Source organism: Notechis scutatus, chromosome 4, assembly GCF_049901735.1.
Source record: "Notechis scutatus isolate UNSWTSFEM ecotype Mainland chromosome 4, rNotScu1.2, whole genome shotgun sequence".
Lineage (NCBI taxonomy): Eukaryota > Metazoa > Chordata > Lepidosauria > Squamata > Elapidae > Notechis > Notechis scutatus.
The window spans coordinates 98,797,504-98,869,592 of record NC_142012.1 but is presented as its reverse complement, the minus strand read 5'-3'; the positions used below and the strand labels follow the sequence as shown (position 1 = coordinate 98,869,592).

The 72,089-nt window shown below is 37.4% G+C and overlaps 1 protein-coding gene across 5 annotated transcripts; it reads right to left on the bottom strand.

Moving 5' to 3' along the window:
- Positions 1 to 18,125: 18,125 nt before the first annotated feature.
- On the bottom strand, positions 18,126 to 53,197 carry TNKS2 (tankyrase 2). 5 transcript variants are annotated; one of them, XM_087964185.1, is made up of 28 exons: positions 52,743 to 53,195; positions 50,852 to 51,076; positions 49,037 to 49,132; positions 47,108 to 47,144; positions 45,507 to 45,582; positions 44,900 to 44,929; positions 43,826 to 43,920; positions 42,144 to 42,210; positions 40,226 to 40,412; positions 39,927 to 40,048; positions 38,418 to 38,509; positions 37,521 to 37,599; positions 36,804 to 36,975; positions 36,263 to 36,342; positions 34,600 to 34,745; positions 33,696 to 33,861; positions 33,260 to 33,479; positions 32,572 to 32,681; positions 29,331 to 29,519; positions 27,817 to 28,066; positions 27,046 to 27,128; positions 25,968 to 26,088; positions 25,709 to 25,806; positions 24,141 to 24,215; positions 23,052 to 23,157; positions 21,780 to 21,966; positions 20,778 to 20,934; positions 18,126 to 19,874 (listed from the first exon to the last, which is right to left on the bottom strand). In XM_087964185.1, exons 1-28 carry the CDS (start codon positions 52,999 to 53,001, stop codon positions 19,812 to 19,814), a joined length of 3,588 nt encoding a protein of 1,195 aa, XP_087820311.1. In that variant the 5' UTR covers positions 53,002 to 53,195; the 3' UTR covers positions 18,126 to 19,811. The 5 variants fall into 5 exon arrangements, with proteins under 5 accessions (XP_087820311.1, XP_087820312.1, XP_026526558.2 ...); XM_087964186.1 differs by having other exon boundaries at positions 36,263 to 36,339; XM_026670773.2 differs by lacking the exon at positions 44,900 to 44,929 and having other exon boundaries at positions 52,743 to 53,197.
- Between the last annotated feature and the right edge of the window lie 18,892 nt (positions 53,198 to 72,089).

The following is a 72,089-nucleotide window of genomic DNA, read 5'->3' as shown; positions in this document are numbered from 1 at the left end:
AAGTAAAGGACTGCTGGAAGCTGTTGCTAGGTTACCCAGACCTCCACATGAATAGAGAAGGAGCTTTGGAAAGCACTGTTTGATGGTTGCAAGCTCCAGAGATAGTCGGTCACATGACCCAGTTTAGACAGCAACCTTTGACCCCTTGGCTCTTTTGTTCTGGTGTACAAGGAACTCAATGGAAGTGATTGGTCCAGGCGCCACACTAGGTTCTTAGAGCTCAAAATTGGATAAATCGAAAAAGGGGCTACAGGACAGCTAGTTTGGAAATTGAGAGAGCCATTGCTTCTTCTAAATGAAAGGCATTCAGCAAGCAGAAACTATTTCCTTGGTCTAAAGCCATGGAATTCTTTTTAAGGTTGTGAGAACTTTTTACATTTCTTCTTGGTCTTCTTTTGAGGAAGGTTTTTTTTTAAAAAATTCCTGGATCCCAAGTGGTATTTTATCTTCTCATTTTCCTGTCTGCTTCCCCTTTTCATTGGTTGTTGGGCTTATAGTTTGCTTTTCCTTCAAACACACGTAATGGCGTGGGAAGCTCCCACTCCTAGAAGAATGAAATATTTTTAGGAATATGAAAATGGCAGAATATTTTCCCCAAAGGGAGAAATGGAGAAACATGTTCTTTAGAGGCAGAAAGGAGCCCCACTTTTTCTTAATAGCCCACAGCAGATGTTAGCACTTAAGAGATAAAGAGCATATTAAAAGAAACCAACTGTCTAGATGGCTCTATTCATAAGCAAAACAAATACTGCAGGCAGAAATCCATTCAAAACAGGATATTTTGAAACTGCTTCTGAAACTGAAGGAATGCTGGCAGTTGAAATCCACAAGTCTTAAAGTTGCAAGATTTGGGGACCCCTGAATTAAGGTTTGTTAAGGGTTAAAGTACTGTGAGAAATTAAGATTGTGAACACTTTTGACACTGCCTTACTCAGAAGAGTTCAACACTAGAAGTATAGGGTACATTATGATTAGCTACTATTAAGTGTAGCCATCATCATACATTTTTGTCTTTATTTATGGTGAAAACATTTGCAGGTGAGACCATATGTGGCTGTCCTCCCTTTCTAGATGTTTGATTATGTAAGTCAAATCTTGCTGAAAAAATGTCAGTGTGTATCTACAAAACTAGGAATAACTCCTTAGCCTTTTTTATTTTTAAATCTTCAGTTCTACCTGCAGAAATATGCTTGCCCTTGCTAGATGTTTTTAAAAAGCAACAACCTAAAACAAACAACACAGCTGCTCACTTCCTCCACAAATGTAGCAATGGCAATATGAAATTATGTGTTATATCCAAACGTTTTGATTTCTTTGTAAACACAATCATTACTGTAGTCATGTTAATTGCTCTGGGACCAGAGAATATAAATGAACGATTTGTAGGCCATGCGTGGTTCTCTCTGAAACCACCTTTTGTGCAATCAATTCTTCTGGACTTGTAGAATTCAGAGCTGCAGAAGTCAATGGCAAAATGGCAAAGACTAAGCAACACAATTTCCCAGCAATTTCTGGCAAGATTTGGATAAAGTGTGATAGGCTTTTGTGTAGGGCTAGTAGTCCTGAAGCTTTACTGCTACTAGCACCACATAATATTTGCCACAAAAGTTGCCACTACTTGTTTATTGGTGATCATCATTCCGCAGCAACCCCTAACTATGGAAAAGGATGGAAAGAAAGTTTGTTTGTTTTAATCCACATTTGCTTTAAAACAATTGGTTGGAAAATACAACTGCAATATGAATGCTTTGGAATGGAAGGATCTCTCATTTAGATGCTACTTGTATAGATACAGGGTGTGGGAAGCCCCCCCCCCCCGAAGAATGAAATATTTTTAGGAATATTAAAAAGGCAGAATATTATCTTTCCCCAAAGGGAGAAATGGAAAACATTTTTTAGAGGCAGAAAGCAGTCCCCACTTTTTCTTAATAGCTCACAGTGGATGTCAGCACTTAAGAGATAAAAAGCTTATTGAAAGAAACCAACTATCTAAATTAGGGGTTGCCAACCTTTTGGACCTCAGGGACCACCAAACTCATAATTTTAGATTCCAGGGACCACTAACCAGTTCTGTGGGCATGGCCTAATTTGTGGGTGTGGCTTGGTGGTCATGTGACTGGTTAGGCTGGCTTGTATGTAAATATTGTAAATATTTATATAAATATTGATTTTTTTTAATAAAAAAGAGCAACTTTTACCGAAAATCAGACAAAGCAGGAAGGCAGATTGAGTTGCTCAGAATCACAGATGTATTCAGATATCTATCTATCTACCATCGGCTAGCTCAGTCTGTCACATAAAATTTGCTTGCCATGAGTCTGCACTGAACAATAGAACCTTCAGTTCTAAAGGAAGTTTGGCTGTACTTAAAAGCAGAGCCGAAGATCTAAAGACTAGCTAGAAGCAAGAATCATCCAGTGACCATTTCCTGCTTCCTAGGTCTAACTAAATCTCTAGCCATGATGGTCGAACAATGAAAAAAGTTAGCACCTTAAAGCCAAACCACCCACAATTAAGCAAATTAGCAGGCAAGTTTGCTGGGTAAGGAGTGAGTGGGCGGGAAGGGTTCCCGTGGGCCATGTGGGCGGCGCAGCCTTGTTTTTGTGCAGCCTGGATTAATTGCTTTGGGGGTTGCTCTGGGGGTAAGATTTCTCTGCGACCCACCAAAATTTTCTCACAGCCCACCAGTGGGCTGTGGCCCACGAGTTGGCAACCGTCAATCTAGATGGCACAGGATTCCAGCAATCACTCTAATTAAATCATGATTCTTGAGCCAAACTTCAAAAAACTTCAAAGGATTCATTAGAGATGACATACTGGCACTGCCCTGTATGAAGCCAACTCTGGCATGCGTAATTTACAGTCACCTGTGATCCTCTTTCCTCCTTCTATCCTGGGTATCTCATAAACCAGATTCTCCAATTGAGCATGTTCACGAGCTGGGTGTCATCATTCACGTTAAATATATCAGTGGGCAAAAGCTCTGGTATTTTGTTTACAATCTTATAAAGGTAAGAGTTGGAATGTACTTTCACTTTCAAACTGCTGCACTACTTTTCCAGATTTCCTTCCTCCCCCCCCCCTTTTTTATGGCAACTACTAAAACAGGCATAGGAATGTTTTATGAGTTGACACACTATTCATAAGCAAAGCAAATACTGCAGGCAGAAATCCATTCAAGACAGGATATTTTGAAACTGCTTGCAGCAAAGTTTGACAGCTAACAAAAGCAAATAGGATTAGAAGCAGCTTCTCATCCAAGATCCAACACAGGACGAAAGCCATTAGCCACAATAGGAATTGCCCAACATCCTTTCAGACCCCTTCGTTGCACCCCCAGAGGAGTAAACCTGGAAGCTCAGATAAACAATATGTGAGAGGTTGACCTGATTAGCTCAAACAAGCACCTAAGATTTGCATTTCCTCTTTTGTCTATAGAGCCAGCTATGATCCCTACATAACCCCTACATGACCCCCATAGGAATCTGACAAGAGCCAATATAATATCAAAGGCCATGTTCCGGCACAGGAACAGGAAGGTCAAATACAAAGCCCAGAGAAGGTATAATAAAAACCCACACACTCTCAACTCCACTTTGTCAGCTACCCAGAATCACATGTGGTTCTGCTTCATCATTAAACCATCTTTCCAGTCAGCCTCCATGTTTCCAGTGTCCTTCTCCCAGCTTGGAACTGAACCAGATGGATATTTCTTCCAACAAGGGTAAGCACAATGCACCATTCACAGTCATCTAATTGTGGCCTTATCTGGGGAAAGAAGACCTGGCTACATGGCCATTCTTCGTGGTAGTCCAGAAAAGAAACCAAGACCATGAATATTAATACTGTAACTTTATTGTACAATTATAGTAGCAGAATCTTACCAGTCTCTCCTCTCTCTACCTTTACTCTCCAGAGAATCAAGGAGGGTCAATTCTAAGATGGCTTCTCCACTCCCATTTCTCTTTGGGCTCAATTCATTTATCAGACTGTTGTCTAGGCTGCAGTTCATTCGTCTTCTAAGGTTATTCTCCTTACTCATTACAGTATAGCAACTTCTGCCTTCCCCCGACTACTACAATGAGCTTTACATGGGGCTGCCTTTAAAGACTACTTGAAGATTGCAATTAGTCCAGAATATATTTTGTGTTTCCTGGTATTTGTACCTGGAAGTACGTAGCAACGATTTTTCTAGTTCTGTGCTGGTTGCCAATTTCAGAGTACAATCTAGGGCAGTAGTATTGACTTGTAAAATCCTTTAAATGCTTCACAAATAGAAACTGCCAAGATTGTCTGCTTTAGTATCAGTATCCTGACTGAGATCAGACTAGTCACCTTGTTCGTTTTCCTGAAATTAAAAAAAAAAACTGAATAGCTTTGGAGGGCCTTTCCTTGAGTTTATACTGGATGCCATTTTATTTTCCATTTCTTGTATTATACTTGGTTTCTTGTCAATTTTTGTATTCTATGGGGAACTGATGTGGCTATTGTGATCACTGTTAAGATTGATTTGATTAGTTTTTAGCCTCAATGTGGATGTTTTAACTTTAATTTCTCTCACCTGGAAGCCACCAAGCGTTATCTAGGTGGAGTAAAAGCACAATAAATCAATAAAAAGGAAATGGATGTGTAAGCAATAATGCAGTTAATAAAGATAGTAAAACAAAAACTGCAGTTCAGTTCTGTATTTAAGCATGTTTTTACTGGCATTTGCTATCTGTAAGCACATAAATGTTGAATTATTTATCAATTGTTCCTTAACATTTGATAAAAGAACACTCTTCGTGCTCAACAATGTTTTGAGGGAAGCTGTTGTAAAAAGTGCACCTATTCCTTCTCTCTGATTTTTGTCACTTTACCTATTCTCCATTCAATTTCACAATTCAATCCAGAGGTGGTACTCAGTCAGTTCTGACAGTGGAAATTTTGAGCAATTCAGAGAACCTTCCCTGCCACGTCCACCAAGCCACACCACACCCACCAAGCCACACCATGCCCAATCAAGCCCACAGAACCGGTGGTAAAAAAAATGGAATACCACTGATTTAATCTCAAGAAAAGCCAGTAGAGTCAGTTTCATTACAGGCAGTCCTCGACTTACGACCAAGATTGAGCCTGAATTTATGTTGCTAAGTGAAACATTTGTTAAGTGAGTTTTGTCCCATTTTGTGACCTTTCTTGCCGCCGTTGTTAAGTGAATCATTCCAGTTGTGAAGTTAGCAACACAATTGTTAGGTGAATCTGGCTTCCCCATTGACTTTGCTTGTCAGAAGATCACAAAAGATCACATCATTCTGGGATACTGCAACCATCATAAATATGAACCAATTACCAAGCATGCAAATTTTTATCACATGACCACGGGGATGCTGCAACGGTTGTAGGTGTGAAAACGGTCATAAGTCACTTTTTTCAGTGCCATTGTAACTTTGAATGGTCACTAAATAAAACTGTTGTAAATCAAGGACTACCTTTACTCCATCATCTGAAGGGGAACCTGATGACTTCAACTCCTGCCCTCATCAACCCCGGGACAGACTACTGCATTGTGTTCTACATGGGGCTACGTTTGAAGACTATTTGGAAACTGCACCTGGAGTTAATGAATTAATCCTTCTGTGTCAGTCATGAAAATTTGAGTTTGAAACTCCTGGTTCCAGTGAATTTTATTTTGGATCAGAATGTAGCAGGATGCAGCTCAATCAATTTGATTCAAATTTGATTCTGCCTTTGTCCAGATTTGATTGAACTGGTCAGATAACGGATAATTAGAACTGCAGGAAAAAAACAATTGCTACCAATCTGCCTTCCATTTGAGGACCTGTATACTGCACGAGTCAAAAAGGGAGGCTGTGAAAATATCTACAGACCCCTCACATCCTGGATATAAATTGTTTCAACTCCTACCCTCCAAACAACATTACAGAGCATTGCACACCAGAACAACTAGACACTAAAGACAGTTGTTTCCCTCATGCCATCACTCTCTGCTAAACAACTAATTCCCACAACACTGTCAAACTATTTACTAAGACTACATTACTATCCTTCTTCTCATTTTTCCTATTAACTATTTCCTTTTCTACTTATGCCTATAACTTTGTTGCTTGTATCTTACGATTTATATTGTTTTATTCCTAGTATGATTTTGATTGCTTATTTAGTATCCTATGACTATCACTAAGTGTTGTATCTTATGAAGCTGAATGTTGCATAAATGTGGATGAACATTAAATATATTACATCTGGGCCAAAGCAAAATTCAATTGTTCTAAAAGTTTCTCCAGGCAAGAATAGAATAGAATAGAATAGAATAGAATAGAATAGAATAGAATAGAATAGAATAGAATAGAATTCTTTATTGGCCAAGTGTGATTGGACACACAAGGAATTTGTCTTGGGTGCATAAGCTCGGAATTTGATTCAAAGGAATTTCTCATAGAATTCTGCTCTGGGACCACTTTCCACAAAACATTGAACGGGGTAATGATGAAAGTGGGAGGAATGAAATAAACAGACATTTCTTTTAACAAGGGTTTCCAACATTCTCTTCTGCATAAACCATGTTACTTTATTTATGACATTTTCTCAGGGGTTTAGAGTTTAAGCACCCTCAGAAATACCGAAAGAAGAATGTTGGAAATGCTGCAGATTCAGGCTAACGTTCTTGTTCCCATAAATGTTTCATTATGAAAAGGAGGAAAAAAAAAAAGAATCTTTACAGTGAGATCTCGTATAAAATATTAAAGGGCTTTGAAACTAATCTGGCATTTTAGAACTGGGCTGTTCCTTGTCTGCCTTACGTGCTTTCCTCGGGAAAAATGCGGAGCTGTACAATTGTTCAGGGCCAAATTTTCTTTTTCGAGCTCTCAAGTTTTCAAAAGGCTAATTAATTGTGTGTGTACCTTTGGTGAGGGGGAAGACAAGAAAGGACAGGCTGGGGCCATCTTTAACTCAGCCCTCTTTCGCCTTGAATGGAAGAAGTGGTGTGATGTCTCTGTGGGGTGATTTTACTCATGGACAACTGGCCATGAGAAAAAAACACCCTCCCCTCTGGGACACATCCGGCCTTTCTTGTAAGTCACATTGCATTCCACTGGAATCATACACACAGTTTTTAGTGTGATGAGGCCATGAGAATTTCCAGGGCTGGTGGGGGAGAACACAATGCTACGTCAACAATGAAAGCTACACCATATATCAAAATGGATGCTTTTCTTGTCAGTGCCCTGTTCAGGGACATTTTTATTGTATATTCATTCCTTTGGTTCCTAGCGTCAGTTGGAAAGTTAACACACTTCTATAAGTGGTGACTGAGTCAGCAAAGGAAGGAAGGAAGGAATCAGCAAGGAATCAGCAAACGGGACAAAAGAACTGGATGATTCGAATCTAGCGTCAAATACAATATACATAATATGATTGCTGACAACAGCTCCAGAACAGGTGATCCTCGACTTACGACCACAATTGAGCCCAAAGTCTCAGTTGCTAAGTGAAACATTAAGTGAATTTTGCCCCATTTTATGGCATTTCTTGCCACAGTTGTTAAGTGAATATAACATGGTTGTTAAGTGAATCTGGCTTCCCCACTGACTTTGTTTATCAGAAGGTTGCAAAGGGTGATTTACATGACCCCACGACACTGCACCCGTCATAAATATGAGTCAGTTGCCAAGTGTCTGAATTTTGATCAGGTGACCATTGGGATGCAGCAATGGTTGTAAGTGTAAAAATGGTCATAAGTCATTCTTTTCAGTGACATTGTAACCTGGAACAGTCACTAAATGAATTGATGTAAGTCAAAGATTATCTGTACAGAATTGCCTCACTCACATGGGCATCCTTATTGATTTCTAATGAAATTAATATAGTGTACAAACAGTGCATACCAACATGATACAATGGCTTTAGAAATCTTATTCTGCCACTGCTAAAAATGAAAATATTATATATTTGGTAATGCTGCTCCCAAATCACTCAGTGGGAGGACCATATATGGATTTTAATTTGGGCTTCCTGAATCCTAAATCAATGCCTAACCACTATATCACACTTCTTTCCATAGGCATAGAAGCTCCTTAAATGTTCATATAACAGAGCCTGATTTGAGTATAAAACTATTCCAGAAGGAATAGTTTATAAACTAACTGTTGCAGTGTTAAGATGCAAACTTGAAAATGTAAGCTTAGAAATCACAATTTTGCCATGTTTCATGATGTCATACAGGGGTGAAATTCAGGGGTGAAATCCACTCTGTGGGCGTGGCTTGGTGGGTGTGGCAGGGGAAGGATACTGTAAAATCTCCAGTCAGAGGTGGGATTTGCCGGTTCTTCGAATTATTCAAAATTTACGCGACTGGTTCTCCAGAACTGGTCAGAACCTGCTGAATACCCACCTCTGGTCCCTACAGGTGGTGCGAGGTGGTTGAATTTCACCCCTGATGTCATATAGCTTTAAGGTAACGTGCCCCAAAAGTCTTGCACATTTTCCGAGATCCAGCAAAGTGATTTCAATATATGAATCAGGAGCTCACGTTTCTGATTTTGTCTGCCAATCCTGGTAGATGGTCTTTTTAGCTGCATATGGTATCTTTTGAAGAGCTAGGGGCTTCGTTGCTGCTTCTCTATGGAAATACATTCATGTGAAAGCAAAGGTAAGCACATATGTATGAATGCACACACATATGCAGAGGCATATCTTTGCTCTCTGAATAAAATCTTATGACCACCACGGATGGGAATCTAAAACCGCTTCTGCCCCAGCCCCAGCAATTTTAATCCAAGCTGAAAATATTGGGACAAGAACTTACTATTATCAGCTCCTTCCCCAGACTTCTGCTGTTTTGATGCAAAAATTGTTGGTGCAAAAAATTGTTGAAGGAGCCCACCTATTATTCATAAAATGATATTGTCCCATTAAAAAAGGCCCCCCGCTGGGCAATGTACAGAGGCCATCCCCAAATATGGAATTGGTACTGCCATTGGAAAAAAGAAAAACATTGGAAAGGATCAAATTTTCCATCTCTCCTTCCATCCCACCCTTATGCAGAAAAGAAACTTGCATTTTGATTTCACATCACACCTTTTAAAATAATATTGACTGAATATAACTTGATCATAACTTTAAAATAACATTGGCTGGAGATAAGCTGCATCTAAAGAGGGCCAGTAAATGAGAATGGGAAATTGAAAAACATCTTGTTGGCTGCAAAGTTTAATTTAGATTGGCAGTGTGATCCAAGACGTCACCCAGAGCTGAGCTCAGTTTGAGAGATTATTTCTTTCTTGACCAAATGTCCAAGAATGCTATTGAACTGTTTTCCCCCCAAGATTTTATGAGAATTTTGTGTTCCTGTGATAGTATGGGGGAGGGAGAAGGAGGAGCAGGAGGAGAAGGAGGAAAGGGGTGCTGTCACAACTGGCCTTCAGTGAGGCACGATTTTTAAAAAGAAAAAAAAAAGGGAATGGTGAATATAGTTGCTATTGACATGCTGCTGATAGGAAAGAGATAACAAAAAGGCCCCACGTGGGACTATTGCTACATGTTTGTAGATGTCAAGGATTTCGAAGTGAGCCATTATCTCAGTTCAGGGCCAAACTATTTAAAAATTATGGACATGTTTCTGCTGTCAGAGCAAAGGCCTTTCAGATGCCTGTGATGGAGGGTTAACAGCTCTTTAAAATTCCTCTCTGAATATTCTTGGGCATGGCTTTACAATTCCTCTTTTCTTTTAATAGTAACCGCAAGCAGATTTGGTAGGGGTGTGGAGGGAGGAGTGTGTGTGTGTGTGTGTGTGTGTGTGTGGTCTCCATTATCTCAATGCAGGTTGCCCTTTCTTTGGGTCTGAGACCACATAGTGGGAGCGTTCTACCTCCCCCTTGGGCTCTTTTCTTTGGCAGCCACGAACAACCTATTGAAGACAAGTCATGATGTCATGCCACCCAGAGAGAGACCAATAAGGACCTGGCTCTGGAACGAACGCACAACCCGTGATGTATACACTTCAGCAGGCCCCCAGGAATATTTAAATCTGCTACTTAAGATTCTTCCTGGGGAAAGGAATGTCTCTGGGGGAAAAAAACGCAGTTGCATTCCCTTTTGCAACGTGGTGGCTTCTGCTTATCAAAGAGGTATCAGATCTGCTTGGCTAGGAAAACCTGAAGGGAGATTTTACCAAATTTTAAATGCCTTTATCTCCTACTGCTAAGCTACAAGCATTAAAAGTTATGAGAACAACCTCTGAACCTTCCACTGCTGGATTAGATTATAAACCCTACCACTCACATCAATCCTGTAAATTTGGGAAGACTAGAAAGGAAGACTTAAGGTTAAAGGATTACATTCATTTATTAAATTTATATGCCGTCCATCTTTCTATCCTTTATTGGCCAGTCTTCTGAATTACTTGTTTGGAAAACCAAAGAGTTGATTTTGGTTTCATTCTAAATTTAAGTAAAGTTTCTTAGTAAATTCTTCTACTAAGTAGCATATCCTGAACACGTCAGGCTAATGACTGGCTTTTTTGGTTCTGCCAGGTTGCATCTCCATGTTTGATTTCCATCTGAAACTGAATTTCCACCCACTGGTGTGCGCACCAGTGTGATTTGGTATGTGAAACAGAGGTAATCCCTAAACCTGGTGAGTCTTGCTTATCTTTCCTACCACTTTCCTTTGATCTTTTTTCTTCTCCATCTCTGCTCTGTGTGGAAGACATTGGTGAAAGCTGAAGCCATTGACAATCTTGGCTAAAATTCCCAGCAGAACAAGAGGTCTAAATTCGGGAAGACTGCATTAGTGTTGGGCACTCTTGTTCAAGCACCCAATTTCTGAAGAATGGCTTCCTTCAAAGTAATGGTAATCATGTTGCTTAATAAGAGGAAGAACTTCCAAGATATTTCTTATTTTACGGCTGGCAATACCACTGTTGTTTCTTAATTGAGAGACACAAGAGATGAGGAGTGATACAATTATGCCACCTGAGGATGTAAAGCTTGAATTTTCAGCCCTCCCGTTTACATTTCTTCTGGTGTGTTTTTTTAAATTAAAGGGAAAACTACACTGCTGTGACTTGAAGGCGTTTCTGAATTTTGGAAGAACTGTTTTGGGGGGATTTTAAGGTTTGCAAAGGACTGGATAGGCATGTGGATTGCTAATTATTGTCTACAGAACTGGTTCAAGTGACTGGCTCAAGTGACTGTTAATTAATCTTTTGCAATCATGATATTCATAGCTGCTAATGTGAAAACTACAATTGTACAGTAATGATTGGATTTGGTGATATGTACAGTAGAACCTCTGGTCACAAATGCTTCTGACCATGACCAAATCGTGTTCTGACCCAAAAATTCACAATTTTTTTGAATCTGGTCAGGAACACATACTCAGGTGGTGATCAAACACGGCCGTGGCTGATTTCCCCTTCCGCGCCCTTTTTGGGGGGTAAGCGCATGCTCAGTCTCGCTTCCAGTCACGATCAAATCGGGTTGCGACCGAAGTTATGGAACGAATTACAGTCGTGACCAGAGGTTCTACTGTATCTATGCCTTGATTCTATCTTGTGTTAACTATACATTCTGAATGGGATTACAATTGAAAAATGTCTGGGTGCTTCATTTAATGGAAGGAACAGCTACTTGGGCTGCTACAGGGAATTCTGAGAGTTAAATTCTGAGAGTTAAACAGATATTAAAATTACCAAGATTGAGAAACACTGGGCTACTAACTGGTGTATATTGCTGGGAATCACATGATGATACTTGTTAATAGACCTGCATCAGTTGCCAATTGTTTTCAGAGCAAAAGATAAAGTCCTGCGCTAAATCCTTGTCCTTTTATCATTGTAAGCAAACCAGTCAGAGAGGGAGATGGGTGGCCATATAGATTTTCTTAAATAAATAAAATGGCCAAGAGAAAGACCACCTATACTGCTATCAAGATGTTAGTATCTGCAGGCGATGGCCCCTTTTTAGAGTCAATCATTGCACATATAGGCAACAAGCTATAGGTTGCATTTCTTCAGAAATTTCACCTGACCTCGATTCTCTTCTTTTAAAGGAGTAGCCAAGGCATAGCTCTGTCTTCTTGTCTTTTGTGTTTAGTAATTTTAATATTGGTTTATAACTTGGGTATTATTTTTTCTTTTGATTGTTGCAAGCCACCTTGAATGTTTGACTGGATAGGAAAGCAGAATATATAAATGTCATAATTTTGCAACCATAATCAGTCAGATTGTCATCCACCTAGTGTAACTGTATAAAGTTATCACTAGGTTGTTAATATGAAATGTGGCTTTGGAAGTAGATTACTTCTGTAACTATGTATACTTTTCATTTGGTGTACATTTAATTCAAAACATCAGACCACTGGCCTCAAATGCCTTCTGGCTGGACTCATAAAACGGCTCCCTATTTATTTACTACCTTGGTAGACAACAAAAGGCTGTTAAGAGAAATCAATGGGAGCGGGTGAATGGGGTGGCCAGGGAATGAGGGTGGGAAACGAATTAAAATGAATTAAGGAAACAATACTAATGTGGTAAGCCAAGGCTATATGCAAATAATTGCCTGCCCTAAAAAGTCTAATCCTATCAAGAATGGCCAGGATGTTAATTGGCCCATCTTTCAAAAAACCCCAAGCCAAACTGCCAAATTCCAGCAACTTCAGCAGAACCGCCTGGGTCACGCCTGAGTAAAGACTCATAAAGAACTGGAAAGTAACTTCTCACATTCAGCATCAATAGAACAACAAAACTGTGGGAAACGTGAATGCCTAATTGTCAGAACTGGTGGTCTCTCTTAGGCTAGTTTTGATCCTCTGAGCTATGGGTTTCTCATTTAATTCTGCCATAAAAGCGGTTAGTCTGGTCAACTGTGAAGCCTATGTAAGTTTACTACGGCTATTGGGTTCACACATACATGACTACTTGTGAGTATGGATGGTTTTTGAAAATCTCATGGATCCAATTCTTTTGCTTTGATTCAAACAACAAGCAGGCACTGCATGCTGTTTTCAAACTAAAGAGGTTTTTAAGTATAATATCCCTGGGATATTTTCTGGGATAAAAGGAATCTACTTCATGTATATTTTTGTTATATAGCCAGTTTACAAGAAGTAGCTGCTGTATTAACTGGAAGGAAAAGTTGCACATCCAAATCAATGTCAAAGTATTTTTATCAAGCAAATGTCCAGTGAGTAATGCATATTTAGTTATTTCATCGGATTTGTATTCCACCTTTCAAAAACTCAAGATTATATACATAGCACTCTATTCCATTTGAAACTCACGGCAGCTTTATATATGACATAAGAAGTTGAAAGAATGGCGGATTTGCATTTGGTTTTCCCAATATCTTAGTTCTCTACATTAGAGTGGTGTGGTGGCCTAGAGGTGAAGTTGCTTGCCTCCCACTTGGAAGGTTGAGAGTTCAATCCTAGGCAGTGCAGGGAGAAAGTTATCTGCTGCGAACTGCACTTAGGCGCCAGGAAGGGCATCTGGCTAGTAAACGCTCACCTCCATTCAGTCCCCCCAACTCTACCCTGATACAAAGGATTACAGGGTCGTTTAAAAAACCACCCTTTCTTACATTTAATTGGTGTGTGTTTGTGAATGAAATTATAGAGTTCAGTGCCCAGGCTTAATGATTTCTCCCCTTTCATTGATATCACTCTGCTTGCTTTGGATTTTACTTTTCCAATATTTTTTGTATATTTAGTGAGAGGTCCGAAGGGGAGCAGTAACATGATCTAGCAGTGTCCCTTTTCTTCTGCAATGATCTGTTTCAAGGTATAATTATTTTTTTATTTTATTTTATTTTTATAATTATTTTTTTTTTTTTTTTTTTTTTTTTTTTTTTTTTTTATTTATAATTTTGCCAAATTTTGTGGGGAAAAATACTTTGGTCAACATGAAGCCAAGATGAGCGCACAAATGGCAGAAGCTGGCGCGTGGCGGCCCGCCGGGCCGCGCCCACCCCCGCCCCCCCGGCAACAGACAGGAGGGAAATAAGGTGTTTACTCTCACTCTATACTATGCTTCTCAAGCCTTCATAAGTTCTGTCGGGTACCCGGCAATAGGCCATATTGGGACCAACTAAGTTACAAGCAAACAATGAATGATTCTTTATTGTGAAAGTTTGAAGTCCAGCTCTTAACGTGAAGCTGTTTTCCATTCTTTTGACCAAATGTGGAGGTTTTTTGATACATGAGAAAAAGAACCGAGTAGAAACAATTGTTTATTAATAAAACTAGACTTTGGAAGCTTGCAATCTATGGTGACCTTGAGTTGGCTTAATCAAAGTATACTTCAATAGGGATCTGAAACATTAGTGAAAGAGAGTGAATTGCCACAAATATTATCATACACAGCTTGCTTAGTAACATAAGGAAAAATCTTAAATATAAACATGTGGCCAATTTAATCTGGTTTTACGTTATTTCAAAGTAAGATAGTCACCATTCTCCACACATTAAGGGTCACACGATTAACATCAAAACATGTATTAAACATTGCCTTCTATTTTTTTAAAACTGCTATTAGAAGTTGCAATCCGTACTTGAACAAGGCGAGTGGGAAGGAAATGCTAAAGCTGAAGGAAAATGCTACAGTCTGAGAGTAGCCAACATTTGTTAGAAATGGCCATCTCTACTAGGACAATTTAATATTTATTTTTTTAATAAATGGCTTCATGTATTCAGTAAATGCTGACATGACCAAGGGCAGTCTTTGCATGAGAAGATCTGTTCTGCTCTATGAACAGGATCCCTGCAAATGAATCCTGGGTCATGGAATAGGACAAGAAAGCATATTCATGTGGAAGATTCATGCTAGTTAGAATATGGAATGGGAATCTAACATGGCACACATCTCTCTTCCCCATAGCATTTCTAAAAGGGTCTATGTAACAATTCCCAAAGCTGACTTTGTACATTCTGTGGAACACTTTTGAGAACAGATTTTATCATGCATGCACTCTGTTTAATGTTTTTGTCCATAATTCATCACTATCCCTTTGCAAGCTTACCATACTTCCTAATATTTCATCTCAATTGTCACTTCCCAGTAACAAAACAAACCATGCCATTAAGTAGAATATTTTTTTTTTAAAAAAAAAATGCATTTAACCATTTTCCTTACCAAGTGACTTTTTAAAAAAATTATTTGGTACATACACAAAAACTTTGCAAAATCCCATATATTTTCCTTTGAAGGAAAGTTTCCACCATAATTTGATCTCTATGTTTTTTCACTGAAACATGGAATACTTTCCTTGTAGATTTTAGCAACTGCTAAAATTTTAGCAACTGCTGATCAAGTTTAAAAATGCTTTTCACTGGCATCAGGAATAAAAAGGTGTAACATGAATTTTCACATCTAATACTTTAGCCTTGTTTGATATACTGTAAGCCTTCAAAGAATAAAGCAAATACGAGGTGTTTTTTTCTCCAGCTTTTCCTGCAGAAAAATCCTAAAACAATATTTATTTCATTTCTCAGACAAGGTTAGTTTGAAAAAACAAATCAGAAAAACAGCACATAATACAATGACAAACCAGTTTGTAGCTTATCACTAAAAATCTCAAATCTGTTTTGTGATTTCCACTTTTTCAAAATGAAGGTTATTTAACTTGAGAAATTCATTTGCAAGAATATAGCATATTAGGAACAACCAACCTATACAACTAATGACTTTGGCATTTGGTGCCCCCTGGTGCAGATGAGGTGCTACATTACTTTGTACCAAGTTATTTTTTTCCAAATTGCTTTATTATTACAGCTTTTAGTACACAAAACCATTTTCTCATGAAGTATAATTCTCCAAAATCATAATTATTTTATTGCTTTTAATGTTAGCTAGTTGTTCAAGCCACATTTTAAATATTTGCCAACAAAAAGCTTTGATATAACATCCATCATTTTAGGCATCAAATATAGTCTCAAACACACCTTAACTAGGTACATTTTAAACAGCATTAGAAAGCAGACCAGGGCCATCAAGTAAAATGGAAACATGCATATAATTATAAAATGCAATCATTCCATTCCAAGTAAACTAAAACCTAATGTTTTCTTGGGAATTTTCAACATCTGTTCAGTATCCAAGATGAAGATATGAAAAAAAATAAAAGATTCCTGTACCAACTCATGTAGATTTCTTTGAAATTTTGTCTACAGTGACCCCTCTTTGAAAAACTGACTGTTCAGAAACAAAAAACAAAACTTTCTTTGCTCCCACCAATGATTCCTTCTGTGATGTTGGCTTCACAATTTTAAAGTATCAGGCATTGCGTGAAGTCTTCATTTGAGGCTATTTCATTTTGAAATGAAATCATGGCAAGGTTTCCTTTGTGGTCCCACTAATGATAAAGTTAATTCAACTATATGTGCAGTATGATCAGATGCCATGCATTAATGAAATCAAGAATCTTGAACTTTAATCTATGCACTCATTCTGAGAAAATGCTAGGGTGCCAAAGACAGGAAAAACTAAAGTTCACATGGACCATGTTAAAAGGTTTAAGAGCTAGTGCTTTACTCATACAGCTGTGCAAGAAAATGCTTTAAATACAAATTTTACAAGTATTCAGTTATGCACTTGAACACTGAAAACCAACCTCCTACCAATTCCATTATCAATCAAGATACAGCATATCATTAAGAACTTTTAAAAGCTGCAAACTTCTTCCAATACATCACTTCTAAGTTTAAACAAGAGGATGTTGAAGAATACTTCAAAATTGTTCTGAAATACATCCCACTCACCACCACAAAGCAATGTTTCTCTTAGAACAGAACTTTTCCCCCCAAAATGTTTGAAAGTGGACTAGAGTCTGATAGTGGGAATATTAGAAACCTGCAAATCCAGGGACGAGAATCTTCCTTTGCTCGCTGATTCCACAAAAACTGTGACAGAAGCATCTAATCCTTTTTCCTTGCAGCATTCACCAGGGAGGGACAAGGAGTGCTGCAGAATTTCATCGTGAATGGCAGGACAGATCCTTACAAGAGCTTGAGTATTGAGAGGAATGTGGTATAGAGTAACTGTCAAATTTTGCTGGCTGAGATAATCTCCCACTAATCTTTTTCTTTTCTTCCCTGTCAAGCTATTTTACCTTACCTCATTTCTATCCTAAACATATAGCTGTACAAGTGATTTGAGGTTTATGGGCAACTTATTTTAATCTTTAGATATTAACTGAACTATAGTAGTTGTTATGTATATGTAAATAACGTAGTTGGGTTGGCAATGTATAAACTACAAATATATATGTTTATAGCTTTAAGGAAAAATACTGTAATGTATTATGCTGTGTTCTGGTTGGTTAATTATGCTACAAGTTGCCATAAGAGGGAGCTATAGATCATGGTTTAATTCTCTTTCTCTTTTTCACTGATGATCTCTATTGATACTTACTATGGACTGATACTGACTAACCCTGTTTATTTTAATATTCTGTTGATATCGAAGGTTATCTGTTGTATTATGGTTTGATATGTGTCTGCTGTATAAGACATGAAACCAGTAAGAAGACTATAACTGGATATTTTTGGACTGTTAAAAACGTGTATGACATGGACTGTTTATTGGACTGTTGCTATATCTTCAGGTAAACATTAATACAACTTGTTCAACTCTGTGTGGCTGTATATTTATTCATAACTGTTCTCATAAACCATTTTCCGTGTGCATATCCTTTTTATACAAGGGTTACTCTGCACATATCCTAACAGTAATAACTGGATACTTTCCCCCCTGCTCGTTTTAGAACATGGTCTCTGTGGATTTAAAATAAAACAAAGACTTTATCCTAAAACTCCAAGCCACCTTGACATTTGCATTGTTCTGATACATAGATCAATACTACTTAAAACTTACAATATATAAATACTCTGAAATATGCCAGAATACAGAAGAAAAATATTATGAAGACATGAGAAAGAGTATATTATGTGCTGCATGAGAGAAATAGATATTGGAATTGAAACTCTCCCAAAATCAGGGTGATTTTAGACATACAGCCAGTCAAAAACATCCATATCACAGGAAACAAATATAATAACTGCATTTAAATAATACCTCAGTTGTACTAATTTTAATAACTTGCAATCATAATACACACTACCAAAAAGCTTGTGAATGAAGTTTATTTGGGTTGAATGGTGAAGAATGCAATACAATACAGGTAAGACACTTTCAAGATGAATAAACCTCTAATTGCACAGGAGGCTTGAACCTCAACACAATCAAAATCATGATACAATCTGCCTTCTGAAAAATTGTTTTGCCATGCAAAATTAAAAACATTTTAACCAATCCTATGGTACCATTTAAAATGCTACCATTACCACAATAATTTACATCACATTAAATAATCATTCACAAAGAATGAAATATTTTCAATAATGAAAAAGGGTTTTTAATGCTTAAATCATAGTTAGCATAGTTTGCATGAATACTTGTTCAGGTATTTGGCTAAACTAGTGAATAGAAAACATGCAGTGCAAAGACCTCTTTTATTTAACTGAACTGTCCTTTATCCAGCAGTGACCATCATGAAGTAATGTTTACTATATTTTTCACACGATTTTATAAACCATCCATGCACTGACTTCACGTGCACAGCAATTATTTAAGACTCAAATCTAAGATACCATATGAACCAGACAATTTAAGCACTCTTGGCAATTTTTTTTAAAAAACCGTAATGTAATAATGATCTATAATTAAAAGTACATCATAGGACATTGTCTTAAAGGTTGAAAAACTGCAATTAATTGCTCATTTAAAATTGGATCAATGGAAAAAAATTGGAATTATATATACATATATATTACAGGCGAACCTGTAAGACGAAAAATACCTTGATTGAACTAAAGGAATAAGGAAACTACATTTTAGAAGAGGGTGTGTGGAAAAGTTTTCGGTGTTTTGAAAGGCATGGGTACCCCTTTTCCACCTTTGTCCCACATGCAAAAGATTCATTTTGATTTTATAGTGCCATTACATCTAAACAGAAATCAGGAACATATGCTTGTTCATTCTTAAATACCCTGTTTTAATGTTAATCAAAAGTTTTTCTACATTAGACAAATCATTAGCTAACTTATCCCTGTCCAAAAGATATCTTAAGTAATGATCAATGTGATGAGCAAGTGGAATGTTTACTAAATTCCTCAGGAATATGCACAATTTAGGAACAATCTACTGGAATACATTTTCCTCCATTAAACTCAACTAACTGAAGAAAAGCCAAATGAATGCTGCTGCTTAATTTGCAAGACTCAAAGGTGGTCTTTTCACAGTTGTTTGTGATGAAATGCAGATGGGGATGTGAAGTTTATATGTTTTCCATGTACTACAGTTTTGAAACACTTATTTTACAAATACAATGCAAATAAATATCAGGCTAGTAGAAAATATCTTATTTACAGTTTTACAAATGCAATCGTTCTCTGTGTAAATGTAGTGTTTTAAAGAACACAGTTTTAATAAAATGAGTTCCTGTATAGCAACAATTTGTTAGATTGCACTGAAATGGCAAATAGAAAACAAAGTTCAAGTTAATATCTGTTTTATAATTTAGTACAGACAAACTAGCATCACCTGGAATGAGATCTGTTAAAGTGCTGAAAAAGTTTCTGAATTTTTAGAAAACGTACTTTACAGTTATTAAAGCTTCATCTGTCAAAAATGTTAGATTTTATTCACATTTTCTACCACCAAGATGGGGAAGAGGGGAAGGAAGGATATATACGTGTATATATTAGCAATTAAGATTACTGCTAAATTTGACCTTTGTAAAATAGCTGGAGTTTCAAGCTTCTGTGGCAATTTCAGGCTTTACAATCTGGTAGGTAATCAAATATTCTGGATAGGCCTGAAAGATAAAAATGGGATTATCATTTCCTCACATTTTAAAAATGTAGTTACAGATGGTGGCAAAAACTATTTATAGCAAGTAAAAATTGTGTACACACACACACACACACACACACACACACACACACAGGCTGCCAAGAAAGGGAGCTGCCCATGGTCAAAATGACTACCATCAGGAATATCTACAAATAATTAAAGTATTTCCCCAATTTTTTTCCAATGCCCGCTGTTTATTGTATTTATTACAAAGATTTCTATGCTATTTTCTATACCAGGGGTGTCAAACGGCATCATCACATGACGTATCGTGTCTTTTTTCCCTTTCGCAAAACCAGGTGTGGGCGTGGCCAGTGCGTGATGCATCCAGCCCGCGAGTTTGACAGCCCTGTTCTTTGCTATAGCAAGATTTCTATACTCTAGGTAGGGTCTCAGTAGTTTATAAGAAAAGGCAATGCATTAAAACCCCAACTTATCTTTTATGGTAACATTTATAAATGAACTACTGGCCATAATTTTTATTTTCTAAAAACACCCGTGGGACCCAGAGAAATTCTAAAAATATCTGTACTTTGTTTTATAACATGTACACACTCCCGTTTCATTTTTTAAAAGGCATGTTAACTGCTAACAGACAAAATCCTGGACACCCCAAAAAAATATGCTATACTTTTTTTTTGCTGAACTAAGCAAAATAAAAGAGTTATGAATAGATTTTCATACATTTAAGGAAAACGTGCTTATTAGATATGTGAAATTTGTTGACTCATTAATACAACATCCAGGATCCAGACTAAAGACATTTGACATTTGTTTCAAAGGGAGGCTGCTTCATAATATTCTGTTTCCATGTCATGAATATTTTACATTCTAATATTTACAAAATAAACCATAAATACACTACCTGTTCTCCTCTGTAGATGACATATTCTGCTAAAGCTAGCCCATTCACGCTAGGTCGTCCAGTAACTGAATGGTGTCCTGGTGGAGAATGAGCCATTTTCATGGCACTAAACTGTAGGAATGATTTGCCCAAAGTTACTCGGCAAAAAAGCAACTGCCTATATTAAATAAGAGAAGCATTTCATTAGTAAATGTGTAAAAAACAAATCTAGTGAGGAAAGTAACCCTGAGTACAGGATTATGTAATAAAGATCCTGAGTACAATCTAAACATTATTTTAATCTATTAAAATGTTGCCTTTCTTTTTCCATTCAACTAACCCTATAGCAGAGACATTGTTCTTGGAAACCTCCAGGGAAGGGGAACACACAACTTCTGGAGGCAACTTGTGTCATCCGTTAATTGTTCTGACTGTCAGGAAAATTCCCCTTAATTCTAAGTTGGGTCTCTCTTTATTAATCTTCCATTTGTTTGTCTTGCTTGCCCCAAGGTACTTTGGAGAATAGTTGACTCCTCTTCTCTCTGACAGCCCCGCAAATGTTGGAAGACTGCTATCATGTCGCCCCTAGTCCTTTTTTTTGTTTGTTAGAATACAGTCTCAGTATCTTTTTTGTATCATGGTGATACAAAACTGATGCAGTATTCCAAGTGTAGTCATACCAGTGCAGTATAAAGAACACTTCATGTAATCTTGATACTATCCTTGATCCCAGGTTGATGGAACCTGGGGCTGCATTGGCTTTTTTGGCAGCCATAGCACGTTGCTACCTCATTAAGTGGTTGTTCACTAACCCCTAGATCCCTCATACAATAACTACTGTTGAGCCAGGCATCGCCTATTCTATATTGTGTGTTTGGCTTCTCATAAAATAACAGGAGAAACCAAACACACAGGTATAGAATTGGTGGTGCCTGGCTATAAAATAAAATAAAATTTGTTTAGACCCACTGAAATCTGTGTGCCAATAAGGAGCATGTAGCTATAAAAATAAACATAACTTACCTATGGCAGATGTAACAAGACCTGTCTTTGTGAATGGGGCAACCTGTGCCTCCACCAATACCATAGACATACTGGTTGCTTTTGGAAGAATTTTCAGCAAAATAAATTCCTGCTCCAAACATTCCTCCAATGTACGCATGCCTTTCATCAAAGCCTTTGTGAATAATTGCATTCACAAAAGGAGAGCCTGAAAATAAAACAGAAAGTGGTTTTTATATTCTTCGAATGGAAGTATTTTCCCATATTTATACATACAGTTTCTGCCACTTATGCAGAAAAACATACTAGAACATCTACCCCAGAAAAGAATTGTGACTGAATTAAATATTGGGAGGGTGGGGTGGGGTAGAATCTGATGAGGATTCTGGTATGGAATAAGACATCTAATTGGGCTACAACCAATTCTGATATGAAGCCTAATCTACATATTCCTTAACCAGTGCTGATTTAGTGCATCAGAGACAAGTTTGGTTTGAGATCTGTAAATCTATCACTGTACTACAGAACCTGACTCTAAATTAGGCATACCCAATCACTAAACATTCAGTTTTATGTAGGGCAGTTGCAGACACTGGAAATGCCCATCATAATCTAATTGCTTTGAGGTAAAATATATATTATTATATTGTTGGAGAGTAATTGTCCAAGTCGGATAGAAGGGTTAATCAGGGAAAGAGCCTGGATTTGTTATGTAAACACAATAAGGCAAGGTCTGACCACAACTTTCCCCACATACATCCCACAATGCCTGTGCCTTATCTGAGGCAGGGAACAATAAAATAGCTAGTTTGAAGGTGTGGGTCTGATTGTGCCTTTTTTGAATCAATAGCAATAGCATTTAGACTTATATACCGCTTTATAGTGCTTTACAGCCCTCTGTAAGCAGTTTACAAACTCAGCATATTGTTCCTGACAATTTGGGTCCTCATTTTACCCACCTCAGAAGGATGGAAGGCTGAGTCAACCTTGAGCCTGGTGAAATTTGAACTGGCAAATTGCAATCACAAGTAGCCTGCAGTACTGCACTCTAACTACTGTACCACCATGGCTCATGTATGTGACATGCATTTATCAATTACATACTCTGGAAATTCACTAATAGGATTTTGATTGAATTGCACAGGAATTCTTTTACTATACCAATTAATCAATTATTAGTTAAAAGTCAATAGAGAACTTATATACAGTATATAGTGATCAGAATTTCTAACAATGAACTGAACTGAAATCATCTGAAGAAATGCAATATAACTTTTAGACAAAATGAAATACCATGGAACAACATCCTTTCATTAGCATGATTATGATTCTCTTCAGAAACCTCTTTCCTCCTATGAGTGTATCTTTCCCAGAGTTTTTTGTTACATACTTTTTGTATCTAGAGGGGAAAAAATCCACAATTTCAGACAATGTTCTTCCATACTTTCTGATAGCAATTGCACTATACAATTAACATGGAATAAACAGATAATAATTCTTCCTAAAATAAATCCACACTGGTAAGATAAAGTTTATTTTTATAGAATTCTTGATAATCTAAAACCTTATATATATAACACTTTATTTGCGGTCACAGACCAAAACACAACAAAAGAAGAACATGGGAAAATTAATCATGAACAATTGGTCACCAAAAACTTGACTAAGGGGAATTACAGCGTTCTCCTCTGATGGTTACAACTCTTAAAAAAATTTGGAAACTAAAGAAGTGATATATGAGGAGCCATCCCCTAGACAATATAAGAACAAATTACTAACATTGGGTCTGGAAGGGTCTGTTTCAAGGAGAGACAGTAACTTAAATCTGCCTGCGTTATACATAGGGCAATATAAAAGGACATGCTAGATAGTCTTCAACTTATGACTGGTTGCCCAAACTGCAGTCTTGTGACCTTGGGGGCACGTTGTAATTTCAGAACAAAGCTGTAAGTAGCTTTTGGGGGCCAGTCATAATGTAAAATGGACACTAAGTGACTGGTCCTAAGTTGAGGACAACCTATTTTGAAGTACCTATTATTTGCATTTGAACTGATGTTTATATTTTTCAGGAATTATAGTGATCGAATGAGGGCATACATAAAGTTAAAACCACAAATTCAAATATAATTATAATAAGTAAATAATGTTAAGGAAAAAAACCATCAATACAGCAGAATAGCTTCAACTAGAATGCCAATCACTGTTATCTATTAGCTGAAGACAAAGATTCCAAATCCCAAATTTCTTTTAAAATAATGCATTATTATTTAGAAGTCACTACTAACCCCTGCATTATTATTTAGAAGTCACTACTAACCCCTTTCAGCTTTTAAAATTAATTATTCACTTAAGAGAAGAGTACCAGAGTTACCTACACATTACCTTTAAGATATTGTATCTGTTGAAAATTCCACCAGCATGGCCACCATCTCTGTGTTCTCGTACTGTGCTTTGCATCTTAATATTAAAATGTACACAGATAAACATATAAATAAAATCTAAATCAAAACACTTTAATTTAAATCAGCCGAATAAACCTTTGTCTGGAAATAATTTGCTCATAATTGATCAGAGATCTCTATCAGAGTTATGTAAATTGGCATTGGCTTATTTGGTAGAATCTCAAACACAGATTCATATAACCTCATCTGAAGCAGGTAGTTGGTAGATGAAATTTACATTAGTCCTCATTTCAATTAATTCTTTGGAGAGTCACAAGTACCGCTTATTATAATCTATTTCAAAAGATTATTTTTTTTCTGTTCAATCTTGTTTTATTCTTAAGTCTTCTGGTTTCTAGCTGGGTAACTTAGCCACTATACCAAACTGGCTCTCTCAAAAGATAATTTACTATTGCCACAATTATGATTATAGTACATTGTAAATGGCCCTTGGGTTTGAAGAGTAGAAAACAACAATACGAAATTATGATTAGTTGTTCCCAAAGAAGTCAGTGTTAATTGCTGAATCTGTCATGCCAGGAAAATTAGAGTTACATTTATTGTATTTCATAGCAATAGTTTTAACTAATGCTACCGTGTTTCTCCAATAACACGGCCTCCACCAATAGGAAGGCCCAGCATGGTTTCTAGGCATGAGGTGAAATTAAGTCCCACTCCAAAAATCTAGGCCTATTTAATACATGCGTTTCCCCGCCATTTCTCACATCGTTCATTAGAACTGCATGAGGTCAAGAGAAATGGGGGGAAGGGCAGGGGGATGGGGAGAAAACTTGCCTTTAGGAGTGCCCTGCAGGTAGCCTAGGCTAGAATACCCCGATCTACTGATAGAACATCAGCCGATTGAAGCTCCCCAAAGGCAGAGTCCCCAACTGCTTTGGGGCGAGGCATGGCTGCCCGTGTCCCCTCGCCATTAGGCAGTGTCTTTCGGGCGATGGAAGCTCCCCAAGGGCAGTCACCAGCCACTTCAATCAGCCGGTAGAAGCAGCCTCGGGGCGAGCGCACACACACACTCCCCTCGCTGCGAGACCGCTTCTCTCGGCCGACGAAAGCTCCCCAAAGGCAGAGTCCCCAGCCACTTCGGGATGAGGCGTGGCTGCCCTTGTCCCCTCGCCATTAGGCAGTGTCTTTCGGGCGATGGAAGGTCCCCAAGGGCAGTCACCAGCCACTTCAATCGGCCGGTAGAAGCAGCCTCGGGGTGAGCATGCACACACACACTCCCCTCGCCGCGAGGCCGCTTCTACCGGCCGATTGAAGTGGCTGGTGACTGCCCTTGGGGACCTTCCATCGCCCGAAAGACACTTGGCCTCGTGGAGAGGTACGTGCATATGGGCCGCTCTAGGTGGGGGAGGAAATTAAGTTACCCCCAAAAAGACGGCCTAGCCGTTTTTTCGGAGGTCAAAAAAAAAAAAAAAAAGGCCTGGCCTTATTTTGTGAGAAACACAGTAGATGTAATGTTTAAATAGTTAAGGATATACATCAATAATATACCTCATCCTCCACCGACTGAAACTCTTTATCATCAGGAGAGAGATCTATAAGGATTGTCCCACTACCCGAAGTATTCAATGTTAGATATGAATTAAGACCTAAGAGAAATGACAACATTAGTAATGCATCTTGAGTACATTTTAGACATACTGACTGATTCACGTTTTTTGGTGACTAAAATATATGAAAACTGCAACGTTACAATTTTGAACTACACAAATGCATAAAATGTAGCTTAAATATTTTAATTATAACATACCTTGCTGTCCAGAGATCAGCCTCTCAACTCCTTTTATTATTTTATGTCTATGACCATAAGCATTAATTCCAATTTCCTTTAATTCTCTGTGCCCCATTTCAACAAGTACATCCAATGTTATCTGCAAAGAAAAGGAATTATTAAATATTAAAATTATTAGTTTTCTTCATAAGAATTCAATAGATTGCCAAAAAGGTATGGTCAGGTTTTTGCATTTCAACTGATAGTGATTATGTTTTCTTAGAAGCCATATTGATACTTAATGCTTAGAAACAAGAGTGAAATAGTTATGCCATGCTAATAACAAAAACCTCCGTCTGATTCAACTTTAAGAAAACCTAGATTATCCAAAAGAATGATCAGATCACAATTTCTTAAAGTTTTTCTTAACCATTGAAATATATTGTACATTTGAAAATAAATCTTAACACTTTTTTCTTTAAAATGTAATTAAGAAAATATGTGAAAGCTCACTGCTTGAAGAGATACTTCTCTTATTATTTTACTATTGTTATCACTAATTTTTTAATACTTCTGTTTAAAATACAAGTAAATTTAATTAAAATCAAATAATTCAAGATGTTAGGAAATGAAGTATTACTACACATTTCAAATATTTCATACAAAGGCTTTGTTAAGATGCAACAAAACATACAAGGTTTGTAGCTACACAACCAAAACTCAGATATGTATGCTTTGTTAAAAATGCTTTCATGTTTAGTACAACTGTAACACTGAATTATTGGTGTAATTATTAATTAATATAGGTAAATCAGTGTTCATATCATATTTCCTGAAGTCTAGAAAAAATAATCTGCAGACAAAATCAATTCTCTAAAATGTATCTTACATTAGTTTAAGAAATATTTTAGAGAACTATAGAAATGAAAGAGGGAAAGCTGGTTTGTGTTCATTAGTATTTTAACTTAGCTGTTTGAAACTCAAGATATAATCAATCTCCAAATCTAAATCTTGGTTATGAACATTCTCCCAAGCTAAAATTTAAATCAATGATTTTGCAACTGTTTCCATTGAAATTTATTGTTTACTTGGTTTTCAAACCAAGACGGTTACTTACCTGCTCTCTTTCAAGTATGTCAATCAAATGTTCAAGTCCAAGATTTCTCACAAATTGATTGATGCTAAAATCTACATTGAGAACTAAATATGAAAAATTATTAGCTACATATAAATTGAACTGAAATTATTCTATCAGGCTACAGGCATGTGTTCACATCATTCTCTTCAAGAATATCCAGTGCAATATTTTCATAAAACTACCACATTGAAATATATAGTTTTAAAGTACAAATTGACCTTATCTTCCACTTAAAATTCTATTTAGTCAAATTAAATAATGTTAGGATCTTCTTAAATCTTGACTAATACATACATTGAACAAGTTTAAAAAACATTTTTGGTAGAATGTAGGATTCCATAGGAAATCCTACCGTAAATATAACATGTTGAAGTCCACAATTAGTTACTTTTGTGATGCTATTTTTTTCCCAAGAAAAACTCCCCAAATCTTAAAATATTAGAAATTGTATAAATCAGTTTCATGGCTGTCCACTTGTGTAAGCTTCAAGTAGATACATTTAACCCACAGATGGTTATTTAAGTGATCACTTAAATATGCTTTAATTTGGATTCTTGCACAGAGCAAGTGGTTGGACTAACAGTCCCTTTCCAATTCTATGATTCTGTATTAAAATTATGCCAAATATGAAGCTGTGATGGAAAAACATAGCTTTAGTCATATCATCATTAGATGTAAGCCTTAATGCATAAGTAAACTGCCTTTTGTTTAGCAACTTAAAGCTGACCCAGTAGAAAATTCCAGGCTCACCTTCTTTCTTTTCCAAACTAGAAGCTCCTTCAGCACCGCTTGTATTAACAACTGAGATTTCAGAAAAGCTACCAGACAAGCTGTCCAGACTACTGGCAGCTGACAAATTAGATGGACTGGATGGAATGGAAGAAAGTGCATCAGCTGATGTTCCTGGATTCTGAGACACATTTATAACCTGAGGCTTATAACAAGATGGCAAGGCAGAAAGCGGCATGGCAGCTGCCAAGAGTGCGCTAACATCATCTGCCTGGAAATTTTTAAAAAAATTAACATTCTGTTAAAATAGACACAACTACATACAAGTAAATTATAAGGTTAGATAAACAGTGCTTTACTTCAATTACTCTAATTTTCTTTTTGTTACTTACACTGTCATTTCAGATTCTCTGCCCAGAGGTTCCTTGAGTATGATAACTACGATGCCAAGACTGTATCATACTTAAATTTTAGTTCTAATTGTTTAAGGGTATGATTAAAATCTATTTCCTGTTACCAACTTGAACACAATCACTCTCTTGCTTTCTAACCTACCTCTCACAGGCTTAAAGATTAAAATGCTGCACTTATAACCTACAATCCTATACTCACTTACCTGGGAGAGTGCCTTGCTGAATTCAGAGGAACATATTTCTGAGTACTCAGTTGTAGGATAGCAATTTAAAAATCACTAAATGCTTATAGGATACAGCTAAATGCACAAAAGTGCCAATTGAGGCATAACAATGAATTTTGGACTTAACTTAATGTATTTACATTATTCATGGTATATTCATGGCATATATAGTTTACAGATATAAGACATTACATCTTGAAACAAAAATTCATTTCACAGTTAAAATACTTCCTAAAAATAACCTGTTACACTTATTTATGGGCCTTAAGATACTTAATTCCTAAAATTTAATGCAAAAACAATTTAAACTATAAAGCCACATTATTCATACAACATATGGTTTTAGTAATGCAGGAATGGTGTTTCAAACTAGAACACCATGGCTGGAATACCTCAAATTGCTTCTGGTTTTATTGGATTTACTTCCAGAAACTGCTGAAATCCCCAGGAGCAGCATGGTCCAAAGGGGACTGAATATTCTGAAGTTCTCTTGGAAATACAGTTCGTGGATCAATGGATTGTGCACATCTTTAATGATTCCCAAGTCGCATATAGCCCAGGAAACATGAATCTTGGACAAAGAGCACATATAGATGGCTCAAATTCCAACAAACCAAGCATGGCTGGTATTTTAAATGTGGTTTCTGGAGTCACGGATTAGGTTTAAACGTTGAAAACACCTAACTGCTTTTGTAATCCCGCACTTGCAAAAGCTACAGTTACATTCCTTGTGCCCATCTTCAATGAGATTTGTGGAGTTGCTGTCCTTGCTTGAGCTTGTAGTCCACAAACGGTAGCTACATGTTTTAAAACCCTCAAATCTGGTCAGCAGATGCCCTGGTCAGCAGCCAGCAACTGAAGCTCAATACAAACTTCTCAAAAAATTCCCATCACTTACGGTGACTAGGTCTAATGACGTTTGTCCTTCCTGGTTTTTCAGAGTAGGATCAGCTCCATGGGCCAATAATAAGGCACAAAGCTGTGTCCTTCCTTTCTGGGCTGCTTCATGCAAAGGTGTGAAAGCCCATTTGTCTGTAGCATTTACACACGCATTATATTTTATAAGCAAAGCTGCTACATCTACATGCTGGAAAATAAAATACATTTATATAGTGCAATCTTCAGGAAAAAAAACCCTTTTTTTCCTATAATTTGGTTCAGGACATTAATGTGCAATATACAAATCTTTAATTAATGCCACTTTTCACCACAAATGACCTTGGCTGGAAAGTGGATCTTTGAGATGGTGAAGTTTCAGATTGTCAAATTAAACTGGTGGTGTTGTTCTTTCTATATATTCTTACACCCTCCATTTCTTACTAGAATTATTTTGCTAGATTCATGGACATTTAAAAAAAAAAAGCTATAGTGTTTTTATTGTCATCCTTCCCGCAAGTAGAAAAAGTGAACTCTTGGTGAAAGAGTTGTCCTTAAAGATAAGTTAAGACCACCTTTCATTTTCTAAAACAACCACATTAGTTGCAAACAGACCTTTTAAACATACAACACATAATGAGTATGTCTTGTCTTGACTGCTGAAGTCATACTCCCAACTTTTGAATATACAAAGGGATACACTACAGCCTGGGCAAGAACTTTTGGTTAAAAACAAACAAACAAACCCTGATAGAGAAAAGCAATACTGAAGCAAACACAAAAGCAAATCCTTGCCACTGGCAGAGCTTTGCAGTATTCTAAAGAGGTGAAGAAAAACTGAATTGTAGACTTACTTAAGTCTATTATGCTTTAGACCTCTCTTTCAAATTACTTTGAAATTGGAAAAAACAAAAACAAATTAGTAATTACAAATTTAGTTCTGACTGATTATACCGTAGCAAACTGAAGTGCACAGCTAAATTATCTTTCCGCAGTCTACTGAGATCAACGTTAGGGAAGTGAGGACAGTTCTAGATGACCTAACTACATCAAAACTTCAACATCTTACTGAATGAAGCTTACAATCCTGAAAAATACCTTTTTCCATCAGAAAAATCTAAATACATAATCGCAAAGAGCCTATGTGTAACATACTACTAGCAATGCTTTTCTTTTTCAACTGGTTTTCATCAGGTCCGCTACAGTCTGGTCACTTTAATCTCAGAATGTCAGGGATGGGAGTAGAGGAGAACTGAGACAGCTAACCTCAGATCTAATTTTTTGGACTTTCACCTGTAATTTTTTTGCCTATAGATATATCAGAAAGTTTAAAACACACCACACTTAACACAATGTTTGTTTCATATTATTATGAGGAACATTTCATATTATGATTGGTCACAACCAGTTGGATTATACTGAATTTGGCATTTTTATTCACCTACTGAGTCCATCCCTAGGAACTAAGATTGATCTGTGCTGTTTGATAGTTTTTATTTTATTTACCATATTTTTCACACTCTGCCTGATTATAAGAATCACCTGACCATAGATGCACCTAGATTTAGAGGAGGAAAACAAGAAAAAAAATCAGGCAGAGCCTGAGAGGACCAGAGATAGGTGTCCTCTCATGTGCCAGCTCTGCCTATTAATTCCTGCACTGAGGAAAAGAGTCAGAAGAGGTGGACAATGACAAAGACAGAAGAGGTGGGGTTCAAGCACCGAAAAAGGACCCCACCGCTGCACCCTGGCTGCTATTCACCAAAGGACCAGCACAGACGCACAGACATTGCCACTCATTTTGGGGGGGGGGGGAGTGCATCCTATGGAGCGAAAAATGCGGTATTTGCATCCCCCCTTTATTATTTTTACAAACACATCTAACACATCTTCCTATTTTCCCCACAACAACCCTGTGAGGTGGGTTAGGCTGAAGAGAGTAACTGGTCCAAAATCATCCAACTGGCTTTCATTCAGGTACTCTCAGTCTCCCACTTTCTAGCCTGTTAGAGGCATCATCAAAATATATAAGCTGTTCCAAGTAAAGCTGCCTTTTGGAATTGACTGATGGTAATTTTGTCAATGCCGATGGTGTTCAAGTGATGTTACAGATGTTTTGGGATTGCACCCAAGGCACTTGTCACCATTGGTAATATCTTTGCATTATTTTACCACAGTTGTTCTACATCCATTTACAGGTCTTTTTGTCTTGTCTGCTGTCTCCATGTATTACCACATCCAGTATCCAGACTTTTTTTGTCATTCTTACCAACAATTGTTAAGTCTGGAGTGATTAGTGGCAAGTGATTGTCTATTTGAATTCTAAAATCCTAGAGCACTTTAGCTTCTTCCTTTTCTATTATTTTGTCTATTTGTTGTCCCACAAATTTATGATTAATTCCATATTACTATGGAAATGACTGAATATGAATCCATTGGGACATATAACATTCCTTCAGGTAGAAAAGCCCAATTCTGCCATTTCTTTAATGATACCAAGGCTATGTATGTGATTATCTTGGTCATTTTTGCATTCATTATAATTCTATAAGGAGATGAAGCTTACAAATACTGACTTGCTTAAAGTCATCCGGTGACCAACAAAGATGATGGGTATCTCTGAATGGGTCTTTGTACTTCAATTCTGTCAGTCCTAGTTCACCACTTGGATCTCAACATTACACTAATGTCCATAAATATGTTCTGCTCTTTATACTGAAATAATCATAGATTTCATTGCACATAAAATCTCAATGTATCGGTGAAATAATACAATGCAAAAAGAACGGAATTGCTGCAATTTTGACTAGGGATCATCCCGCTGAAAACAAACAGAACAAAATTTGTGCTCATAGGTGAGATTTCACTAGAATATTTCCTTCATTCTATTAAGCAAACTCATAGTTTGATTCCCAGAGTCGCAAAATGGAAACAAAACAGTTACTCTATATTTTCACGCTAAATCATTAGTTTAAGTAGAGACTTCCCATAGTATAAACTATTCTAAACTGAAGGAGAAAAAGAATAACGATAATTAAAACATGAAGAGATTTTTTGAATCTTTCAGAAATTTACTGATGGGACACATTGTTATATTGCTTTGTTTTTGTAGCAATCATGGTGGAAGCAATTTCTATCCATATATGCAAATAGGAAAAAGCCTTGAAACTGCAGTGCCAGAAAGGTTTAAGAGACCCACGCTGGATCCTTTAAAACCGATGTATAATTTTAAAAGGTTTGCAATGAACAATCAAACTACTTACCCCATAGGATGCTGCATTATGTAAAGGAATTAAACCTCCTTTGTCCTGTGCATTTACATCAGCGCCGTGCTGTAATAAGTACTCAGCAACTTCCAAATTGTTGTAACCAGCTAGGAGGTAGTGAGAACAAATACTTTTAATAAATTATTCTGTATCTGACTAAACAATTACGATAAAGAGCATCACCTACTTCTTTTCCTGTTTTCTGAACATTAATCCACAGGTACTTTTTTTTTTCAACACAGGCAGCCATATATAAGCAGAAGTCACGTGGAGCAAAGCACAATGGCAGACTTGCTTGTCTTTTTGCATTAAAAATTCCAGGTTCAACTCTTTACGTCACCAGTAAAAACAGGTAGGAAGAACCAAGATCTAAGATCCTGGAAACTTTCAGCTTTTCAGAATAGACAGATGATGGAATACATTATATTATCCAAATATCTGATACTGTAAGATAGGTTTCATATATCTCTCATGGGGCATTTTTCAAAATTAAAACCCAAATATATCTGAAGTAGGGCTTTGACAACCATTAACAATTATTGCTATTAATATACTTATTTTGTTCAGTCCTTTATAATGATTTAACCAATACACTTTGATGTTCTACTCCAGAATCCTACTCAAGTGTTTTTCCATATTAGGATTGTGATACAGCAACATCACTATATTTTTAAAGAGAACTCACCTGCTAAATGGAGTGGAGTAGAATGCCGGCCTTGTGTATCACGGCAGTTGACGTTATCAGGGGAACACAATTTTTTCACCCTAGCCAAACAGCCCTTCTTTGCAGCATCAAGCAAAGCTGCATCTCCTCTAAGGAGATCTTGAATATCTGTATCACCATCTTTAACAAGGTCTAATGGGGTATTTCCATCTCTGTTTTTCTTTGTGGGGTCAGCACCATGCTAATTTGGTAACAAATTGAAAAAAAAATACATATTAATTCCATTATAATGTACAACAATCCACTCTATTCCTTCTAGTATTTGTGCCACAACTTGCCTAACTTAGATCATTTCCTCCATTCATGTGAAACATTATGAATTTGAATTTTACACATACACACACTCTAGATGTCATGGAATAAACCTTTCATAATGCGTGTATTTCAAGCGACTTACTTGTAACAGTAGTTTACAAATTTCATATTTTCCTTTTGCTGCAGCTTCATGCAGAGGAGTGAATTTCCATAAATCAGCCACGTTCACAACTGCACCATGTTTAACAAGAAGTTCTGCCACTTCATAGTGTCCATAAGAACAAGCATTGTGCAAAGGAACCAGCCCACTGAAATTTTTGAAGGAAAGCAGAAATTTTCAATTCAAACTAATATTTTCAATATTCTAAAAAGATAGCATAGTCATCGTGAAAAAGAATGTCTCAGAAACCTTCAGGGAAAAATTATTAATCTGAAGTTTTAAATAATAGCATACTGATGGACTAAGTGCTTTCATAATTCAGAAATTACTTATTACAATGTTAGTCACATTAGAAATACAGCATATGTGTCAACTTATCAAGCAGTTATCATAACATACTATATTTTATATAATCAGTGAAGTGGGCATTAGCCAGTTAAAGAGTATTATGATAAAAGGGCAACATCATAGATACCATGTGTCATGCCAGAACCCAAATAAGTGGAGTAATAAAGGTGATTCTCCATTCCTCTTTGGGCCTATACCCAACACCTGCATTACAATGGATTTGTGTCATTTTATCAATTTCCCATCAACAATGTGCTTCACAAGGAGCCTCTCTGAGTCATTGAATATGAGATGGGCCACAAATAAATTTTACAAATAAATAAATGATTAACCTTCCCATAACATTTTTGTCATATACGTGGATTAAAAAGTTGCATGTAGAGATGAAGCCTTAATTACACAAAACTTTATGCATAAATTTTGTATTACAAGTATCTAGGAATATAGACCTTCAAGGCTTATCATCCCTGAAAACAAACAAACGAACAGAAGAAAAACAAGCATTTGCAAATCAAACACCACAGAATGGAATATTTACCCTTTGTCTTTTGCATGGACATCAGCCCCATGCTGCAAAAGATATTCAACTACAGATACTCTATTGTATCCTGCTGCAAAGTGAAGTGGTGTGGACTGGCGCCCTTCAATATCCCGGCAATTCACACTGTGTGTTGTGCATAACTTCTGTGGAATGCAACAATTGAGACAAACATTAATGGCAGAATCTCCCCACCCGATATGCACAAGCAGGAAGGACATTCTGAAAATTCCCTCATATCAGGAAATCAGCAGGGGATTTGAACATGGGTGTCCATGTGTGAGCTCCCCTCTTGTGGAATAACCGGCCCTCAGAAGAAGGATTAGCTCCTTCCATAAATGAGACTTACAATGTCTGGGCAAGAGGTAAACACTGTAGATATATTCTACTAATCATACGTTCCTTATTTAAAAAGTAAAATGTTGATTCTTTTGCTTGTGTTGGATTTTTTTAAAGTCACACTGAATTGCTTAGATTGAAGCAGCATAGAAATTACAGCACCAAATCTTCAATCCTCCTGCTTTATATTTCTGATACCATCAATATTATCTTAAAAGTCCAATCTGGAACACTGAATGATTTAATCCTTATACTTTTTTTGACATCCTTCTGGTCCAAATGATATTGATATCACATTCCAAGAACACAGACGAGCACAAAAGCTATTCTGGTACACTAGACAGAAACAAAAAAAAACTAGGTAAAATCCTGGGGTCACACTAAATAATTGATGGAACTTATTTTTATTATTTACCTTCTATCCAGTTCCAAAAGTTCCCTTCCCTACTACTCAAGAAAACCTCCCAAATCTCCTGGACATTTTTTCAAGAGCATGAAGGGACTATGTAGAGCAGAGAAAACAAATGGGAAGCAGCCTCTCAGTTCAACCTTTTATTGTGAGAATATACTGGGAAAGAACTGGTCAGTTAGCTTAGGTATTTAGTGATTCATTGTAACAGTGTACTGCACACTCTTTGAATATGAACTCCTCTGAACAGGAAATACCATTTTTGAGACTGAAACTGAGCATTCAATCATTCTGGGAGGATTTCAAGTTTAAAGCATTTCATAATGAAACACTTTCAGAAGGTTAAAAAATATTTGGGGGTCTAAAACCTGTTTCAAATTTTGAGTACACATCCACATTAAACTTTAACCAATAGGAGAATGAAGGTTGACTAAAAAAAATCACTATTTCAAATACCTGTTGGGGTCTATTGTCATTATCATCGATGTACAAGGTTTATCATATATCTTTTATCACACTGACTATTCTCATTAGCATGGTTACATACATTGGCGACCTTTTCTGACATCCACTCCATATTTGAATAAGGAAAGCCCTAACTGGAAAATTACAACTGTCCTAATATAATGCAAATATGACTTCTCAGGTCACATTGTGTACTTTTTTTAAAAAAATGCATTTTTCCAAAGCAGCTGAAAAGGCCAACTGTTTCATTACTGAGGGAGCAATGAAGACAAAAATCTTTGGTTTGCCTATAAATTAGTTGTTTTAAATCTGAGATAGTTCAAGCCAGTTAAGGTGCAGTGGAATTTGATTTTCAATTTTTCTATCTCCAAAGATTTAAGGACAACCCAAATTGATCTGCTTTTCTTGTTAGATGTTAACTTTTTTTCTGCAACAATCAAATTGTCTTACCTTTACTGTATCTACATCTCCTGCCTTTGCTGCTTCCAATAACTGTCGATCGGCTTCTGAATTGCCCAAAGGAACACCTTCTGTAGAAGAAGAACTTAATACTTACCAAGTATTACATATATCAAAGTACCAAATCATTTAGTGTAAGAAATGCCAATTTAAACGCAATCTGAGGCAAGTGGCTCTGTTTTCAAAAAGACTACACACTTTTACCAGTAATAATTATAAATGCCAAAGTCAGACAGATTCAAATTTATCAGTCCAAAATAGCTATAAAAAGACCAGCTGGAACAAATGAAACTGAATGAGTATTTTGGTCTTCCATCACATACATAACAGGAACATGATCAACCAGGCATGGTCATTCTGTTATCTGTGAGGCCATCATGCATTAATTTTTTGTTTGCTTGTTTGTCTGAAGCCTCTTCAGATCGTTTTTCAGGAACTACTAATTCAAGGGGTTCAGCAAGGATTCCTAATTGCCTTTGTTAAAGTGTTAAAAGTAAAAAACTTAACACAAACAAAAATTATACACTATTACCTTGTAGCAACTGCTGAACGTTTTCATTTCCCATCTGAGAGGCTGTGAAACCCTGCAGTGATATAATGGAGGGATCACAGCCAAAACTCAGCAACAACCGGCATGTCTGTAAGTGGCCACAGTGCGCTGCTCTATGCAAAGATGTCTGGCCAAGATTATCCAAAGCATTGACCTAAAAATTATCAGAGAATCTTAACAATGCAGGAAGCACAGAATATGCTATCAATTCATAATGGAACAATAGAGATCAGTCTACTTTGAGAAAACAAGAGTACTAAGAGGTTGAAAATATTTTAAGGCTGAACAGTCTCTCCAAAGTCATAGTATCTACTCTGACCTCAAAACAGTACTTTCCACATGTACTGCAAGTAATACAACCTTGAAATGGTCTATTAAATTTCTGTCTCAAAATTTGGAACAGACATTCTGAGGATATTCAATGAAATGTTTTGCACATCTCCACTGGCTATATTAATATTCAAAATTGTTGTTCCTTCCATCATCTGCTGATTCCTACAGAAATGACAGGCTATCAAATCACCCAAATATCATTTAAATATTGTTAGGTACCTTTCCTTTGGCCTCTATACAGAGTTGGAAGAAAACAAAAAACATAAATGATGCTTTTATCAAAGATTAGTTATAAACATTTATAAATGTACATGTAATTTTTTCATTTTGCCCAAAAATATGATTTATGCTAAAAATAATTCATACCTTTGCTTCATGCTTCACAACTACTTCAACAACATCATTATGAGCTTTTTCTGATGCCACATGAAGCGGTGTCAGGAAGCTTTATAAAAACAAAATAAGTCATAATTTATTTCCATTTTGTTCTTGCTGAATGAGTTTTCAGAATGCTGAAAATTAGTACAGATGTGATGGGAGTTAAAGTAAACAAAACAATGCCTGTTGGCATTTCTTGACACTCCTTTGTCAACCAATACTTCCCTGCACATCTCAATTATTTTTGGCAACTCAATAGCAAACTAAGTTTAAGTTTCAAAATCTTGCTCTGTCTCTCTAAGGCTCTCCAAACTTATATAAAGAAACCATGTCTCTATACGCCTGTATATACCAAAGGGAAAAGAACATTCACAGACATTAATCTGAGGGACAGGTAAATGTGTATAAGGGTAAGTAATTGGAGAATTCTAAATTTTAAAATTAAAATTAGTTCTAAAAAGTTATTTACAGGGAATAAAGATACACGTATTTGCTTTTCTTTGAAATAAACATCCATAGAGAGTGTAGTAAATTGTGAATTCAACATGCACTTTTCAAGAAATAGTATTTCATTGCAATAAGAAATTTAGCGGTGGCCTGCAACCTATAATCTGTCTTTTACAACCTCCCAAGAGTACTCATGTTGAGACATTTTCCAAAATTCAAATTCATCCACTAATCCCAAAAAAGCTGGAAAGGGCCCTGAGAGAAAACTAGATCAGAAGAATTGGTGTCAAAGTCACTGATTTTCTTTGGTGGGCTTGAATAAGTCACACAGGATAGTTGTGAGGATAAAATGAAAGGGAGAAAAACTGTGTGGCATGTATTGTTCTGAGCATATCCACGGATGAATAAGATAAAAAGGCAAAATAGGAACCAGCTCACTCTTTTGTCTTTTCGTTGATGTTGGCTCCTTTTCTTAGAAGTAGCTCGCAGACTTGCTTTCGCTTAGGATATGGAGACGCAGCAGCACAGTGCTATTAAAGAATGAGATTGTGATATTATTTGCTAGCCAATATTAATAACACCAGTAAAACTGGAGCCGAGCATATTTTTAACATTATCCGGAGGTAGGTGAGCACAGGAGCTCTTCCCTAATCAAAAGCAGGCTCTCTTTTTTCAGCATTCAAGTAAGTCTGAAAAAAAAGCTGCATCTGCTTCAAGACATATACAACTTTACTGAATCAACTCATTTAGGAACCTGCATCTTTTTTTAAAAAAAATGGTGTGGAAGCCTGAAAAAAATACAAGCTCCTTTTAAGGAAGAACACTGCACTCCAAAGCCTTACTTCCAAATCATTTTAAAATGGCAATTACTCTAGATAATTATATTGCTAAAAACTGGTGACTGTAATAAAAGGTACAGGAAAATAATCTATATAAAGCAGAAATTAGAAAAAGTCTAATTAAACAAAAATGCATTATGCCAGCAATGGCTAATCTTTTCGTCGTGTGCTGAAAGTACGCGTGCACACGTCTGCACCCATAATGCAATGCACGCACAACTTGGCTGAGCTCCCCTGCGCCCTCCTGCGCATGTGCATGCAACCCCATAATGCAATGCATGTGCAACCCCCCCATGCTCCCCCGCACATGTGCATGTAACCCCCAATAATGCAATGCACGTGCAACCCCCTGCATCCCCTGCGCATGCACGTGACCCCCGCGTGACCCCTGCCCCCTGCGTATGCATTTCCTGCAGAAACCCCGCCCCCTGCACGTGTGGCAGATACCCAAAAATCAGCTGGCTGGCAGGAGGCGTGCATGCATGCGCAGTGGAACTGAGCTGGGGCAATGGCTTACGTGCCGGCAGAGATGGCTCTGCATGCCACTTGCAGCATGCGTGCCATAGGTTCGCCATCACGGCACTATGCTGAGAATGTAAAACTAAATTCTCATAATTCTTTCCAGTAGAGAAAGAAATCGTGTTTTGATTCTTCATCTGCTCAATTAGCCAGAAAGGTAGTCCTCAACTTATGACCACAATTGGGATCTAAGAGATGCAGTTAAATCAATCATCACATGACCAAATCTGGTATTATGACCATTTTTAGCACTGTCATTAAACAAATTCACCATGACATCATTAAGCAAATCATGTGGTTATTAAGTGATTCTGGCTTCCCCTGTTGACTTTGAGGGCTGCAAAGGTCACAAATCATGATTATGTGGCCACAAGACACTGCAACTAGCTGTAAATGGGAGTCAATTGCCAAGCATCCAAACTGCAATCATGTGACTTTAAGGGGGTAATGTAAAGTTGTAACTTTGAAGACAAGTCATGAGTCATGTTTTTCAGTGCCATCATAACTTTGAACCATTGTTACATGAATGGTCGTAAATCAAGGACTACCAGTAACAGACTTCATTGAAAAGGTATGAACAACAAATTACCAAAGGAGTTTCGTGAGTCTGAGGATGTTTGAAATTAACAATTTCAAGAGAGAGATGCTTTTTTACACGATTCACATCTGATTCCCTTGCAGCCTGTAGTAATGAATGGCCTTTGAATTCATCTAGAGGAAAAAGAAAATTGTATGGCATTTAAGACTCAAATATCACACGAGTTCAGAATCATAGAAATAGCAATCAATTACAATGGATGATTATCAAGATCAGCCATTGAATGGATCCATATAAAAAACTGAAAAAAAAGTAATCACCTCTATTCGGTTTATTTTCTCTGTACTCACATGCCAATCGTTCTTTTAATTGAGGTGTAGGGGCCAAATCAATTGTACTTTTATTATGGCAGTTTAACAGTGTAGGGTCAGCACCGTAACTCAGCAAGAGGGAGCATACTTCTACTCTGTTCTTAGAAGCTGCTTCATGAAGAGGAGTGAACTGCCATAAATCCATTGCATTTACACAGGCTCCATGCTAGGAGAGGAAAGAGAATCATATATAATTTTCTCCTGGAAAAATGTTAAGGAAGGGCTCTAATGTACATGAAAGGCTGTTCTATCTAACAATTGTCCAGGAATGCTTAATGAGGTAGGGGTTAAAAATCACACTTTGCATTAGTATTTTGTCCTTAGTGAAGTTCAAAATGGCACAATAGTTTACATGTGAGACACTCACTTAACATCACAGACTGGAATTCTACCTAGTTCTAGAATTATCTAGTTAATGCTGTCAACTTTAGAAACAGTATCTCAGCGTACTAGGCAGGGAAATCTGGACATATGATGAAATAATAAAAGAGCTTTAAAAGTGATTTTGAAAGTGAGAATCGTCAGCCTTTGAGTCTGAATGGGTCACCCCCGAGGGCCAGTATGCCAATAGACATCTTTCTTAGCCCCCTGCCCGCTGCTATGACTATCAGGAAACATTTTCAGGCATGATATTCCGCTCTGAAAAAAAAAAAAATCGGGGCCGGCCAAAGAGACCCCCGCCGCGCGCCCGGGAGCGCCGCTGCTTTCCTCGCCAGGGCGGCGGTGGCGTGTTGCACGGAGGCTGGCCCAGCTCCCTTTTCCTGCCGCTCAGCGGCCTCCGCTCGCACCCGCCGGGCTCCGCTCAGGTATCCGGCTGGGGCTGTCAGAGTGCTACCGCCCGGCGCAGCTCACGCGGCTCCAGTCCCGCGTTGCCTCGGGAAGGAAAGGCAAAACCAGGAGCCGCTGCTGCCGTTGCAGCGCCGCCGTGGCTCTTCCTTTTGCCTTTCCTTCCTGAGGCAACGCGGACTGGAAGCAGCAGCGGCGCCAGCAACTCCTGACTCGGGGCCTCAAGGGGAGGAAGGAGGAGAAGAAGGGGTGGGGAAAGGGGCGATTCCCCAAAAATCGAATTCGATTTTAATCGGAAGAATATCATGCCTGCATTTTTTTTGACAAAAATACTTAAAAGATTGCTTTTTATAAAGTTTTATAAGCCATTTTTATAAAAAGCAAAGAACGATTAGTTGATCTAAGGCAGAAATCAATAAACAAGAAATGCACCACACATTTTTACAAAAACTTGTTTTACCAGCTCAAGTTCAACATTTTTCTCAATACATATATGTAGATTTGTGTTGGAGGACAAATTTTAGCTGATCTGAATGTTTTTAATTTTTTTTTTATCAGACTAAGAAGAATAGGTTTGTGAAAATCATTGGACAAGCAAAGAACTCCTTTAGATATTCTTGAAGACACAATATAATTGTTTTTGTACTTTTATAGATATGCCGAGAAAACAATTCCACTGGAAAGCTGATGAAGTGAAAAAAAAAAAAAAGAGTTTGCTAGCTATCATGTTGGACATTTCTTCTATGAAGCTTCTGAAACATGCCTGCTGAGTCTGAGCATTTGTTTTGTGCCTTCAATAAGCACATTGTTGTTAGCTACTAATGTAGTGCAGTGATAAGACACTGCATGACACAAGCAAGTCTAGTCTTGCACATGGACGTTTACAGGATAACTCTGGGCCAACTAATCTCAAATTAAACTACCTGTTAGAATAATGGGTGGAGATAAGGCTAGGTATGCTGGTCTGACCTCTAGAACAAAAGACAGGATATCAATGTAATGAACAAATGAACAAACGCTGACAGTACTTTTCCATTTATCAAATTATTCGCATAGCTGTAAAACATAATAAGGAAATCTGTCTATAGAAGTTGCACATTACATAACTAACCTTTACTAGAAGTTCTGTTACTTCATAATGCCCATAAGAACAGGCATTGTGAAGAGGCACTAAATCTCTGAAAAGTGAAGACAAACCATTGTTAAAAAAATCATTTATCATTATCATTTATCATTAGTAACAATGAGAAAATCCAAATGTCTATCTGACAAAGTAGGAAACCAGATTAAATTTCAGAAGACAATAGTGTTAAATGGCACATAATATAGCTCAATATGTCATATTTAGGATAAAAAAAAAACTACTGACATAGTGTTTAACTGGAGGAATAATTGAGGAAAATGCTATTGATACAAAGGCAATAGACCAGAAATGCACAATAAACCCAATAGTGGTTGCACTTTGGATTTGGTTATTAGCTTGGGGCAGTTGTGATGCGATTTAGTTTTAGAGGACTTTATCATCCACCCATTGCTGTGGACAAATCACGCCCCAATTGCTTCCCAATTCAGTTGTCACCTTGCCTCACAGAGACATAAGGGCCTTCAAGATCATCACCCTGCCTCCAACGACTTAAAGACTGTATAGGGTTCCAGAGGAAACTTGGTTTGTTTGTTTTTTATTTTCCTGAGGATCTGAGGGAATAGAGAAGTAGATCATAGAGACCTTGGCCACATCGTCTTCATGGTCTACTTGTGTGCTGATCTCACACAAACCAAGCATGCATCTTGGTTTACAAAGGAGCTCCAGGAAATGAAGTGGCAGAAGAGACACCCAGAATATTGATGAAGGAGGGTGAAGAGCAAGTTTGGCCAAACATAACTAAGTGTTGGCGATAAGGGTGGGGAAATTATGTCATTTCTCCACTCGTACTGTGATTGCTGAAAGTTATTTGATTTTAATAGTTTGCAGGGTCTTTGTATGGATCCATCTGTGACTTTGCAGATGTTCCTAGAATGGGAGACCATTCAGTAACTCATTTATGTGCTAGTCACCTAATAGTTAAATGGTAATGCATCATTGCACATGGAGCTGCTCTCCAAGATCATCCAGATGATACAAAAAACAATAGAAATAGCACTTATATACTGCTTCATAGTGCTTTACAGCCCTCTCTTAAGCAGTTGACAGAGTCAGCATATTGCCCCCCAAAACCTGGGCCCTCATTTTACTGACCTCAGAAGGATGGAAGGCTGAGTCAACCTTGAACCAGTCAGAATCGAACTGATAGTGAGCAAGGAGATAGTTTGCAATACTGCATTCTAATCACTGTGCCTCCTACAAATGGGCAAATTAGACCTATCTCTAGCAGAGAAATCTGTGAATTGCTTTCTCTAGGTATAGTGACAATTATCCTGCTTTATACACATTAATTTTAAATAGGTATTAATCCTATTAACATAGTTGGAATGTAGCCTCTGGCCACTGCATATCCGTATATAGAAGTACATACAATCATCTGTCACAAATACCTATTTCTTGGAGAAAATAAGCTCCAGTATGATTGGATTTAAAAGGAATTGGTAATAATTGTTGATTAGGTAGGAAAACTAGATAGTGTACATGGTTAACATGTTTGATAAGGCAGTTGATAAATGAAGGGGAATGGATAATGCAACTTTTTTTGTCTTTTGTCTGAAATGTGGAAGTATTTTCTTTTCAAGTAATACATAGGAAAATATAAGCTGTACATTAATAAAAATCTCTAATGCATCATCTTCTTAGACACTCACCCTTTATCCTTTGCATGAACATCTGCTCCATGTTGTAATAATAGCTGCACTATTTTAACACGGTTATAGCCAGCAGCTAAGTGTAGTGGAGTTGACTAGGAAAACAAGATTGAATATAACAAACTTAGATATAAAACAAATATAACTTAGAAAACAGCTTTTAATTAAAAAAAAAAAGAATAAATCTGTTAAACTTGTTTACATTCTCCTTTCCTCAAGTCCTGGTCTTCTGGTTCATCTTGGTGGGTGAAGGGAATTCCTGGGAGGGATAAGCAAACAACACCTGGAGTGTTGTCAATACTATACATCCCCAGCAGGATCACTCCAAGGCGTGAAGGTCACCCTAATTACTAGCTAAAGCAAACAGGCAACAATGATAAACATCTTGAGGCAGATGTTCATTTTATGGACAATGGCAAAGGCATTAATTCATACTGGCAGAAGGCAATGATAACTATTCCTGGGTTTTTAACCAGAAAACTACATGCACAGAAAAGTATAAAATGATGGATGATACAGTGCTGAATGGTGGGTCCCCGGTTGAATGGCATTCAACATGCCACTGAGGACGAGCTCAGGATCTTTCAGAGAACTAATGGTGTTTATAATGTGGCTCGACTATCTAGGCCCAGGATATCTAGCTGTTAATGTTGCCGTACAGAAAAAAGAACTCTAAAGCTGCAAAGACAGAATTACAGTGGGAACATGGAATGTAAGAAGTATGAGCAAACTCAACACAATGAAAAAACTGCAAATTGATATCTTAGGCATCTTGAAGTAGACTGGGATTGGCTACTTTCATTCAAAGGATCATATTGTTCAGGACATGAAAAACATAAAAGAAACTGCATTGCTTTTATAGTTAGGAAAAGTATAGCAAGAATAGTACTTGGCTACAATGTAATTAGATTTTGTGGACAACTTTTTACTATGATCATCATCCAAATTTATGCTACTACTGATGTAGAAGAGGTGTCTGCTGTGTTCATGATCAACTTGAAATCAATGAAGTATACAAACAAGATTTACTACTACTAGAATTTGAAGTTGGAAATATTAAATAGGATAATGTACCTGAGTTATATCACTTAGGACTGGAGTCCCCTAAAGGGAGGTAGAAAAACTTGGTGATAACATCAAAAATATGACCAGGTGCTAACTACTGAATAGAATATGAACTAAAGAAGAAAGACAACCAATTTTCCACAATATGATGTTCAGAATGTAGCCACCCTTTTCAAGGAAAATACCAAGAAGCCTTGAATCTCATTGTTAAGAGGACCAGAGGAACTGTGGAATGGCCTTAAAGAATTTGTTCAGGATGAATGTAAAAAAAACCCTGGATGTAAGGAAATCCTTTAGCCCTCAAAGACACCACCAACATGAACATAGAAGGCAACCAATTTACATTTATTCTTCCTGCAAGCACAAACATAATTAATGCTTAGCTTGGTAGAATCTTATGATATGGTAATTACAGTACTTGAACAAACTCAGTTTTCTTAGTGATATTGCTACCTGAGTTTTGAAAATTTCTATTAAACTTTCATTTCTTATAAACATTATAAAGTAAAAATATAAGTAAAAGCTAAAGATTACATTACATGAAATATTATCAAATATCTTTAATGTCATTTTCTTAATTTGCTAATTCAAAAAAGATGTACATGTTTAAAAATACCTTTCTGCCATCACTTGCATGGCAATTGACATTTAATGGTGTTAGAAGAGCCATTAATTTTTCCTCATTTCCACTCCTAAAAAGAAAACGAATATTCATGAACATTTTTGCAAATTGCAAACTTTCATTTTACTCAACTTGAATTGATTAGTAATAAAGGAATTTATTTATTATATAACTCTGCAAGGCAAACTATTACTATATTAAGTTTAATTATTAAATATATACTTTAGACTTGATTTTACAAGTATAATTAGTTTTCTACCTATTATGCTTTGTATGTTTTATTATGCTTAAACTTAATTTGCCAAGATTTAATTATTCTTTTTAAATAACACATGGTACAGTGCTTAAAGCATCAGGCTATGAACTGGGAGATTTTCGAGTCCTGCCTTGGGCATAAAACCAGTTGGGTGACCATGAGCCAGTCATTCTCTCTCAGACTTAGGAAGAAGGCCTTGCAAACTACTTCTGAAAAATCTTGCCATGACTACCATAGAGACTTGTCTAGGCAGTTGCCAGGAATCAATATTGACTCAAAGGCACAAATGAAAAAGTATTGTGAAATACATATATGTCTTGTATACATATTAACCTGCACACGAATGTAGCTGAATTGGTATTGCTTCCAAATGGACTGTAAGGGGTGAAAGATCAGATCCACCTATGAAGCGGATTGCTAACAGCCCAGCACGGAACCCACTCAACTAAGTCAGCACCTGATGAGAGTTAGGTAAGGGTCAGTGGGACTCAAGGAGAGTTGGGACATAGCTTGCTTGTAGCTACATAGAGATTCTAGGCTGATCCCTCTTTTCATTCTGTCCCCAGGCTCTCTCATTCATTCTCTTACGTGGACAAAAATAATTGTACTATAAATGTATAATATTTTAAAGCATCTTCTTTCCTGCTATTTTTGATAGCATACCTTTTATTATTATTCCTTACATTAAACAATTAGAAAGTATAAACTTAAAGTATTTTTACGCCACAATTATAATAGAAGACTTAGTATGTACAACAATACAATTGGACTGAAGAAAAAAACCTTACTCAAGTTAAGGTTTTCAGGTCAGATTTACTTACAAGAGACCATTACATATGAAACAAATTGAAATTTAAGAAATACCCTGAAGGAACTAAAGATCTACTCAGTTGTTCTGTTGTTGGAAGAGGAAAGGGAATTGTACTGCTAATCCTGCCTTGATGTGATATGTGCATTAATACCCTTAATTTGCAACTCCATCTCCCCACCCACCAAAATAATGGGACAAATATCTGTATACAGGTAGTCCTTGCTTAATGACCCCAAATGGGATGGGTAACTCATCACAAAATGAAACATCACATGATTGTTGGAGAGTTACGACATCATTTCTACTGCAATTGTTAGTGAATCACCTGTGGTCATTAAGGAAATTATTATCTGCAAATAATTTTATTGTTACTTTAAAAAAAAATAATGTTTGTTGGAAGATAGATATGAAGTCGCCAAATAGTGATCATATGGGAACACTGCAACAGTTGTAAATGCAAGGAATGGACGTAATGTTATTTTTCCAGCAAAACTAAAAAATAACTTTTGTTTTCTTAACATCACCTACCTGGCACTTTCCAATAGTTCATCTTTCTTGTATTCACCTGAAAATTAACACAGCAATCTTAGGATTTTCTAATTCATGCACATATTTTTTAAAGAATTATTTTCCTTTCTAATAGGAATGGACCCAATATTCCAACTTCAAAACAGTACCAGAGGGGTGTTTCATTCCATGCATATTGGAACGGTGTAACATACTGAAAATAGATTTGTTATTTTTTAAAACCTCCTGTGATGGAGACTCAGACTGTGCACAGCTAATAAAACAGCAGGCATGGCTTCCATTCCTGCAGTCACTGGTTGGAGGTAAGAAAGGTTGAAAAGACAGCCAACCAAGCACATGCTCCAAGTAGAGTCACCTTATCAAGGAGATGAACAATATATTTAATAAATATATATAATACATAAATTATTATATATAATACATAAATTTAATAATACATAAAATAAATGAAGATTAATACCTGCCTGATATCATTTTATCAAGTATTTTACTTTTCAGAAAACAATGTGTGACTGTTAGTATACAGGCTGTGTCTGTGTGGAGACCATGTGTTTATCTCACTGTGAATAACTGTTTTGTTATGATTGTTTACTATAATTTTTAAAGTGTGTGAAAAATTTAAAAATCATGTTCACAGCCAATTTTTCTGGAAGCCGAATTTCAGCTAAGTCAAAATTATTTAGTATCTAACTTATTTTTCATTACTAGGAACTCTCCCACAAGAGGTTGTTCCAAATTTCTAAACAAACGAAACAAAAATAGGATTCCAAAATATTATATAAGTTTTTGTTCCTTTCAAATATGGAACAGTGAAGGCATCTTAAGTCTCATTTCAGCTTCAGCATAGAACTGAAATAGTCTAATGAAGCAACCGACTCGTTTAACGCAATTTCATGCAGGTCCACATGATTACATGATTCTGACACTGCAACCATGATGAGTCAGTTGCCAAGCATCTGAATTTTGATCATGTGACCATGGGGATGCCACAATGGTTGTAAGTGTGAAAAATGGTCATAAGTCATTTTTTTCAGTGCTGTTGTAACTTCGAACGGTCACTACATGAACTGTTCAAGGACTACCTAAAATAAGGCAAATTAAGTTTAAGCATAATGAAACTGTCAGTCACACCTTAGTCATGAAAGCCAACTGGTGACTTTTGACTAGTAACACTCTCTCAGTCCAACCCAACTCACAGGATTCTTGTGGAGAAAATAGGAGAAGGAAGATGTGCTAGATAAAGGCAGGACATAAATAAACACATCCTCTTCATTTTCATTTGGAATTTAACAAATTCTAAATTTTTAAATAACGCTCTATTCCAAAAGCCACATATTTTCTTTTGATTTCATGCTCCTTTGGCTTTGTTGACTAACATAGATGCATAGAACTCTTACATTAATCAGACCTGATACCCAGGAAACAATATTTTATGAAAAAATGTATCCCCTTCTGGTATGTGGCCTGTCTATTTGAGGGGTTGCCCACCCTCCATAATTTCTGTCTATTCTGTGTGATCTGGCATGCTCTAGGTCTTATCAATTAAATAGTATCATCCCATTGGACACAGGAAGCAGACCTGCCTTGTGGAACGATATTCCCCAATAAATTCATATGTTCTTCCCAGGACTTTATTCAAACAAACCTTTAAAAATTTTGCTCTTTCCTCAGGCTGAGGACTAGTATGGATGACAGACCCCTTTGGAAAAAGACTAGTTTGTAAAAATTCTGTATTACTTTTCCAGACATGCAATATATGTTTGGTTTTATTTTGAACTGGATATTGGTATTTGTTCAGAATCATGATGGAAGCAGGCAGCACACAAATTTAATAAATAATATTAGTAATTATATATGGTCATCGAATTCCATCAAGCTAAGAAAACAGATAATTACCAGAAGAAATGGATTATGGAAGATTCCACCCACCTGTAAGGACTGCTTTTGCTGATGGATCTGCTAAGTCAAGTGCTGTTCTTCCATCAGTATTACGGATACTTGGATCGGCACCATGCTGCAACAATACTAAGAGGAAGACATTTAAAATCCTATGGTGGAATGTTTAGCCTTCCAGCAAGCATGCAATATCTTAAAACCAACTATGACTCTTCCTTATACTTTTTGAGATATATCTATCGGAGCTAATGCAGTGCAGTAGCTAAGGTAGACTAGGAACAGGGATACTCAGATTCACATTTACCTTCACCCACAATGCTCCCTGGAGGACCAAGCCAGCCCCTATTTCTCAGTCCAATCAATAGCCTATTGTGATTAATTAATCTAATGGGATACATCTGAACACAAACATAGCAAATACAACCAGGCTAAAATCTTCAGGCTAAAATCTAATATCGCAAGCCACTTCTTTAATTCATATTTATGCTAAACAGCTTCTCCTCAAAGATTCAAATCATCTGCATCTACATTTGTTTGGCCAAGCTGAACAACCGTCTTTACTTTGTTTTCAAAAAGAAAAGGATGATGAAATTCAGAAAATCTCTATTAAGCCACATTAGTAAAATTTCCTTAAATATTCAAGCTCCTGATCTTCAAATTCCAGATAGCGATGTTTCACCTTGCTTTAAAAAACAGCTGGCCAATTAGGATGCTACTCTGCTAAATTTTCAAGGAAATGCAGAGAACTGGAAATTAATTTATTTCTTGTGACTAATTTAAGTACAGTTACTCATGTTCCAGATAATAGGCATTCAAATAAACAAAAACTGTAGCAAACTATTCCTTCTACAAGGCTTCATTAAATTGTAAGATTAATCTCTTATGTTGAGATTGACCTTTATATTAATAAATTGTAGTATCGTGTATTTGAAATACATCTACTTTACAGAAATGAAGATATAAATTCCATATATTTCTATTAAATTTTGATGCTACTTTTCTACCTAAAAGCACTCAAAAAAGTAATATGAAAATAATTTAATCCATAGTACTTAAATATTTTAAAGCCATAAAATTGAGTACTCAATTCAATCCAGCAACTAATTATATTCATTTTAAGAATCTAGTGACAAAAGTTAACATTTGCTTTGAAAGTCTAAGAATATTTTCGTATTCCTATGTAGCAGGATTAAGCAAGAACCAAGGAAAAACATAATAAAGGAGCAGAACAAGCCTGGGAAAAATATTTCAAGAATAAGTATCTTAAATACCACATTTTCAGTGCTATCTAGAATGGAAACATTTCTTTTCCTATGCTGCTATCTGTATCTCTCTATTTCTGTATCTCTTCCCCCCCCCCTCCTTCCCCACACACCAGCTGGAACAGAAAATGTTTATCTTGCATCTATCAGTCTCTTCCCTCTGGCAAAAAAATTATGGAAACTGCAACTCTTGAGCCTAAGACTGCAAAATCAAAATTACATCAGGACAAATTCCAATTAATATATTAGTTTGCTGCAAAATACTTATGGATCAAGGAATAAGGTTATATTGGGCTGTTAATTATATTTCCAGGCACACACTAAAGGATAACCTCCTAAACCATTTTTAATGCTGATCATATTACTATTTCCTCAGCCAACTTCCCACAAACATTAAGTAAAATAGGATTTTTTTGACAACACTCATAAAATCCAACATTTATAATAAATGAAGACTTTCAAAAATACATGATTACATTTAAAAACTGTCAGTTTGGCTTGGATAGTTTGGAAGTTTGGTTCATGTTAAGATAGATTCTTGAATGTTTTATATAAAAATGACTGAAAAAGAATATCAAAGTGTTACCTATGCAGACATCAATTTTGCCTTTGATGGCAGCTTCATGAAGAGGAGTATAGTTCCAATTATCTCTTGCATTAGGATCTGCACCATGGCGCAGGAGAAGATTGACAACTTCAGCATGACCAAATGAGCAAGCATTATGAAGTGGAATGAGTCCTCCATCATCTCGTGCATGTACATTAGCACCACTCTGAAGCAAGTAGTCTACTACATCCCGCCGACCAAATCCTGAAATAAAAAGTTTTTGACCTAGTATGGAAGCACTAAACAAACTAAAGGCTGAAGGGTACATTCTTCAAATAAGAACCATAACATTTCCAACAAAACTATCAAATGATGGAGGGGGAAATCCATCTTTACCTTTAGAAATGAACAAATGGGAAAAAATCAAGGATAATTACCAGCCATAAACAATTGTCCCTTCAGGTTACATTTTTAGAGGGGGAAATAGCTCTTGGATACCCCTGAATATTGACCTATTAGTCCTTCAAAATCTACATGCAACTTTTGGTGCCACACCACAAATCATGGTACCCTTCAGGGTTGCTAGTATCTCACAATCTCTCAATAGTTTCAGGTCTCTCTAGATAGCTGAGAAAAAAAGTTTCCACAGAAGCCTTCTAATCCTATCTTTTTCTCCTTTGCTTTTAGTACCAGTTTGAAACAGTTTGAAACAGTGGGAGCTGTTTTAGAGGGTTGATCTGTGACATCAACCAGATGACCTGAATCTCTGCCTCAGTTTTCCACTGACTGTGAAATGCAAACAGGTATTTGGAGGTGGTATAGACATGCCATGAAACTGAAACAGGTCCATCCTTATCTTAGGCTATGTATGTGTGTGCATCATTATTTATCCACGCACGTCCTTCTCCCTTCTGGCAGGAGGAAGAAGCCTCATAAGTGAAGTCCTCAAACCTTTTTTCCACTCCAGGTGCATGGCGATGAGAGAATGATAGATAGATATGGAAGATGTCATAGTAGCCATGCCACTTTCCTGACTGTCCTCTTGTTTCAAGGGTCATCCTCAATCTCATACACCTTTTAGCACCATTTTATTTTTGAAGGTACAGGTAGTCCTCGATTTAAGCCCACAATTGAGTCCAAAATTTCTGTTGCTAAGTGAAAGAGTTGTTAAATGAGTTTTACCCCATTTTACGACCCCTGTTGCCAGAGCTGTTAAGTGAATCACTGCAGCTGTTAAGCCGGTTGTTAAATGAATCTGGCTTCCCCACTTTGCCTTTAAAGAAGGTCGCGAAAGGGGATCACAAGACCCCGGGACGCTGCAAACATCGTAAGTATGAGTCAATTGCCAAGTGTCTGAATTTTAATTTAAGTCACCTTTTTCATTGCCTTTATAACTTTGCACAGTCACTAAATGAACGGCTGTAACTGGAGGACTACCTGTATTCAGAAATACCTTTTAATAACCTGTTAATTCCAGTTCTCTATTACCAAGAGAAACCTCCCCCCCCACTTTAATTTTGTTTCCTTTTTTAATTTAGTCCGTTCCTTCCCAAATCAATTCTGAGCCTCCAAATGCAGTTCAGCATTCATTTCAATGAAGATTAATCACCTTAATGGCCAGTTTCCGCTCCCATTGTGTTCCTTGGCTCTCTCTTTATTAACGATACGCCCAGACATGCCATACGCCAAATAAATAAATAAAGCAAAACACCCAGCCGGCCGTCCACCCCCAAGTGGCTCTTCTCCAGCTCCGTCGAGCCGGGAGTATCTGCCCCAATATCAACCCCGAAGATAGAAGGGGAGACGTACAACCACAAATACCTGCTTTGGAGGGGGGGGAGGGAGAGAGGTTACCACAGTGTCAACCAGGCGCCCCCGAAGGGGAAAGAGCCCGAGGCGGGCGGGGGGCGCGGGCGCCAGGGCTGGTTACCTGCGGCGAAATGGAGGGGGCTGGACTTCCTGCCGGCGGTGTCTCTGCCGTTGACGTTCTCGGTCCTCACCAGCCGCTTCACGCGCTCCACGTCGCCATTCCGGCAAGCCTCGAAGAGCTCGCGGGCGGGCTCCGACGCGGCTCCCCCAACGCAGCACGACGGCGACTGCTGCAGCATTTCCCCCAAGGGACCCACTGCCAACGCCCCGCCGCCGCCGCCGCCGCCGCCGCCTCCCCCCGCGCCCCGCCGCCCGGCCATGCCTAATGCCCTCCGTGCTCACAGCCGAGCGCCCACCATTGGCCGGTGGCGGAGTCTTCCCGGTGAGGCGGCAGGGAGCGTCGAAGCGCTGGCGGCGGGGGAGAGGAGTGGGGGAGGGGCAAAAGAGAGCAAGGAAGACGCTACGTCAGCGACGGCCAAACCAGCAACAGGCGGGGAGGCGGAACAGCTCGAGTGCGCGCGCATCCAGGGGGCGGGAGGGTTGCTTGAGTGGGACGCCTGCGCAGTGAGATGCGGGAAGGAGGAAGGCCTGCTATGGGTTGATGCATCCTGTACTGAATTGCCAGCGAAAGGAGACAAGGGGAGGGGAACCCAACAAGGGGACTCTTCTTACGAAACGATAGGAAGATACAACTGTAGTTTAAGGCTGCAGTTAAGCTAAGGCGTCACTGAGTTGGACAGAGTTGTAGCAACGAGAGTCATAAGAATCGTATAAAAAATAGTGGCTGCTGTCTTTTTTTGGTATAGAGAAAAACAGATTCATATTGGGAAAATTTAGGAAGCCAGTTGGAAACGTAAAACTTTCCTTGACTTAACTCAAACCCAGGCTGAGAGTTTATATGTAAATCTTATATCAACCTAATACGCGGCTGTTTTTTCAACATGACTTTTAAATTATAAATTTTGTCTTGACGATATGGTAATAGTATATTTGTTTCCACTGTCACAGATTAACACATCTAGGCCTATAATTGCATATCTGGTTAAGACACACCCAGCTATGCCCATTAAGTACACAGTCCCTGGTTGTCTTAAGGCAGAGTTGGTTGAATATATGAGCATCTGCAAAGGGACCAAATGACTAATAAAGATTTGCAGCTTCACCTTGCAAGTTTCACCCCTTTTGTACATGTGACGCAACATGCAAGCTGGGGGAACTTTCATTGCAACACCCATGTATGGAACTCGTGTGTTTTCTCACCCCATGAAACAATTGGATACTGTGGGTGTCTCCTCAAAACTGGCAAATGATTACAGAGAATAAGTATTAGCTATATTCAAAATCTGTTTCCTTGACTACAAATAATTGCTTTATGCAGAATCCACTAGTGATTACATACTTTGGACTCTGGTGCAGCAAGGACACCTTTGTGGGCAGCCTGATTAAAGGCATTATGGTTTACTGCCAGCGTCCGCATGGATGAGAGTAGAGGTTTTAAAGAGGGGTAATAGAGGTCATTCGTGTTAACACTGAGTAGCCCTCTCTCGAGAGGAGGAGGGATAAGAGTAGTAAGACATCACCTATCCCCAATTTGCAATTCAGTTATTTTGGCTGTTCCAAGAAGATTCCATACCACTGATTCAGGTGACCCTGCAGTCACAGACAAAACCCTGAAGTCACAAAGTCACAGGCTCCCTGTGTTGATTGCATACCAGTTGATTGCATACAAAACACAAATCTTTCCATTTTCCCACCACCACCATCCTGTTAGAACCTATCATTCCCCACCCCAACTAATCTCAACTGTCAATAACTGTCCTTCCATTTTCCAATGCAACTGATGAAGCTTACAGGATAGGAAGTGAAATGTCTTCCTCCTCAAAAAATTCAGTCCAGTTGCCTTTTCAAAAATAAAACCCTCTTTTGTGGTTTACAGATGGTAATGAATATTGTTTCATTTAACTAAGCCAGTCTGCCTCCATTTGGACACCTTACTGATTCCAAGTGAAATCTCTGCTCCAATATCCAGTTTTAATGCGGTTCTCTGTGCAAGTGTTTGTTCTGCTTCATTTAATTATTTCCATCCAAATATTTATGTTACCCCTCTTGGTCAGCATTCTGTTCATCTGTTTATTATATTCATTCATGTAAGTTTAGAATCCTAAACACAGTGTTAAGGCTGGACTATCTGGAGAGAAGGGGGAAGGGATGGAAAGTGATTTCTTTCAAGTAGAATATTGGGAAACTCACCCATGTTTTTCAGCCTTGAGTTTATTGTTTCTTTTCTCTTTTGCATAAAGCATGCAATGTTGGCTCCAGGAGCATTGCTCGTGTTATGTTCATTGGCAGAATAAATGTCAATGAGAGGCATATGATAAGCCCATCTACAGAATAATCTACTGATCACAGCTCAGTGGTGATGGCAGTGGCATCAAGGGAGAAATTTGGGGCAGGAGAACCCTAAACATTCACATTGGACTTTGTCCGATGGTAGAATGGTACCCGTTGCACCTGGAATCCTTCCAAGGTTGAAGAAATCAAGATAAAGATGATTCCGAGATGAAACTTCCAAGATGAATAAACAAGTAATGGTTCATCCCTCACTGTTGATAATAAAAAAGTCCAGTAGCTACTTGGAATTCATGTAAATCTTTACATAAATTATTCAGATTGTTTGGTAGGAGGAAAGCCACAATAATACCAATAATAATTTTCAAAACCCACAATTACTATTTATGCAAGCTCTATTATTTGAACAGCATAGTCTACATATCCTGTCATCTTTTTAAAAATTATCTTCCCTGATTAGATTACAAATATGTTGAAAGATTGTTGTTTATGACCTAAAATTTGCCTGATCAAGGTAGTGCCCTAATATGAATTGTAAATGAGTTAATGTTTAATTATTTTGCAAATAGCATGAATACAGAATGAGAATTATCCCATGATGTCACATAAGCTATGAATAACTGTATACTTGTACAGTAGTCCTTCTAGGTCAAAGACTATGTGTACAGCAAAATATAGTACAAGTTGGGAATGGAAGAAATTATAGAGGGAACGACAAACCACAACCAGGGAGAGAAGAACCAATCTCACAACAACAGCAAGAAGAAAACCGAATCACCACTAGACAAAAAACTAAACAGACCTAGATAAATGGAGATAGGAAAGAAACTCCTCTCCATTAATATAAATGGTTTAAATTCAACATCTAAAAGGAAAAGGATATTAACTAAATTAATTAGACAAAACGCCGACATAATATGCCTACAAGAAACACACATTAGGAAAAAGGATGAAAGATATTTAATTTGCCCGAAACTTGGAAAACTTTTTACAGCACCAGCAGACAAACATAAAAAGAAAGGAATTGCAATATTTGTGAAAGATGATGTAAAAGCAGAACTAACCTGGTCAGATCCGGAAGGAAGAACTCTGGTTATACAAATTTGGATTAATCATATTACATTTTTATTGGTAGCAATCTACGTGCCAAATGAAGAACAAGGGAAATTTTTTAAAGATCTTCATCAGAAAATAATAGGTTTCGAAAAAAGGAATATCTGCATGATAGGCGACTTCAACTCCATTGCTGATCATCAAAAAGACCATAGTAATGTGAATAAGAACAAAAAAGGGAAAAGAGAATTTTCTATGCCCTGTAATGACATGATGAAAGAATTAAACTTAATAGACTTATGGAGAAAACTAAACCCAGAAGAGAAACAGTTCACATATTATTCAAATCCACACAAAATCTGGACCAGAATAGATATGGCCTGGATGGATGGGGAATTGGCCAATGAAATAAAAGAAATTAAAATCCTACCAAATGAATGGGCCGATCACAACCCAATACAACTAATTTGGAGAGATAGGAGAAAAACAAAGAAAAGATGGACACTAAATACTCAGTTAATAAATGAAGAAGAGTACATTAAGAAGCTGAAAGAGGAATTAAATTATTTTCTAAAAGAAAATAATAATGAAGCAACCACGAAACAAAATATTTGGGATACAATGAAGGCAATTATAAGAGGAACAACAATCTCCTATAATGCCATGAGAAATAAAAGAATACATGCCCAACAAAATAAATTCCAACAACAAATTAAAGAATTAGAAATACAACTTCAAAAATCCCCTAAAAACCAGAGAACACAAAATCAGTTAATAACAATTAAACATAAATTGAACTTACTTGAACAAGATAAAATAGAAATTAACTTGAAAAGGTCCAAACAAAATTATTTTGAGCATGCAAATAAACCAGGAAGATGGCTATCCCATAAACTTAAAAAGTGAAAGAAAAGAGATTGATACACCAACTAATGGATGAGAAAGACGTCTTATAACATGAGATAGAGAAGAAAAAAAGATATCATTTACAACTATTTTCAAAGATTATATAAAAAGGAGGAAGTTAATGAAGATAAAATAAGAACTTATTTAGAGGAGACGAATGACAAGGTAATTGGAGAGGAATGGATAGAGTTATTGAATAAAGATATTACATGGTCTGAATTGAAGTCAGCAATGGAGAATCAAAGTAATAACAAATCTCCAGGACCAGATGGGATTCCGGCAGAACTATATAAAGCAATATTGGAACTAGTAGGACCACTGATGCTGGAAGTGTTTAATGAGGTACTTCTGGCAGCCAAGATGCCGGACTCGTGGAGGGGGGCGCTGATTTCGCTAATCCCGAAGGAGGATGCAGATCATAGATACATCAGCAACTATAGACCGATTTCACTTTTAAATGCCGATTATAAATTGTTTACTTCTATCATAGCTAATAGAGTAAAACAAGCTTTAAATCCACATATACACGAAGATCAAAATGGATTTCTTCCCGTCCCGACAAATAAAGAACAATTTAAGAACCGTTATCGATGTCCTAGAATATTATGAAGCCCACCTGGAGAAACAATCCGCACTCATGTTTTTAGATGCTGAGAAAGCATTTGATAACTTAAATTGGCACTTTTTAATTCAAAAAATTTACAATATGAGTCTTGGCACCAAATTTGAAAACATTATAACAACTATTTACAACACACAACAGGCTAATATACTAATCAATGGCGAACAAACAGATCCAATAAATATAGAAAAAGGTGTCAGACAGGGCTGCCCTCTCTCACCTCTTCTTTTCATTTTTGCCCTAGAATCACTCTTAACACGGGTTAGACAAAATTCTGAAATTAGAGGAGTGAGGGTCAAATCAGAAGAATATAAACTATACAAGCGTTTGCTGACGATATGGTTTTCTTTTGGAGGAACCCATGGAAAAAGGATATAATCTAATAAAAGAATTAGAACAATTTGGCACAGTGGCAGGATTAAAAATTAATAGAAAAAGACGAAATTAATGACCAAAAATTTAACAGAAAACCAGAAGGAAGAATTAGAAACAATGATGGGGATACAAGTAACAAAAAGGGTCAAATATTTAGGAATATGGTTAACACCACAAGGTAAATCACTCAAAGAGAACAATTATGATAAACTACTTCAACAAACAAAGAAAGAAATAGAATCCTGGAATAAGTTGCAGCTTTCCTTATTGGGCAGGATTGCCTCGATTAAAATGAATATATTACCAAAATTTCTTTATTTATTCCAGACAATCCCAATTAAGTTACCAAAAAATTTTTTTGAAGAATTAAATAAGATCACACTTAAATTTATTTGGCAGGGGAAAAAACCCAGGATCAATGTAAAGGCCTTACAAGATGCGAAAAGTAGAGGGGGTCTAGCCCTTCCAAATTGGGAATTATATTATGCGGCAGCTATCTTATTATGGATAAAAGACTGGGTGAACTTACTTAACAAAAGAATTTTAGCATTAGAAGGGCATGACCTCCAGAGAGGGTGGCATGCCTTATGGGAAGTGGGGAAACCCAAGCAGTCTTACTTTCATAGACACCTCATTAGGGACTCATTATTAATTAATTGGGAAAAAAATATGCAAAAAACACTATCTAAAAATTCCGATCTGGCTATCAACAATGGAGGCAATGGTACACCCCAATAATTTGGACATAACAAAAATGATTAAATATAAAGATTTATTAGATCCACAAGGAAAATTAAAAACTCGACAAGAACTACAGGAACAGGAATTTAAAATTGATCAGTGGTTATATATACAAATCCATAGCAGATACAAACAAGATATAAAAGATTTTGGAATTTATAACAAACTGCAGTATTTAGATAAAATTTTACTAGGATCAAACAAAAAGAACATATCCAAATTCTATAAATACTTAGTGGAAGTAGAATTAGAACAAGAGATAGTCAAAGGGAACATGATAGCCTGGAGCAGGAATGTCGGAAGAAGTATTACATTATCAGAATGGGAAAAGATTTGGAACAGAAATATTAAGATTACAAAATCGGCAGCATATAAAGAAAATACATACAAAATGTTTTATAGATGGCACTTGCCCCCTTCGAGGTTGGCGAAAATGAACCCAAACACAAGTCCAAAATGCTGGAAATGTAAAAGCATAGAAGGAACCTACTTTCATATGTGGTGGTCTTGCAAAGAAACCCAGAAATATTGGCAAAAAATCAGAAAATGGTTGGAGGAGATAACCAAAGAACAAATCGAATACAAACCAGAGTTCTTCCTACTAGGGATCTCCGATAAACATTTACCCAAAAAGATGAAATATGTAACAATTCATATCCTAACTGCGGCCAGATTAGCGTTCGCCCAGTGTTGGAAATCACCCTATACACCTACAGAACAAATGGTCATCCAGAAAATATGTGATTGTGCAGAAATGGATAAATTAACTATAGCACTTCAAAACAAAGAGCCTTCAACATTTTACGATAATTGGAACTCTTGGTATAATTGGTTAGTACAGAGATAAACTGCTTAATGGACAATGGGTAATTTAAGCATAGATATCGATAAGATGTGTGTACTCAAATTAAGGTAGGAGAATTGGATCTTGCAGACTGTCAAAAAGGATATTGTCTGTTTTTAAACGCATCCTTTTTTCTTCTTTTTTCTCTTTCTCTTTCTTTGTTTCTTTCTTTCTTTTACATCTCTTCTTCTCTTTTCTTTCCGGTTTGTAAGACCGAGTGTTCTTTTTTTGTTTTTTTCCCTTTTGTGTATGTAATGTCGATATGTTTTTAATTGTAAATTTAATAAAATTTATTTATGAGAAATTATAGTCCATCTCATCTTGGAATCTGCCAGTCTGTGGAAAACTTTTTGTATATTGCTTTTTAAAATAATTTAGCATAAACAGACTGCAAATATTATAGACAGTTCAGCTTTATAGGGGCGGTGTCAGGAAAGAGAAAGATGAGAATGGGTCAAGATTAGTGAAGTAGGCTAAAAATAACAGAAAATGTGGAGTCCTTGGTGTTTTCTCAGCTTGGTTATTTAACATCATCTGTGTTAGTGAGCGTGGGGTTTGCTCTGTGTTTAATATATAGTAGCTTGCCCCGACAATATTGGCAATCAAGGGTGTCTATATATACTTTTCTCCTTGATACTGTAGTTCTTGATTAGGGTTAGGATTGATTAGGCTTCTGTTATATTGTGTGGTGTAATCCCTGGTTAATCTGTTCTTATTGCTGGAGAGGATGTGTTTTCATCTTTTTGTTTCCTTCTTTGCTTTTTAATTGTCTCTTTTGAATGGTATGTAGATATGAACTATGTGCGTATGGATGGATGATTTGTCTGAATGCCGACTTCCAGGAATCCCCTAATGTTTTATTTAGCTTGGTCCAAGATAGTCAGTTTCCCCATTAAAACTATGGTTGAGTGTATCCATGTGTTGTGAGATTAAGAGTTTTCATTGTATTTTCTGACTACTACTTGGTGTTCATGGATTTGCTCTGCTATCTTCTGCCTGCCTGTCCTGCAGAAGAAGACTGGGAAAGCTTGTCTGTCCTATGGAAGACTAGCAGACCCTAATAAAGAAACTTTCAAAGAGACATTCACAACCCACTAACACTGGTAGGGCAAGGTACTATATATAAACAGGGAACAAACTCTACACTCTAGTACTGATGTTGTTACCTAGTCTGGTAATGAAACGTCTGAAAGCAAACAACTAAACCCCAGAGAGCATGAAGGACTCCACAGTTCAACTCTGAACTGCATATATTCTCTTCTCTTAGAAGAACAAAAAGGTCTAGATACGTTAAATATATTCAAAAGAAAGAAAAAAGAAAGAAAAATATTTGTAATAGCCTCCATCATATAAAATATTCCCCCCCTCCAATACGTACACACAACCTCCTCCTTGCTGCAATTGTGGTTAAAAGTGCAATTTCAATGCATGCTGTATCCAAACTGACTATGAATGTCTTGTTATCTTGGCTTTTTGTGATTATATGCTGCCCAGAGTCCACTGGAATTGGCAGGTAATATCTGTATGTTTAAAAAAGAAAGAAATCTTAATTTGCTGTTATTTTTGTTTTGATTTTCTTATTTATGTTATCATATGTTGCTTTGGGGGTCCTTTAGGATTGGGTTATAAGTACCATAGCAAACCAACCAGACAAGTATTATTAGCTGTTCAGTGAGGACACCAAAGTGCTAACAGGTAAAAAAAACAACTCCAAAAGATTCTAGAGGAAACCATAAAGAGATGCATCTTGAAACCATAAACTGTGTATCTTGAAAATAAGGAATTACGAATCCTGCTGGTCTAAGCCCCAAAGATTTTTAGATGTGCAAAGCACATTAAAGCATGTAAAGAGTGGGAGTTCAACCACACCTTGACATTATCCCTCCCCATTGACACCATTTATTTGTAATAAATAGATAAATTGGCTTTCTGCATTGAGCAGATAAATCCTGATGCTCAAATGGTTTTTCAAACTGTCATTCTTTATGTTTATGTTTACATTTATATAGTAGTCTTATTCTGAATGCAATAAGAAGACTGGCATAAACATTTATTTATTTAATCCAATTTCTATACTTCTCATTACACTTACATACGCTGGGCATTTGACAAATAAATAATATAATTGCAGGTCATCCTCCACTTACAACTACAACTGAGCCCAAAATTTCTGTTAAGTGAGTTTTGCCCTATTTTACAACCTTTATTGCCATAGTTGTTAAGTGAACCTCTGTAGTTGTTAAAATAGTAACAAGATCGTTAAATGAATCTAGTTTTCCAATTGACTTTGCTTGTCAGAAGGATACAAAAGATCACATATCCCTGCCACACTGCAACCTCATAAATATGAACCACTTGCCAAGCATACGAAGTATGATCATATGACCATGACTGAAGTCGCAAGTGTGCAAAACAACAGTAAGTCACTTGTTTCAGTTCCCTTGTAACTTCGAATGGTCGTGAAATGAATGGTTGTAAGTCAAGGACTACCTGTATGGGGACTGCATTTTCCTACACAACACAACACATGTAACGGACACTTCCATGCAGTATATTTACAAGTGAAGCAAACTCTAATAAATATGTATCCAATGAGTATTTATTAGGCTATAACATTGCTCAAAGTAATACTTAATAAAAATATTAAAAATATTAATAAGAAATAATTCTTCATAAGGTAACTTTATCCTTTATTCTTCTATTATATACTATATATACTGTGCTAGCTAATATTGAATATTTGATGATCGTTTTAAGATTTAACGTTTTTAAGTATTCTTTGCCACAAGGGGGCAGAAAAACATAAGATAAAAACATTTAGCTGGCAATCATTACAAAGATTAGGCCATTGCAGTTTAACTGAATTTCAGTATATTTCAAGAATTTCAAGAAAAATTTCAAGTGAAATTTTGAAGCATGATTAACTGGGGATATGCAAAACTGTCTGCACTATATTTTAAGTGAAGTGCTGGCAATTCATCATATCCAAAGGCAGAATGAGACTTATCTGGCTTCACAATTTTAATCCAAGGCAATTAAATTTTACCTTGTAGGTTTTTTTTTAATACTTCCTACTTTAAAAAAAAATCTGCAAGTTCTGGTCACCATCTTGTTTAACCTTCTGTTTCCTGGCAGGTGTTTCTAGGAAACCCACAAATGGGGCATGAAGGAAACATGTTTTCTATCCTTGAGAATGTGGCATTTTAGTGGCATAGTCCTTCTAATATCTGAGTGTTCCACATGGCCATCATAGCCAATAGACATTAAGGATTCTGTATTCCTGATGTCAGTTATACTGAACCTAATCTGTTGCCATACGTAATGGATAAGACACTTGGGCTTCACAGGGTTAGAGGTGTCCACAGAGTATGGTCAGAAAAAAAACTGGACCACAATGGTGCTACTGCAACTTCATCCGTTTTTATAAATATTATAAATATTCCACCTACGGAATTTGGATGAAGGTTTCATTGCACCTTTATGGCTGCCATCATGACTTTTTTTACCATATACGGCAGGGATGTCAAACTGGCGGCCCGCCAGCCGGATGTGTCATGCGCAGGCCACGTCCATCTCATTGCCCCAAATGAGAAAAATGTCATGAAACATCACATGACAGCAATGTGACACTGCAATTTTGACACCTGTGATATACAGCATACACCCCGCGCAGGAATATAAGCATCTGCCAACGGTGTCTGCTCTTTGGAACACCTTGCCCTTTAAAGTGAGGTTGGCTCCAACCTTCCAGACCTTCCGCAATAGCAATAACACTTAGACTTATATACCGTTTCACAGAGCTTTACAGCCCTCTCTAAGAGTTTTACAGAGTCAGCATATTGCTCCCAACAATCTCGGTCCTCATATTATCGACCTTGGAAGGACGGAAGACTAAGTTAACCTTGAGCCAGTGAGACTTGAACTGCCAGACTGCAACCGGCAGTCAGCAGAAGTAGCCTGCAGTACTGCATTCTAACCATCGCACCACCATGGCTCTTAAATAGCTTAAAAGACCTGGCTCTGCCAGTTGGCTTGGGGCTCCAAAGGGAAGAGGGCTCCACATTGGGGGTGGTTGACAGATTAATAGCAGATCCCACCTTCTACTCCCATCTTTTAGCTACAATTGTGTATTATATTTTAGCTATGGTAAGATGGAGAGCCAATATCTATCTATCTATCTATCTATCTATCTATCTATCTATCTATCTATCTATCTATCTATCTATCTATCTATCTATCTATCTAATCTGATCTAAATCAGAAGGCCCACCAGATCTGAATTCCTTGGTCTGAAGGCTACCTTCCCAGGTGACTCTGCTATGGTACAAGTAGACTCCATGGCTACCCGGCCGATAATTCTTCAGAGAATGAAGCATTGAAAAGGCGTAATAATTGCATGCACTTTTGTTTGTTGTGCAGAAAGGGAAGGGCAGGCAGTGAAACATTCTTTCCACGGAGGCTTTGTGACAATTTATACCATTTCTTTTTACCCATACAATTTTGAATTAGGTCTTACCCTTCGGCAGTGTGAAAGAGTAATGAGCACTTGTGGAATCTTGTGCCTCAGATGCAGACTTATAATCAGCTTTCAGTATTACTGTGACTTAGAGGGGTGTGATTTCATTTGTTGCTTTGCCTAAGGCAATCAAGCATATTGGCTTGTTTTCTTTCCTTGCTGTTAGGATGCTACAATCAATTTTGATTCTAAGCAGCTCGTAGCAGTATCATCATATAAGCATAATGCAGGTAAGTCTTTGACTTAGAACACAATGGGATCCAAAATTTCTGTTGCTAAGTAACATGGTTGCTAAGTGAATTTTGCCCCAATTTTATGACTTTTCTTGCCACAATTGTGAACAGAATCACTGCAAATTAGTACAGGTACCTCTTGACTTACAACAGTTCATTTGCATCTGGTGGGGGGCTCCTGCAATGAAGGCTCGTCTCTCACTGCTTTTCTGCAAGCTCTTTCTTCGGGCATTCCTTGCACAGGCAGATTCTGTTTGGAGTAGTTAGCCTCATAAGTCAGCGGTCCCCAACCTTTGCAGCTTGGGGGGGGGGGGCAGAGGAGGACCGGGGCTATGTGAGAGGCAGGCCGGCACGGGCGTCCATTTCATCTCATGAGTGGCAGGCTGGCGCGCATGTGCATTAATGGTGGGATTCAAATATTTTTACTATTGGTTCTGTGGTAGTGGCTTGGTGGGCATGGCAAGGGAACGATACTATAAAATCTCCAGTCAGAGGTGGTATTTGCCAGTTCTCCAAACTACTCAAAATTTACGCTACTGGTTCTCCAGAACTGATCAGAACCTGCTGAATACCACCTCTGATGTGCATGCATACACAGCTTGACTCTTGCGTGGCCCGGTTCCGAATAGGCCACAGCCTGGTAGTGGGCTGCAGCCCTGGGGGGTTGGGGACCCCTGTCATAAGTGACCAAATCACATAGATCTTCAAACATTATAGCCAGTACCTTGAATTGCACCCAGAAACATACATCAGCAACAGAGGTGGTATTCAGCAGGTTCTGACCAGTTCTGGAGAACTGGTAGTGGAAAATTTGAGTAGTTCGGAGAACCGGCGGTAACCTTCCCCCAGGAGTAGAGATTTTTGTAGTATCCTTCCCCTGCCATGCCCACCAAGCCATGTCACACCCACCAAGCCACGCCCACAGAACTGGTAGTAAAAAAAAATGAATCCCACCACTGATCAGCAGGCAGTACATCTTCTGTGGTGTGGTACTGATGTTACAGGAAGTGGTGGGATTCAATTTTTTTACTGTTGATTCTGTGGGCGTGGCTTGGTGGGTGTGGCAGGTGAAGGATACAGTAAAATCTTCAGTCAGAGGAGGTATTTGCCGGTTCTCCGAACTACTCAAAATTCCTGCTACCGGTTCTTCACAACTGGTCAGAACCTGCTGAATACCACCTCTGGTTACAGGGCAAAATGAGAGGACTCTCATTAACATGTGGGCATTTTTAACTAATTGTGACTTTCAAGAGGAGCTCTAGTTGAGCAGATTATAGCAAGACCATATCAGAGGTATTGAGAATATCAGCGATATTGCCTGGACCTTCTCTATTAGGAATGGTTGCGGAACTGGATAAAGACCCTTCTAGCTTGGCTTCATCCTGCTTTCCAGAAGGAGTTGATAATCCAGTAGCACTAGACTAAGGAACTTTGCTAAGGCCCCATATGGAATTAAATGTGATATTGTCTCAGATTCAGTTGGTTTCTAGATCCACAAACACTTTGTGTGATTCTCAGCCTCTTTCTCTCCATACAGAACTTCTCAGTCTTCAGGCACCAGATCCAGGCTTCCATCGTATTTTCTGGATGGCCTGGGTTTGATGCAGAGCTAGGTATCATCTTTACAGGTAGTCCTCAATGTATGACCACAAATGAGCCCAAAGTGTGTTAACTGAGTTTTGCCCCATTTTATGACTTTTCTTGCCGCATTTGTTAAGTGAATCACTGCAGTTCTTAAATTAATAACACGGTTGTTAAGTGGATCTGGTTTTCCCATGGACTTTGCTTGTCAAAAGATCACAAAAGAGGATCACATGATCCCGGGACACTGCAACCGTCATAAATGTGAGTCAGCTGTCAAACATCCAAATGTAAATCATGTGCCAATGGGGATGCGGCAACCGTCATAAGTGTGAAAAATGGTCCTAAGTCACTTTTTTCAATGCCATTATAACTTGGAATGGTCACTAAATGAACTGCTCTAAGTGAAGGACTACCTGTATTTGATGATGTTGAATTCCAAACTGTTGGATTACTTCACTCAATGCTTCCATTAGGCCAGGGGTGTCAAACTCGCAGCCTGCGGGCCAGATGCATCACACCCATGTTCAGTTTAGCGAAGGGGGAAAAAGTCACGATATGTCACGTGACGATGCCGAGATAACACAAGTTTGACACCCCTGCATTAGGCTTTGAAGAAAATAGGCAACAGAGTTACGCCTTATGATACACCAGACAGAAATGCCATAAGGTTCAACCTCTTTTCCCCAACACACACACTGTCTGTTCAGGAAGGAGCAGAGACACCATAGAACTGCATTAATTCCAAACTGTTATGGATGGTCCAGAAGGATGCCATACACTCACATTAAACATAATATTTGCAAATGTAAATACAATTGTAAAGCAAGTTGTGAGTTCACCGATATAGCTCCCTCTGTCAGGGTGCTGAACAGGTGCTAGAGAGAAAACAGAGTTTACCTCAGCACCGTCACTGCACTGACCAAACATATTCCTTCACATGAGATAAACTTCTGTCTTCTTGTGACAGAAGAGCCTCCTCAAAATTCTTACTGTAGTTATGGATTCAAGCTGTTCAATCAAGGTGAGAAGAAGAGATATAGTCCTTGACTTGGTTTCTTTAACAATGATTACAAGTAACAATGATTTCAGAAAAAGAGGTATGGTCGGTACTTGATATATGAATATAAGCATTTAATAATAAAACCAGAGGCATTTCCATTGTCAGATTTCTAACTAGGAAGAGTTTTGAAGGGGAGCAAGGCAACAACTAAAATTTTAATGCAGTTGACCATTTAAAAATAGGGCTATGTGTCAATTCATGTCAAAACTGAGATGGGCAGTTACCCAACAATAGGGAACAGTTTTAAAGCACAGAAAAACCAAGCTGTTCCTTACTGCATCCCTGGAATTAATTTAGTTCGCATAATATGTCAGTCTAATTTTGGATATTGGCAAACACACAATGCAGTGGTAAAATCCTAATATAATAGCATGCAATGTCATTGTTGTTGATTAGCTTTGCGTACAGAAAGAAGGAACTGTGAATGCTTTGAGATGAAGAATGAAGGTTGCCAGTCCATAAAAGTTTAAGGAGGTAAGATGGTATGCTTCCCAAATAAATGAACTTAAATAAACCTTTCAGTTTTCAAACTATGTATTTTTTGGAACTCTTTCCATAAGGACTTGTCTGATGAGGAAGCAGAGAATCAATGGGCAATGTTACTTGGAGATGATACACTTTCAAACATCTAAATGGTGAAGGTTAAGTCTATACGCAAATCTTGTCTGCAGTAGGGCATCCCTCTGGAACAGACTATAGACATCTAAAAGGACTCCCATTACACTACACTGGATGGAGATTAGCTGTGATGCACAATCTATTATGGATTCTATTCTTAATCGTTCCTAGGATTAGCGTTAAGCGATAAAACAATGGCTTTGCATGCATAAAATTCCCAGAATCAATCCCTGACATCTCCAGACAAAGTTCCTGCTCAGAATAATTGAAAGATGTAGTAGGGGAAAAAATGGGCAGATGGGTAAGGCAGCTTCCATTATTTTTTTTTTTTACCAAGAAGCAACAGGGTCCTTCAGAAAGCAATATGAAAACAGTGAATTAATTGAACAGGAGGCAATGCAGGGAGCCATTAATGTACACTGGACTTTTTTCTAGTATGCTTTGTGTGGACTCATCTGTACCACTGCTCCTTCTAACCAGGGGTGTCAAACAGGTGACCTGTGGGCTGGATATGTCACGCACAGGCCATGCCCACCCCAGTTCCGCGAAGGGGAAAAACATCATGATACATCACGTGACGTCAACATGACGCGGGGAGTTTGACACTGGTGTTCTGATCTCTGATTTATAGCTTGTAGCCCAAGGATCACATTTACCCCCCAATCCATGCCTATTCAGATAATTGGGGTATTCCCCCCCAAAAAAAACTTCTTGGGAATCAATTTAAGATGATCACCATTAGTTTATTATGTAAACATACAAAATATTTTTCTTCTATGGTAATTTTGCATAACTATATCAATTTAGAATAAATGTGTATTTGTTTGTTTGGCGTCTAGAAATATAGTGCTTATTTTAATATTGCAACAATGCCAAACCTTTTCTCTCTTCAAGATTTCTGCCTTATTAAAGATATAACAAAATACAATAAATTATAAAATAAAATACAATTTCTATTTAGAATGTTGAGTTCTGATTAATCCTTTTCTTTTTCTATATGGCATTTCTTGTCCCAGATCTTTGCTATTTTTAAAGATCGTGTCATGGAGTGACCCTATATGGCAGCTTTTTTACAATGTAGAGCACTCAAGATGCATTTTATTTTAATACCTAAAATGTTCAGTCAAAATGACATTAGTTATTATAGAGGTGAGTCCATCACATATAGAAGTGGCATTAAGCTGGAGCATTGCCTAGAATACATCCTACAGGTTGAATATGCAATGATTTACAATGTCATTCTGATTCTATGGTCTTGTAGATGCTGTTGAATTAGGGGTTGCCAACAGTTCAGCCATAAAAACAATGGTAGATGATCAGGAAACCCTGGAAGGTGTATTTAGCATTGTTTTTAACCTACAGAGTGGGGCCCAGGAGACCTTTCTACGTGGCATTCCATCCCCCACACCTTTGGAACATCATTCCCTCTGAGATTAGATTGGCTTGATCTCTATTGGGGCTCTGGATATGGATTAGAGTCCATCTTCTGGTTGTATGGATAGCTGGATTGTGCATGCCTGCTACATATTTTATTTTGGATGGATAGCTATATAAATGGAATAAATCAATAAATATCTTGAGAACCACAGGTAATCATCTTTGTTCAATTAAAAAGAATATTCAGCTTCCATATTCTGCGAGATATCAACCATGATTCATTGATTGTAAAATACTGTCACTCATGACATTTGGATTAACACTTCAAACCTCAGTTTTAATTATAGGCATTACATAACAGATATCCCTACGTCACAGATGATATGAGAGTATTTTTAAAAGCCAAGCATTGAATATAAAAGCTTCTTCTGTTTCATACCTCTTGCTTATAGATTTCTACAAATAACAAGTTTAAGTGGGAAACCGTGTGTTTTGATCATCACTGCAGCATCTGAAATAACAGAAATGATGACCCACTGACATTAGGCAGTTTATTTTCAGAGAAAATAAGAGGATGTTGACTTTCAATCTGGGCTTCAGCATAAATCTCCAATCAGTAAATAATAGTATCTACCAAACATATTACCTACTCAACATATGTATGAGAAAAGAAGGGTTAATTGCAAAAATCTGGCAGCCACTCCATGAAGTACTTGTCCAGCTTTAGATATTCTGAAATCAAAGTATAACTAGATCACTTCTCCAATCTGGTGAACTTCCTTAGTTCAAACATCAACTTAAATAATTCTCATGCTGGCCAGGAAGAATTGTGGCATGGTTTCCCCAATTTGTATGGATGGGGTCATGTTGAGGAGATGTATAATATTCTATAGAAAACAATAAAGTCTAATCATAAAATATAATAAAAGTTGATGAGAGAATACATTTGGTGGAAAGTTTGGGATTGAGACATTTTATTTTCTACTACGGCTAAGGTAGAGATAGAAAGCAATGTAAGCAACTATTCATTTGTTTGTGAACAAAATAGGTAATAGAACATAGAACAATAGAGTTGAAAGGGGCCTCAGAGGTCTTCTAGTCCAATACCCTGTTTGAGCAGGAAACCTTATATCATTTCAGACAAATGGCTGCCGAATCACTTTTTGAAATGATGGAGCACTCACAATTTTTGAAGGCAAGCTATTGATAGATTGCTCTCACCATTAGGAAATTTCTCATTAGTTCTAGGTTGCTTCTCCTTGGTTAGTTTCCATCCATTTTTTTCTTGTCTTGTCTTTTGGTGCTTTGGGAAATAGTTTGACCCCCTTGTTTTTGTAGGAGTCCCACAAATATTGGAACAGTGCTATCTTGTCACCCCAGTCTTTCTTTTCATTACACTAAACATACCCAATTCCTGTAACCGTAATACATGGCAGATGGATATGACATCACTTCCACCACTATCATCATTACTCTTATTTCTTAACAGGATTTTTTAATGAATGGGACAGGCAGGAACATGAAAATATTGGGGAAGGGTCTGCTTAACCCTTTTCTTGCCATTGTTTTTCTCATTTGAAGCCTATTCTATCTATTCTATTCTATCCATCTGTCTTAGTAATTTTTAGCCTGTATGATCAATTCATAAATATTGACAGAAGCCTCAACTTTATTTTTTGATGCAGAATTAAAATACTGCAATGAAAATTGTTGGTTATCTCTATCTCTATCTCAGGAAATGTATGTTCAGTTTTTTTGAAGGGCTCTACTTATTTAAAAGACAAGAAATGTGGTTTATTAAAACAATGTAATTTTCAAACTATACCACTTGACTTGAAATATTGCTTTAAAAAAACAGGATCATGCTTTTCACGTAACAGTACTTCAATTTCTATATTTTTTCCCATAATAATGGCCCCAGTAACACACACCCTTCCTACTTCAAGGTATATTTATCCAACATGGCACTCTCTGCCCACTAAAATGTCAACTTCAAATAAGTCATTGCAGGTAATGCACTTTAAAGATATATTCTGGAAATGTAGAGTTTCTTTCTTTTTCTTTCTTTCTTTTTTTGAATTCTCAAAACCTTTTCTAAGCAAAAAGAGAGGGAGGGGGAGCTTGGAATGACATTTGAAAAGCTGCCTTCAGTTTCAAATGATTAAAAGTTAGTACAGTATTAAAAGCTGTAGAATAAGTTATTCCACAAGGAAACATAGAATTTTCTGCTGGCTATCACTGGATATGTTTGATTGTAGCATCCTTTTCCAAATGGGAATGGGATTTAATAAGGGGTGTGTGTCAGAGATGGTATTCAGCAGGTTCTAACCAGTTCTGAAGAACTGGTAGTGGAAATTTTGAGTAGTTCGGAGAACTGGCAAATACTACCTGTGACTGGAGATTTTATAGTATCCTTCCCCTGCCACACCCACCAAGCCACGCCCACAGAACTGGTAGTAAAATAATTTGAATCCCACCACTGGTGTGTGTGGTGATGGGGTGGGCTTCGTTTCCTTTACATGTATCAGCTACAATTAAGACAACTCAGCTTTTTCAAGGCGACGTTATGTTTTTATCACAAAAATGTGATTCATGCCAATTGTAGCAGTTACAATGGCATCAAGATGAATATATTTGACCAGTCATCTTATCTGGGTTCATTTGGAATTGATTACTCCAGACGACAAGTTCAGGATCCAAAAAGAACTCGAACAATAGGCTCTATCCAACAAAATGAAATTTAATGTGGAAAAAAGCAAGGTTTTATACTTAGGCAGGAAAAAACAACGGTACAAGTACAGATTAGGTGAAACCTGGCTCAGAAACAGTAATTGTGAGAGGGATCTTGGAGTCCTAGTCGACAATCACTTAAATATGAGCCAGCAGTGTGCGGCGGCAGCCAAAAAAGCGAATACAATCCTTGGTTGTATAAACAGAGGCACAGAATCAAAATCATGTGAAATATTAGTACTGCTTTATAAAGCCTTAGTAAGGCCACACCTGGAATACTGTATCCAGTTTTGGTCACCACATTACAAAAAAGATGTTGAGGCTTTGGAAAAAGTACAAAGAAGAGCAACTAAGATGATTAAAGGCCTGGAGACTAAAACATATGAAGAACGGTTGCAGG

Bases quoted from the DNA above. Each gene is read 5' to 3' on its own strand.
- TNKS2 (XM_087964185.1), bottom strand. From the start codon at position 53,001: ATGGCCGGGCGGCGGGGCGCGGGGGGAGGCGGCGGCGGCGGCGGCGGC. The intron at 36,343-36,803 runs GTAATAGTGTAT...CTTCTTCTACAG, and splicing joins CGTTCAGCAGTTGCTACAAG to AAGGTGTTCCTTTGGGCAAT. The intron at 33,480-33,695 runs GTAAGTCGCTTG...TTACCAAATTAG, and splicing joins TTTGTAAACTACTGTTACAA to CATGGTGCTGACCCCACAAA.